Source organism: Aphidius gifuensis, linkage group LG1 (assembly GCF_014905175.1).
Source record: "Aphidius gifuensis isolate YNYX2018 linkage group LG1, ASM1490517v1, whole genome shotgun sequence".
Classification (NCBI taxonomy): domain Eukaryota; kingdom Metazoa; phylum Arthropoda; class Insecta; order Hymenoptera; family Braconidae; genus Aphidius; species Aphidius gifuensis.
In genome coordinates, this window is record NC_057788.1 from 27,918,463 (window position 1) to 27,982,961 (window position 64,499).

A 64,499-nucleotide genomic window follows, 5' to 3' on the forward strand; every position below is an offset into this window, starting at 1 on the left:
AAATTTTTTTTTTGAAGGGATTCATTAATTTACCGATCCAATAAAACTGTAAATTTTTGGAAACTTATCTCGCTTAAATATAATAATAATCATAATAATTTTCTCGTACATTTATAAATGAAAGGATATTTCGTATTCATCCGGTGTATTGTTAAAATTTGTAATATACCTGCGAATAAATATTGAAACTGATGAACATGAAAAGAAGTTACTGACGGATGCTCTGCCACATTCATTGTTCATCTGAGGTTGCCCAAACAATAAACAGTATCTTGAATATATTTTTTATTTTACAATACAAATTTGGTTCAACACTGAATTGAGTGTCGACTTTTGCGATCTTGTTGAAATCAAAAGGCGTTTGTGGTGTCTTTCACCCCGTTGATTCGCCATCTAGTGGATGACTTTTATCGTCATGTATATATCAATGTAAAAAATTAATAATAAAATTCAAATTATTTTCAAAAATTGTTGCTTACAATTTATAACAATTTCTATTCCTTTAACATTAAATTGATTTTCTCACAATCAATATTTCAGTTGGTGTGTTTTTTTTTTCTCATACTGTAGGACAATTTGAAAAAGCAAGTAAATTTATATCTTTCAAACTAGATATAACACAAAGATTTTTGTAGGGTATAAACTGTGTGAGCCTATATTTTTTCACATATTTTTTTTTCTTTTTAAACATTGACATATTATAAAACTGCAGTTTGAATAATAATAACAATAAATAAAAAAAAACATTTATCCCCAGTCATTCTTTCCCTTTTGAAATGAAACACAAAATGCAGGGGATTGTTCAGATCCATACAATTTAATATATATAGCTCAGCCAAGTACTCTAAAATTCTGCGAATAGAGAACGAAAAACTTTTAGGACAAATTTTAGAGGGGAAGAAATTATACTCTTAGGACGAATCTTTGTACAGGATAATAAATATAATATATGCTCCTTTGAATCATATATATTTGCCTATTAACAGACTTATTATTATAATAAATATACACACTGTGTTTCATGCATTTAAATTCAAAATTATATATTAAATGCCTGTATTTTTATAATTGAGTCATGAAAATTCATAACATTATAATTAATACTCAGCATTTATTATTGTTTTCAAAAATAATTTCCATGGATTTTCCAAGAATCACAGGAATCTTGGAATTGATATATTTAACTAGAATTTAGCTGTATTATTCCAACAATTTCATTGTAATTAATAATTATATTCCTGATTTTTATCGTAAAAAAATCCTACGAGTTTTTCCAGGTAATTATGCTTTTTTTTCTGACAAAAATTTAGAGTATTCTAGAAATATAAAACTATTCCAGAAGAAGAAATTATCTCAACAATTTATACATCATTTAAAAGTGAGCTTTTTTATCATGAAAAAAAAAAAGTATTATACTTTTTTTATTCATTAAAATTTTTATGTTTAATTCTTAGTGTAACGAAAATTTTCGAATAATTATTTGTTCATAAAGGTTTTTAAATATACGCATTTACTAAAATTATAAAAATACACAGATCAAAAATTTCTGCACCCTCTTTCAAAACTAAAAAAAAATAACCCAGACATTATTTTATTTTTTTTCTTTTTTCGTTTATCAAAAGTTTGGAATAATGTGCCTGACTTGTTTTTACCAGTAGTCTGGATATTTTTTTATTCAATTTTTTTTCATCCATACACACTATTAATCCAACATTTATTAAACTTTAAAAGTTGAATTTAATAGATTGATTATGGAAAAAAAAAGAAAAAAAAAACAATCTAGTGATATGCTATTGTTTATAAAAATCAAATCTGGCGTAAGATTTTTTTTTTTTTTCTAGAACAATGATAAAAAAGAAAGAAAAAAAAAAGCACATAATAATAAAAAAGTGGTTGAGTATTGATCGAGTATGCTCCAAGTTATATCTATGCATACACATATATACATTGTTTTGAATTGACTGCTATTAATATTATACCTCAATTTGGAAGTGTGCGTTTACTCACCTCGTTTATATATATACTATGCAGTCAATATATATATGTATATGCTGCACAGAATAATCATGAAAAAAAAAAAAAAAAGTAAATTTCTAATTTTATTTGTACAACGACGGTTGATGAATTAGCATAACAGGGAATCGATCCAAACTGTATATGTATTTTTGGGTGTATATATCTGTATATATTTATGGGATACCAAGTTAAACTGCGTTTCAACCCTCAATTCACATAGACTCAACGACTGTCTCGAGAGCCAGTTTTACTTGGTTTTTAAATTACAAATTTATTTGTATAGAAAAAATATTTTATTTCATTTATTTTATTTATTTTTATTAATATTAAGTAAATAATTATGATTATTGGCTTTTTAATAATTAAATTATATGACAAAATTACTTGTAAATTTGTAAAAAATTTATTTAAAATTTTATTAAAATTTTTTGATTGAATTAATTGAATTAATTTGTATTAAATCTCATATTTTTTTTTATTGGATATTTAATTTTATGAAGAATATATTTGCTAGCAGGTATTTAAACGATAATCAATGTTTTTTTTTTGTTCTCATATATTTATTATAATTTTCCATGAGTATTTTTAATAGACCGATATCCAATATTTCATATAATATGTCTTTAAAATAAATTAATAATTTTTAATGAGGTCAAGTAAATTGTCACGGATTGTAGATTTTATAATAAATATAATAATTATTTATTTTTTTTCTCCGAGGGTTATGTAATGTTGAATACGACTTGAAAATATAAAAATAAAATTTGCTTTATCAAAATGAAAATAAATAATTTTTCTTTCTATAAAATTCAAAAAAATTTAATAAATTAATAATTTTAATAACAGTGTAATTGATAAATTCATTTAAATGTCCTTGAATATTGTATAAAAAAAAAAGTAAAATTTAATTAAAAAAAAATTTTACCATTTAAAAATAAATTTATCAATGTTTTAAATTTTTTTTTACAAATAAATATTATTAAATTTAAAAAAAATAAAATAAACTGATTAAATAGAAATGGGATAAAAATAAAAAAGTACATAGAAAATTCCAGGGATTGAGTAGAAATAAAAAAAAAAAAAAATATAAAAAACCATTGGTAAAGTTAATATGTAAAGCGCAGGCGTGTATTGTGCGCCCGTGACTGCACCGAAGGGTGGTTCAATGTTACCGGAGGACACTGACCCGATATCAAATGAGTAGAGGGATTTTCAACCCCACCAAATGCAACTAGGATATATACATCCCTGGCAAGTGCACCATCCCTTTAACACCCACATCAGCATCCGTCGTCAAGGGAAACTTTGAGGGGTAGGTTTGTACTTGTTTCCTCATGCTTGCCCGTATATCCAGGCTCGTAACCAACCCGTTTTCTTATTTTTTTATTTTTAATATTTAAAAAATGATAATCATTAATCATATTAATATACATATATACTCAATCTCAGTTTCAATTTATCATTTAATAATTTGAGCTTATATTTATGATCATTTAATAACTAGCTGTGTCATTTATTGTCACGTTATTATTTATTTTTTATATCAAATTAAAATTAATACAGTTTATTTTATAATTTTATAATAGCAATAAAATTTTCTCAATTTATTTTTTAATATTTAATTGATAAATACAATTGAAAAAAATTTTTTTAAATGTTAAATTTCTTTTTTTGTTTGATTACAAGTAATTTGTAAAAATGCATTGAGATTTTTAATTAGTTTTAATTAATGTAATGATTTTATATTTATGAATAATTGATAATAATATTTTTAAAATTATTAATGTCATGCTGATTGTAGAATTTTCTGGAAACACAAGCCACCATCTACTGACTTTGTGGGGCAATGTCCTCATTTAAAGTTCTTACGTTGACATCAATGCAGCAGCCATTGAAATTTTTTTTTTATTTTTTATTATTTATTTTATTTTTATTATTTTTTTTTTTACTCTGCGTCGTTATACTATGCGCAGATATCAATAATTTTTTAACTTGTGCGTTAATGTTGATAGGGCATATTTTGAAAAAAAGAAAAATAAATATTACTCATGGCTATTGGATAATATTTGTAATTCTGATGATGACTGTGGTGTTGTTATAGCACCCCTTAGGTCACTTGATAAATGACCAAAATACAAAAATGTTATTATTATTTCTATAATGATTTATTTTGTGAAATAGAAATTAATTGAATTTTATATAAATATAGATAAAAAAATTTAAAGATTCTTGTTGAAATACTTGATATAAAGTTGAATTATTTTGAAGAAATATTGATGGATTTATTTGAATAATAAAAAAAAAAATCCGTATAAATTTACGAAGAATAAAATGAAGAAAGAAAATATACATATAATTTGTTCTATTTCCATATTATTTTTGAATTGTTGATGAGATAATGGAGCATGTTAAATTTGGAAAAAGAATAGATATAAAATCAAAATGAAAAAAAATATGAAAAAATTAAAAATTGTCCAACAAATGGAGATCGATGTCTGGGTCAGACGAGGGCGTTAACCCTCGTTGCAGCCCGGGAAATACACGGGTACACCAGGGTTGTAGCTTGAGGGGTAAATTCGGGGGGTGAGAGAATTTTGGGATGCGAATCATCCCTAGGGACACTCCCTTATGATGTGTACTATGTACACGCGATCAACAATTTTCAAAATAACAAACTTTCTTAAACATAAATTCATGACAATATTTTTGTATTAACTAAAAACATCTTGATAAGCAAATTTAAATACTCTATTTTCATTAAAATGATTCTCCCACATGTGAAGGATATAAAAAACACGTAAATAAATAATATTTTGTATATAAATATTATTGCGATTTAAAAATTTTAAATTAAAAATGATTCTATCATTTTTTTTTTCTAAATTTAAAACAAAAATTCACAACGAAAATTGGCTATTGTTTAGATGACAATTTAAATTAATAAATAATTGGTTTTTTTTTAAATGATACGAGATATTTATATTTTTATAAATATTTGAAAAAAAAAGTTAAATAAAATAATAAGATGAATAGAAATAAAGTTGGTGAATTGTCTGCTTTAACCCGGCCGGTTTTCCAAACGTGAGGTGAACGATCGACAGGGCGGGACATGACCTTTTGCGCAAAGGATAATGCCAGGAGCTGCGGATAGAATATAGAGAGGGTTGCTTGCTACGAACGTACATTCAACCCTCATTTGACATCCACCAACAACATTTATCAATCAAATATATTTCATTTGATTTATCAAAATATTGTACTGCACTTTTTTTTTTTTTTTCTATTCAAACAGGATATACATAACGTATAATTTTTATTTTTATATATTTCGTTTTTCTAACATGATAAAAAACCATTAGAAATATTAAACAACATATTTTTTATATATCAAAAAAATATAATTGTCACTATATGTGTTATAATGACTTTGTGATTTTATAAAGCAGATAAAACATGAGTGATATTAAATTTATGCTTGGTGCTTTTTTATAAAAAATAATCAGTTACTTTTTTTCCATGTTGATATACATAATTTTACATACTGACATACGAAAAAAATATTAAATAGAACAATGACTTTATTGGGGTGAACAAAATTTTTTATGAAGTTAGTAATAATTTAAAAATCAATGATAATAATTGAGGAGTGAGGGTATAAATTTATATTTGAATTTTCTCAAAATATTGCTTATCAATTTTATAAGCAATTGCTGTATTTTTAAATTTTTTCAATAATAAATAGTTTTGATTTATAAATTTAATATACTTTATTGGGTGGATGTTAAAATGATGATTTGAGAAAATCAAATTGACGACGATTTCAACTAGTTTTAGAGCTTTGGCCAACAGCTGAGCAAAGTGAAGTAAAGCTCGTTGTCAACTGATAAAAATGATAACGTTTTTACCGGTTATAACTTTGTGCTTTATGGAGCAATGATATCAAGTGATATCAAGTACAGAAATCATGAAGGTCTACAGTAGCCCTTCATGATAAGAATATATTTTCTTACCTTAAAAATTTTTGTAGAGCGTAGAAAATTCCACAGATAGCAGCTCTATTTCTTTGCAAGCTCTGGAAAGCTCCTCTTCATTATTCTCATATTATTTCAAATTCAAATTTCTCAATCGCCTCTTTTGCATAATTCCAAAATTTTTAAAAAATTAAATACACAAACGTCCATATCAATCGAAAAACTTTATCCAATTTCTGTAAATAAAATCGAAAAACAATTAATAAAATTCTTTATACAACTGGTATTAGTCAACTTTTTTTTTTTTTTTTTATTCGAGATTTTGTACAGTCAATTAATTAGAGAAACAAAAGAATAAATTATCATTGAACACAGTATTTAAAATATTAATATTGATCACCATTTTTTTTTTTTACATTATAAAACCCAATTTTTTCTTTTTTTTTTTTTTAAATAACATTGTGCAAGTTTTATAATACTTTTATATATAAACGCCAATATTTTGACGGGTTTTGTCAAATTATTACAAGTAAACCCACATGACAATAGAATATTAAATAATAATAATAATAATTAATAATAATAATTGTATTTTCATTAAAAATAAAATAATTTGTTTTTTTACTTTAACAAGATAAATAATTTTAAATGTTTACAATTGGGTATTTTATTCGTTTTTTTTCTTATTTAAATTGTTTATAATTTGTTTTTTACTGTAAAAGAATATTAATTTGTACAGTTGTTTTTTTTTTTTTTTTTTATAGCTGATAATAATGACAATAAACTATTGAGTGTTGTTGTTGAGGTATTGTTGTTTCTATTGGTCTATTAATAACTGAAAAATGTGGTCATTTAAAATGCTGATTTGCCTACTCGTAAATTAATTTTATTATGGCATTTATTTTTATTAATTAATAAGAGTTTGCAATTTAAATCACAGCATTATTGTTAATCAAGTATTGGGTTGTATTCATCCTGTAACAAAATATAAATTTTATTTTTTATTTACTGTATGTTTTTTTGATGTATCACGTCAGACTTGGCATCGTCAGAAAATATTATTTCTTAGTAATTTCTAATGAAATTTCGATTATTCATCAATGATACTTTTTGACGCATTATTAATTAAAATTTTATCGACAAAGAAACAATCAAGTTGCATTGATAAATCGCCCTTACTTTGCACATTTTTTTTTTTTAATATGAATTACTACTACTACAACTATATCATTCTTTTAATATTTTTTTTCCCATTTCTTTCATACGGTGAATCTTAAAAATACAGTGACAGTCATAAAAATATTTTCAAGTTTATTTTTTTTTTATATATCCGTTATATTTTATCAACTAAATTTTGAATAATTCAAATTCTTATCAGTTTTCTTGACCTGCGTCACTGTTATTATATTTAAATAATAATTTTCTTATAAATTATAATTTTTTACTTGAATTTTATATTACTAGTCCATTGTTTATCTAGCTCAATAAGTTTTTTTTTTTTTTTATTTAAAAAAGAAGAAAAAATAAAGAGTAACATATATCGCGATATATATTAAATTATTTATTACATTATATTTAATAATCTCTTGTTTTTATTATCGTAAAAATGTTTTAAATTTTATATCAATTAATATGTTCATTATAATTCTTTTATCTCTTCGATTTTAATAATACAATATTACTGGTTATTAATTTATAATAGCAGTTCAAAAGAATATCATTTTTTTTTTTTCTTATTTATTCTTGTATTTTAATCTACACTTGTATATTTTTTTTTTTTTATACTAGCTAATAGTTTATAAAAAAGAAAAAGATAATAAAATAATAAACAAAACAAAAATATAATTAATATAAAGAAATAAATCATTTATCATTAATATTATACATAATTTAATTATTGTTTAACTATAATTTATCTTCAGTATTTAGGCTGTTTTATTTTCACATTTTTTTTAAATATTTAAAATTTTAATTCTAATTTATTCGATAGTTTACTGAAAACTCTATACAGATCTTAAATTATTATATTTATATAATGCAATAAAACATTTTCAGTTCTCAGCAATCTCACATTTATATTTTACTACTTTTATTATGTTTTTTTTCAGTTAAATTATTGTAATCATTGCCTATGATTTACAATGAATTATTATTTGAAAAACAATAAAAAAAAAAAAAGAAAAAAAACAGAGTATAATAATTAGAGAAAGCGATAGATAATAGTTATAAAAAAATAAACAGAACAAATTATATTTGAATAGGTGTTGATGCTACAAAAGATCTCACTGTTTAGTCTGTAATTTTTTTTTTTTCTTTTTCTTATCTTGTTACACAACACATCATTACTAATATTCATTCAATTCCTTTCGAATATATATATATATATTTATAATATATAAATTAATTTCATAAATATCTTAACATGACTTCAAGTATGTTCAATAATATTAACAAATAATTTGAGGTGTAATTAATATATCACTTCATAAACGGTTGCTTTTTTATCTCCAGATCCAGTTACAATGTATTTATCATCTGTTGAAATATCGCAGCTAAGTACCGATGATGACTCTTTTGACTGTGAACATTAAAACAATTAATTTTAATTAGTATTATAAATGTCATGTTAATATTAATTTTAGGTCAAATACATAAATTGGTAGTATTTAATTATAAAAAAAATATACCTGGAATATTGAAGCTCCATAAGGCGTCCGCCAGGCATTAAGAAGATTGTCTTTTCCAGTTGATACGAACCATTTACCACATGATGCAAATCGTAAAGACAATACACAAGATTCGTGCAAATGAAGTTGATATTTGTCAGGTTTCGTTGCATGTAATACCTACAAATTAAATTAAATATTAAAATCTTGTTTGTAAAATGTTATTCAATAAAATAAATAGATTTAGGAATTTATAAATTTACCTCAACATTACTATTTTCCATACCAACAGCAAGCCATTCACCAGTTGGACAATAACCAAGTGAAAATATTTGTGATGTAAAATCATGTTGTTGTAATTGTCTACCTTCTCTTAAATCCCATGATCTAACTGTATTATCAAGACCACCAGTCCAAAGTTTTGAACCATCAGCAGATATATCAATACAAGATGCACCATCAGTATGTCCTTGAAATTGTCTAACAAGTGTTTGATTATGTAAATCCCAAACTGCAATATTACCATCACTACAACAACTGAAGCATACTTTTGAATCTGGTGATATTGCCAATGCATAACATGCTGGTGCTGCTGATGTTAGCTCAGCTTTAATTCTTGGTGTTGGACTTGCTAAATCCCAAATACTTAAATTACTAGCTTCACCACCGACAATTAAAGTTCTACCATCTGGTAATAATTTAACTGATCTAATATAATTATCACGTTGTAAACAATCTAATTGTGATACTGGTTTTGCACTTGCTGTATTACCCTGACTTATATCCCAAACTTTAACACAACCTTTACCACCAGTATAAACATATTTTGTTGGATTTGATATTGTTACAGCACAAACAACTTCACCATGTGTCAATGTATTTATTTGTCTAGCATGACGTGGTATTCCTGGTCCAATAAGTGCATCTGGAGGAAATGGTACTGGTTGCATTTGTCCATCACTTGTTACATGAAAGCTATAAGCTCTATATTAAAAATAAAATAAATATAAATATAAAATATATTTAGATATAAATAATAATAATAATGATGATAAAACAACTTACGGTTTTCCTCCTGGTACACCAAGTGGTCCAAGTGGTGCTCGCATTGCACTGTGTGGATCATATAGTGGCTGAAGTGGTGGTCTTGTTGGATAACCATTGAGTGCACCCGGTGGATATCCTAACATATCAACATGAGGTCCAGCAGGGGGATGATGAGGTGGTGGATAATGAGGTGGATAAGGACCAACTGCTGATCCTGATACAAGTGGTTTACTTGAATTACCTTGTTTAATACCACCACTACCAGAACTACTACCACCAGCTGATGTTGGTGTTACTGGTTTTGATATTGGTGTTGTTGGTTTTTCACGATCTTCCATTTTTTTAGCTGATGGTGTACTTGCATTACTACTTGTACCACTACGTGGTGATGGTGGTGGTACTTCTTTTTTCATTTGTCCACTCATTTGTCCAACTGATGATGGTCCCATTTTATCCATACCATTTTCACGTGGTGATGATGTACCATTTGCTGGTGGACTTGCTGGTCCTTCACTTGCATCATCAACAACTAAATCTTGATCACTCTTTTCACCATCACTTTGCTATAAAAAATTTATTAACAATTGAAATTTAATATTTTTCAATAAAAATTTAAATTGTATATTATATTTTTTTTTTGTTAATTTAATATACTTACATGGCCCATGTCTTTGTCTTGTTCTTTTTTCAATTTTTTTAAATGCAAATGATCGTGATGCTGTGGGTCTGGAGTGCTTCTGGGTCTACTGTATTTTTCTCTTTCAGCTGGTGATATTGAATTTCTCTGTAACATAAAATAATATTCATATTTAAATATGATAATATAATATTTCATGATTTAACGGATCATATTTTGTTCCCTTTTTTAACAAGTCAAGATAAAAAAAAAAAAGCCTACAAAAAGGAACAAAAAAAAAGCAAGCATATCAGCTTGAAGGTAGTTTTTTTTTATTTCATTCTTTTATTTCTCTTCCGAGATTCAAAAAGTGTTACATGGGATATCAAACTTGTGAAACCAATCTTAATCCTGTTCCCTTTTATCGACCCTACTTTTTTTTTTTTATATATCTTTCTCCCTTTTTGACTTGAAAAACAGAATGACTTTCCAGACGGTTTTGCCTCAAGGGATTTCAAATTACTTATGCTTTTATTTTGTAGTATATAGCAGTTGGTTGGGATGTAACAGACCAATACGAGAATGAAAGTTACTGGTTACATTAGAATTCCTATCACCCTTGTTTCTATTTCAAGAGGGATCCTTTCAGGACCCATGACACTCGTTGAAATAGCCACTTCAGTGATAACATGTGCGTATAACACACTTATCCTCTTCATCTATATATACATATACACAACTAAATTTACATAAATTTATGCATGAAAAGGTTTTATTGAATTCTACTCAACTTTATGCAAAAAAAATAAAATATAAATATAATACAACAAGTAGATTACGTGTCAGCAATAGCCAATGACAAGCTATAAAAGGATTACCATCTCTTATTTGAAATATAAAATTTAAAAACAAAGTTAATAATAAAATTATAAATACTAATTTATTTAGTTTATTTATGAATAAAAAAAATTTTATAAAAAGATCAAAGCTTTAGTTGAAATTTTTATTAATATCCAATTTAATATGACAATGGTCGTTGTTAAAATTCCCCTCAGGACAATCATGTTAGCCTAGAAATAAATCGTTCATCCCCTAAAAAAAAAAAAAAAAAATATCCCCTCAAATAAATTTGTGTGAATTCTACTACAATTTTCACGATCAATCCCATCACTTTTTTTTTTTCTTTTTATTTATTTTGTTGAGTTTATTTATTTATTTATTTTGAACTTTATTTTTAGCTTGTCTTTTTCTTGTGTATATGTACTTTTTTTTTCAACATTTTTTCCATCTTTTCACCCTCTTCTTGTTCATGAAATAATTTCATTGGTCTGTCGTTCTTGGCTCCCATTTTCTTTTTATACCCCAAGGGAACAAATTTATATACGTTGAATTCAACGAGATATTTTTTTCTTGCTCCTAATCGTTTCGTTCGCGCTCACCTAAAGCATTTCAACTCTACCCAACCCTCGCATCAACCTCGAAAGTAAATCTCCTCTTCTCAATTACCAGATCTTCTTCCCTATATATCTAACCCCTCAATATAACCAACCCCTCTCATCTTTCTCATTCCCGTTAACCATTCTCACTCGCTCCATTACCTCTGATGCTATCTCCAGCAACTCCCTCGCGATTTTATCAAACACACATACACCCACTGGCAAATACACATACATGTATTTATATATAGAAGGTGGTATCGTCGTTGATTCGAATCGTTAAATATATATATAAAAAAAAAAAAATAATAAAAGAAATGAGTGGAATAAAAATAATAGAAAAAAAAAAAAAAAGTAGTAAAGTCAGTGGTATAGTCAGACAATTTATTTATTCATAAAAAGTAAAATCAAAAACTACTCAACAATCAAAAATAAAAAAGTAAATATATTATCATTTAAATATATAAATGTAAAATAAATTTTCATTTAAAAAAATATGAAAAAATAACTTGTAAAATATTTTTTCAAGTATACAAAATAATATTTAAATTAAATTTTTTTTAAAGTAAAAATGTATTATAAATATAATTGTATTATTGAAATATTTTAAGTAATAACTAAATTGAAATTTAAAAAGAATATGATTTTATAAATAAATTTAATATATAGTTGATAAATAAAATAGAAAATAAATTTATATTAAGTGGTGTTGAAAGTAGAAGAGAGAGAGAGAAAGGAAGAGAAAGATAAAATTGTAGTCAATATAAAGTCAGACGTTTGTCTGGTATGGATCAATAATGAGAAGGGCGTTATGTATATATACAAACTAGAGAGTAATATGATGAAAGACGAAAGAACGATGGTAATATATATATCCACCACATGTGGAGATGTATGAGGGTGTGAGGGTTGATATATACATATAAATAAACATAATGGTAGTTTTCTGAAAATTGTCAAATGCATAGTTATATAGTTATAAACAGTTGTAGAGTTGTATAGTTAAAATATAGTTGAATTTATATATGTATATAAATTTTGTGAAGGGTATGATAGTATAGAAAACGATGCTCGGTTATATAGTACAATATAACTTGAAAATGCATGTGATAGCAACGAATGAAATTGAGAAAGACGAGTAAAATAGAATGAGGTAAAACATGACAGTGATAAAGGGAATATGGAATGGGTGGTAAAGGAGATTGGTAGGGTTGGTGGTCGACGGATGTGCCACGAAGCCACGAGAGTGGTAAGTGAGTGAAGCAACTACCTTCATCTCGACATTGCTGCCTTTTATACAAACCAAAACTCTCCATATCCATATTTTACTCAACTTTCACAAAACTCTTTACCACTATATACTATCCAAGCTTTTTGCCCCTTTTTTTTTCATTTTTTTTAACAAAAAATTTCAACCCCAACTATACTGTCTCAGCCAGCATGCCATTTTCAGCTCTTCTTATTTATTTATTTTATTTTTTTTTTTTACTTTTCCCTTTTCTCATCTAAGTTGGTGTAGAAAAAAAAAAATGTTGTAAACTGTGGTCGTATCTTTCAAGACAGCACATCATATTCTCCCCTTATCTAACCAATCTCTTCAACAAAATCCTTCTTATACTTTTTTTTTATTTTTTTATTTTTCAGCTAACACTAAATCTAGCTAGTACAACTTTTCACCCACAAATCTCTAGGGAGATTATTATTTATTATTTTTTCTTTAATTTGAAAATTTTATATTTTTTATTTTTATAAATTTCAAAATAATTCTGTAAATTTTTTAAATTTTTTATAAATCATATTATTTGTTTATATTTATACAATAGTAAATATATTTTTTTAATTTAAAAAAAAAAAAAAAGTTAATTCTATTTTTTTATATATTTTAATACTCTTTCAGTTGGAAACTGTGCGACTCACCCTTCATCTCCTTTGCATCAGCGAGTATATTGGGCGTAGCGTACGGTAGAATTTACATTTTTAAATTAACTCACCTCTGTTTGCAGCTATCTCGGCTGACAGAGTTCACGAATGGCAATGGCGCCCAGAATATTGAAGAGAAAGAGAATCACAGAGTTTGTTTCACCGAGGGTTTTACAATTTTATGCAATCGCACCCTACTGTCTGCTGTTACGTTAAAATTCCACTACCCACAACATCGACCAGGTTATTGACATTATTATTATTATTTCTTTTTTTTTTTTACTTTTTGTTTTGTTGATATTATTATTATTGTATCATTATTGTATTTTATACCGCAACACGAATATCAAGACAGCAAAAAATACAACAAAATAAAACTTTTATATCTCAATGCTTGCCAATTTTTTATCAGCCAATATTGCTTATACTGAATTTTTTTTTATTTTTTTTTCATTATATATGTTTATTTTATTCTTTTATCTGTATGAAAATTTAAAATAGTTTTAATATATATTCTTGTATTTTTTTTTTGCAAATTTATTATTCCGGAAAAGAAAGTTTGGCGAAAGATTTACTACTGTTGAAAGATTATACATGTTATAATACTTATGAATAAATAAAATATAAAATTTAATTTATACCTATATTTAAGGTAATAAAAAAAAAAAATAATGTAAAAATAATAATTAATTATTTTTTAGTTTTTAAATACTTTTAGTTAAATAATTAGAATTTTAGTTTTTAATTTTTATACAAGAAAAGAAAGTACACAATTAAGATTAATAATAAAAAGGAAAAAAATATATTAATAAATGACAAAAATGTTTAAGAATATAAAAAAAAAAATTTATGAAATACTTGTATAGTTAATTATATATTTTTTTTTTCATTTTTTAATTCACACTAATTATACTGGAGACAATGAAATATTTAAAAAATTTATTCAAGCATAATATGCAATATAAAAGTTATCATTCTGTGATGAAAATTAAAATATATATATATTTAAAAATTAAAATGAGATGTTAGCTATGTATATACTTATACGCTCATCTATACGCACGAGAAATCCCAGCAATTAGTGTGAAAACTTTGTCACAAATGAGTCTAGAATTTGCTCGTGGTTTAAGCTCGTTAACATTTTTTTTTGTTTTTTAATTCCTTTTTCTCCTCTCGTTTCACATTCTAAAGTTTTTTAATTTTTTTTTTACTCTGCAAGCTACTCTTTGTTTTGCCGCATGAAAAGTTCATATATATACACGCCAAGAATAATAATAATAATAATTACCGCATAATATTTTAATAAACTGATTTAATATAAAATAATTAATTTTATTAAACAATAATTTGTATCAATGAAAGCTTAATTAGTTGAAAGAAAAATGAATAATATATAAATTAAATTTAGATAAATGTATATCTTGTAAATTAATTAATCGTTCCCTAGATGAGATCATAGGTGTCGGTAATGCAGCTTTACAAGCTCTACAAACTCTACAAACTCTACAAGCTTCACAAGCTCTACAAGTTTTAAATATCACCCACAGTGCCAAGGCAAAAGCAGGCAAAAGTGGCCTTTCATATCCAACAGTCTGTGTTGGTAAAGTGGCGTGTCAAGTGAAAAGTGAGAGGGTTGACGGGTGAATTAGTTGGTTCGAAAACCACCAGAGCAATGAGAATAAAGAGCAAGAAAACGTATATAACAGAGAAGAAAATATTCAAGAAGAAGAAATATACATATATACATGCTTTTTTTTTTTTTTAAATAACGATAAAGAAAAGTGAATGGATTGTCCTCGGGTATAAGGGGTAAGAGCTTGAATGGGGTGCTTTTGAAGCAGTGTCGTGTTAGGTACCACGATCTCTGGCCTTTCAACCCTTTCATTGGCGCGTCACCCTGGTGAATCCTGGCTATTCCGCTTACATAATACAAAACCCACTCTAATTAAAATAAATTACGCTTCCGCGTTGACGGCAATTTTTTTTTTTTCTTCTATTTTTAATTTTTTTTTTATTTTTACTGTCTCTCTCATTTCTGTTACGCTATGTTTTTTATTCCATCCCATTTTTTTTTTTTTTTATTATTAACCAACCCTTCGAAAGGGGACTTTAAATTTTTTTTTATTTTTTTACCCTCGTTTATTTGCACTTTATTCGAGATTTAATTCACAGACCGACGGCGCCGAGTTTCAACCCCCATTTCTACTATATTCCAAGCATATTTTTTTTTTTTTTCTACTCGTTGATGGGATTGAAAGAGATAATGAAAAGGGAGAAAGAGAAAGAGTAAAGATAGCTAGATGCAATGAGAAAGAAGGTGAATAAAAAAATTTTAAAAAAAGATGGGTTGACTGTATAGTAGATTCAACGATGTGAAGTAGGCAGATGAAAAAAATATCAGAGAGAAATATGAAAAAGTGGTTTTTCAGTAATTTGTTTTTTTATTATTTTTTATATTCAATATAGGTTTAAAAAAATATATTTAAATATAAAATGAGATAATTGATTCATTAATTATCCTTGTGGCTGGTGTATAATTATAGCATATTAAGTGGCTCATCAATTAATCATCATTATTGGCAACACGCGTGATAAATAAATTATAATTTAACACTGAGATATATTGGATTTTATATATAATACTTTTAACTTTTCTAAAATATTTATTTATTATTAATTCAATGGATATATCTCATTTTAAAATTATAATAAATTTGTCGATAAAATAAATAACGATAAAAACAAATAAAAACATGAACAGCATTTTGATGGAATTTATGAATTTTTGTCAAGTGGAACGTGGTAAACGCGTTGACGTTTTAGAAAGAGCTTTTCGATAAACGGACATCGAACCTGCTCGGTCTCGATTGCCAACCCTCTTTCTACCCCCTTTTTGTATGTTTTTTTTTTTTTTTCTTTTCCATCCGCTTTATATCAGCCTGGCTCTCAGTGCTTTTTTTTTCTCACCCCACTTTCAGCCATCATCGGCTTTTATATTTGATCTCTATACATTTTTTTTTTTTTATCCCTCACAGTATACTAACAGCGTACAACGTAACGAAATCTTTGATCTTTTTTATTTGTGATTTTTAAAATGTAAAAAATTTTCATGGTTGTCGATCGAAACTCGCTATTCAATAGCATAATATAAATATTCATAAATTTTTATCTTTCAATGTATTTTCAGTTGTTATCATTTCAAATTTTTTTACGATAATAGTTTTATAACAAAAAAAAAAAAAAATGCAATCCAAAAAAATTATTTATGTTTAACATTTAAATTATATGAAATTAATTTGATTTATAAAATTAAAGCTCTATTGGTTTGTATAACTAGTATGAGTCAACTAATTTATTTAACAATGTTTAACTGTTAGTTTCTTTGTGGTTAAATTGTAACTCTATGGGGATAAGGATGTTGAGTCAATTGTGACTCTCAAGAGACAATATATATATATATATTTTGCAAAGTTCGACCCTTGGAGTTTATCACCCCTTGTACCTTTTTCCCCTCTACATACACAACACTGTCTAGTGATGCGAATTAATGATAATCTCACTAATTGAGATTTAAACTTATCTCTCAAGATAATTATTTATGACCTTAAATATAAATTTTTATTATATATTATTAGTTTATTTATTTAACTTACATGTCTTTCTTCTGCTGAATTTAAACCTAAAAAAAAAATAAAATAAAAATAAACAAATTATTACAAATATTAATAATAATTATTGATTAATTTGTTTTTTATTTATAAACATACCACCATTGGGTTTTAAATCTTCTGATTGACCTCTATGATGTTCAGGTTTAGCAAGCATTGAAAGTGGATGTGATCCAGCACTGCCTTGATTTGAACCAGCACCAGGTGGTAATCCAAGTCCCAATAGTGCTGCTGATGCTGATGTTGGTACTGGAAGACCACCACCTGGACCAAGACCAGGTAGTCCAGGCATACCAGGATGTGGTGCCATACCAGCACCCGGTGGTAATTGTTGTGCATGCATTTGTTGTAATAGCCTTGGTAAATCCGGCCTTTGTTGCTGAAAAATTATTAAATTTTTTATTTTATTAAATTAAATTAAATACACATGAATATTTTTATATGAAAAAATAACAAAAGAAATGAATAAATAAAGTAGAAAAATTAAATAGTATAATATTGAATTTGTATGGTTATTGGATTGAATGTTCAATTTAATTCAATGCTTTGTCGTTATTCTCGAGTATTTGTTGAACGTGCCCTTCATTGTCATCAATAAATACACACGAACACATAGACAAATTTCATGGTTCGTGAACAAACAGATGAAAATATACATTGGGCTTAACTTGGTCAATTTGAGTATACAGTGATAAGTTGAATATAAAAAAAATATATTTATCATTTCAATAAATAAAAAAAAAAAAATAATTAAAATGTAAGTATAATTTATTTAATATGTTGTTTGAGAAGAATAAAGATAGAAGAAGATTTTCCAACATGCCAAGTAAATTGTAAACGATTTTAACTCTGTTTAGGCGTGCACACTGAAGAGTAACTTGGGTTGGGTTTTTAGCTGGCAACAGAAGTTAATCGGGTCTAGAGAGAGGGATGGTTGGATGGATGGATGGTTAGATAGATGAGCTAAAGTGTATGTCGAAAAAGGGGTTGATGGTAGTTGTGATAAAGATAGAGAATCAAGTATAAGAGAGAGAGATAAAGATAGGAAGAATTGAGAAAGCAGAAAAGTAGGGATGAGTTTCGTTTACACTCGTTAGAGCGGATTGAGGCTGCTACAACCGGATGGCAAAAGCTGTGAGAGGAAAGGGGTAAAATAGTAGTAGTATGAGGTGAATATTACGGCTAGTAGTTTGCTGAGATAATTAAATGGCTTAACGATATAATAACATTGGCTTCACTGAACGAACCAGTGAGGGTTGTGATGCATACATTTAAAACCACTTCTTTATATAAATATATACAGCTAATATTTGTTGTAATGTGTTTTAGTTTTTAATATTTTTAATAAATATTAAACACAAGTAGCTTACTACTTGTTTTTTCATTTTTTAAATTGTAATATTATTAGCTTTCAGGTATTAAAACAAAAAAAAAAAAAATATAATTGCTTGTAATAATTTATTTTACGATCAATGTTTTAAAAAGAAAAAAAAAAGGTGTTGATGTTTATTACAAAAGTTTGTAAAAGAAGGTATTCATTTGATGTTAAGTGATGCATATAAAAAAAAGCTATTAAAAATGAAAAATTATAAATTGGTTAATCTTGTGAAAGATCATGTTATCAAAATAATCTATTTGAAGAAAAGCTATGTATATAAATTTGATTAAATATATAAAAGTTTGTAGTTTAAACTATGTACAAACGATGTAATATAGATATGAGGTGGTTTAATATATACATAGTTATTATAGTGTATAATAGTGTAGAGATAAAATATACTTTTATTCAACGAAAGATAAATTGTAGAGTAAAGAGGGTAAACTAAAGAACCAGGTTAAGACGAGAGGCCAAGATCCCTGTATCCTGCTAAGGATTTGTGGCACGTAGCGACAACACCACACCATCTAAGGATAACAAGTTTCTCCCTTATACTCTTCTTCTATGTATACTATATACTATAACCATCACCATCACTATCACCACACTACCAGCACTTCTTCTTCTACTACTACTACTATCATTACAATTACCAACACAACCACTGTTGCTGCTCTTGTTCGTTAAACCACTTGGACTTTGTATATATATAGAAATGGTGGATGAATCGAGCAAGGAATGCTGATTAGTCGTTGCTCAAGCGATGTAACACTATAACCCATCTAGACAGTTGAACCCTATACAGGAAGACACCGTCAGATAAGATTCAGAAAGTCTTGGTTAGGGTTTTGTTAGGGTCTGTGGAAATGGTCGACTTGGAGCTTCAATGAAGACCAAGACTAAATACAAAGGATAGCATGAGATTTAACAGTATATATATTCATAAAGTATGATGGTTGTTGTATATATAAAGACGAAAGATGAAAGAGGATAAAAAAAAAAAATTATGTGGTTTAATACGAAGGAAATTGAGTACTCGGATGAGAATATTTAAGAGGGTTCAAAATTGGCTATGGTAATAGACGGTAAAAAGAACGGAAATTATTATATAAGTTTTTGTTTTTATCTTGAAAGATTTTTTTAAATATTTATTTTAAAATAATTATTATTAATTTATCTGTTAATGAAAATTATAAAGATTTTGATCTTTTTGATTTATTAGTTTTAATTTTTCTTTGATAAAGTGATCATTAGTATATAGTTGATTAATTTTAATACGTTAAATATATTATTTTTTTGAAAGTGTTTATTGTATGATTAATTAATTTAAAATTAAACTTACCCCTATTATTGTATTAAGTTCAGTCATTGTGACTTGTTTTGCTCTGTCAACTGCTGTTGCAACTTGTTGATGATGTTCTTGTGATAAAAATGGTAGTATTTGTCCTATAATTGCATTAAGTCGCTTTGCAATTTCAGTCTGTAAAATTATAAATAAATAATATCATTAGTATATTTATTATTATTATTATAAATTTAATTTAAAATTGATTTATAAAGTACAATGGAAATGAGATTGACACGAGGCAAATTAAATCTTGAAGATAGTGAATTAAAAAAATAATGTCTACTTGACATTTCAATCTTTTTTAGAAATGTAAAAAAAAATAAAATAACTTCAACTGGTAAAACATAAATTTTTATTTTATTTTTACTTTTATTTCTCCTCGATGTTTAAAAATTAAAATGCCAAGAAAAGCCTATTACAATCTATTAAAAAAGTCAATGATGAAATTTAAAAATAAAATAAAAAAAAAGGATCTTGTTTTAACATCTGCATCATTTCATTATCAAGAACCTCATTAAATTCATTTTTAGTAAAAAGAAAACTTTTTAAACTCAGCAAACGATCGACCACTTTCAGCTTTTTTTTTAAAATATTATATAATTTCTTTTTAAATTTTTTTTTTTCTTTTTCATTGATATAATTACCTTGCCCACTTATTCCGCATTTTGTAATTTTCTATAGACGAGAAAAGAAAAGTAAATAAATAGAAAAGAAAAGAAAAAAAAAAATAAAATAGCTGAGACTGAATCTTTAGAATAGAAGAAGGATACAGATCAGCAAGTATACTTGAAAATAAAAAGATAAAGAAATGAAAAAAAATAAAAAGAAAAAAAAAAATGAAAACTTGAAGAGTTGAATATTATAAAAGGACGAGAGAGGTTCAGCATTCCTAGCACATTGTGTATATATGCAAAATCGTATTTGTTGAATAAAAGAGAGGAAGATATATATCTATAGACATACAGACAGAAGTGGTGGATTAGTATATATAGAGACAGCTTGAAAAATATGCAAAGAAATATATAAAAAATTAAAAAAGAAGAAAGAAAAGATAATAAGTTTAAGAGGCTCGAAAGCAGCTGCAGATATAATTGCGTTGGTGAAAAGTTTTGCGTGGGCAAGAGAGGTAACTGAGATAATAATGAATGAGAAACTGGAAACAAAGACATTTTACAATTGCAAGATGAATAAAGAGAAGTGAAAATACTTGTGAACAGTTGAGTGTAATCTTTGTTCAAAAGTGTTGAGCTATTTTTACTGTACATGAATGTTTTTCAAATTAAAAAATAAAAAAAAATAAATAAATTTAAAAAAAGCTATTCAAGATTTACTTATTAATTATGTCAAGTTTAATTTTTCCCAAGTATCATTCAAACATTTTCTCAATTACAAACTCGTCTATTTTTAAAATTTTAGACATTAATCAAATATGCATTTTTTTTTTTTTTTTTGCTGTTTAAAATTTTAGTAATTTATAATAATTAACACTTTTTAATTGAATAAGAAAATAATTAGCAAGATTAAAATATTGTAAATAAAAAAAAAAAAAATTATTTAAGTATAAAAAAAATTAACCAAGTATGATTGACTGCATAATTATGTTTTCTTATTTTTTCTGATTATTTAATATTTATAAATTGAAAGACGATATAAAATGAGTAAAAATTAAACTAAAGAAATCACGGACTTTACATGTTTTAAGTTAATGAGGCTGTACATCAACTGGTTTATTTTCCATCAAAGTAAACAAGCTAATATAAACAGCATGAGCTTGATATAAATTTATATCAATCAACTAAATTGCTGATACAAATTATAAACACCATATCAAAATACATTCTAAAATTTCTATCCATAATTAAATCCATTCTTAATTAATACTGAGCTTTTATAATTTCGTTGTTTCTCTAATAAATATTTAAAAAAAAAAAATTTTAATAATTATTAGACAAAATAATATATACTTGTTGAATATTATAATTTTTCTTTCCACCTAATTATAGACTGAATTAGACAAAACAAATAATGTATTTGTAAATGTTTGCGGATATGTTGTATAATAAGATTGAAAAGTGTTGGTGTAGCATAAAACGAAAATATGTGTATATAAACTGTATAGAGACAATCGACATTTTGTGGTCATTCTGGAGTTACGAGTTTGCTAAAGCTAACTTTGTTGTACATTTGAAATGTTTCACCAAAATCTATACATAGTACATAGTGGTTACATATATACTTTAGAATGTATATATATATATATAAGAACAAAAGGATGAGAGAGGGCACAAGGGAGTATATGCGGTTTAGTTTTCGAGCCAGTGGCCACTCTCTGGTCGAGGCGATGCTAGGCCACTAGTAACCACTAAGTCCACCTGATATATCCAAGCTTTTCTCTGTCACCTTTCTCTCTTTCTATTTATACTCTCAACTACAAAGTTATATAGGTCTATATGTACATGAAAATGAAGGTAAATGAAGGAAACAACCAGTCAGCCAACCAACCAACCATCCAACCAACCGAACAACCAACCAACCAACCAACCAACCAACCTACAATTCCACCCACCATGCAACTATCATTTGTGCATTCTCTTAACCCTCCTGGTCATTCGTTCCTCTTTACATTGGTGTGCAAACCAAAAAAGCACACACCGCCACATTGACTTATTTGTGCCATCATAACATAATAGGTATACATGATGATGATAGTATAGTTAATGTGCAAACCATCTATGTGTGTATTATAATCTCATGTACATAATAATGCATTAGTGTTCATTCACTATCTATCTACATTATATATATATTTATCTGTCTATTCATCTATAATATTCTCGCACGCGCGAATAATCTTCTTTACACTGCGGACACAATTATTAACTGTTAAAAGTGGGGGAAAAAGCTTTCAACTTTTATATATGCGAACAGTGTGATCTAATATATTTTTAGTGGTTTTTTTTTATTTGAAAAAAAAATCAACGCAAGTGGAAATTAATATTGTAAATGAAGAATTGTATTTTCTTTTTGTTTTTATGTATTGAGGTTTTTTTTCAAATTGATTTGTAGGTTGAAGGATAGATAAAATTGTGTAAAAGAAAATATTTAATGTTGGTATTTATAGAATATACCATTATGTTTTATTATTTGTATTTTTTTTTTGTAATATATTTTAATGTTTTATTTTATTTTTACGATCAGTGTCTATAACAGTGAGTTAAACTATAAAAAAATATATTAAATTTATAGCTTCAGTTGAGTATCAACTAGCTATGATCATAACCGTGATAAATTTATGATGAAATATATAAAATGTTAATAAAAATATAAAATAAAAAAATTAACAAGTTTTACAATTATCACTTTCTTAGAATTTTTAAACAAACCGTTAAATTTGCTTCCATTTATTTTCAAGGTTATAATAGGCATGCTACCTATTCTACAATTCTCAGCCATATGTCTGATTTTATATAGCCTTCACGCACGTTTATTTATAATTTTTTTTTTTTTGCCATTTCATCTTCTCACTCACGCAACGACTAACAATATGAAAAAAAAAATATATGTATAAATATAAAGCCTAACCATTTATTATTTCTCATCCATAAAAAATTTTTTCTCTTTTTTTTTTTTTTATACATAAAAGAATTTAAAAATCAAATTTCACGATTGTAAAATTTTTTTTTCTTTCGAAATAGTAATTCTTTAGAGAATAATTTTAAACGTTAAAAAATTTTTTTACCTGTTTGTGCATTTCCACATTGAGTCCATATGACATTTCGTAGTACTGTAAAAAAAATTTTTTAAATATTAATAAATTATATATTTCTTAATAATTTTTTATACATTGAGTGATTTTTTTTTTTTTGAATTTGTGTATATGATTTGTGTGTAAAATGCAAATGACATGATATATGATTTATGAATTATGCAAAGCAACAATTAATTAAAAACGTGCAAAGAAAAAAAAAATATTTATTTCTTATTTTCATGCAAAAAACAAAATGATAAATAAATTATTCTACTGGAAATAATCTTAGCCATATAGCATATATATAAAATTAAATTAAAAAAAAATACACTTATTAGATTTAACAAGTAAATAAATAATTAAAATAACAATTAATTGTTTAATTAAGTAAAAAAAAAAATTGAATAATAAACATGTATTATTATTAAAATAAAAACTGTTTAAATTTTAAGATAAAATTTAACAATATATTTTAATTTGAAAAAAGTATATAAAAAAAATAATAATACATAATGAGCTTTTAAAAATAAATATGGCTTTTATAATAAAGGTTAAATCGATATCGATTGTTAAATATCTTTTATGACTAACATAAAAGATACTGATCCACACGTGTCTATATATAACATGTCTACAAGACAGTTGGTGTATAGATATAAACCACTATTTATATTATATTGACTACATTGAAAGAGGGCGTTTTAATGTCTGTCTTGTGTTGATTACATGTGTATTAGTACACAGACAATAAGCACCTTGAAATCTGAGATATATTATCTCAAATAAAACGAAAATCATTGTCACAAAATGACAATATATATATGTACAAACTTAACAATACTCTTGTCATTTACAATTATAATAAAAAGCTTTCATTCATCGAATTTAAATGAATGAAAAATAAAATTTATTTATCATTTTTATATAATATTTTATTGTTATAATATTTTTCACTTGTTTTATTCTAAACAATACAATAAAAATAAATTTTAATTATTATTATTTTTCATTGTCTTTCAATAGACAATAATTATATTATTTTCATATAAATTTGTATATAAGCTTTGAGTTGTTGAAAATTTTGTTTAACAACAAAAGAAATTATATTGCTTTCAAATAATTTTGAATGATTTGGCTTTTTTTTTTTTTGTAGAATAAACAATAAAATTTATGAAATTATAATTAAAACAATGTTAATGGTGTATATTGTTTATGCAGATGATGAAAATTAAATACACAAAGGTCTTTAGTAAGTGACCTGAAAGCATAAAATGAGCAAAGACAAATACTTAATCATCATTGCAGAGAATATCAAATAAAAACTTTAATAAAGAAATATACCGAGAAAGTGCAATAAAATTAAAAAAAAGAACAATTGTTTAATGTTGTAAAATTTTCTCTCTGTCATTTTAGTATAAATTTAATTAGTATTTAATTAAGATACTTTGAAAGAAACATGTTTTTCATAATAATCATATTTTATAATATTTAATTTATTTTTTTTTTGCTTCAAGTAATTATTTTCTACTGAACAAGTAGAATAATTTTAAACTTAAATAAGTTTATGCAATTAGTTAATAATTTAGTGTTTAAAAAGAAAAAAAATATAAATTGTTTTTTTTTTGTTTTGAAATAAATATATTTTTAAATAAACATAAAAATACACAAGGTATTAAATAAAAGCCATAAATAAAATAACTTAAAAATAATATAAAAAAAAAAAATTATAATTAAAAATAAATAAAGCGTGTTTTACAAGTAAATTACGTAATAGCAAAAATAAAAAAAATTGCTTTCCCCTTTGAAAAATAATTACTCACCATGACGTAGTGGCGTTGCATCTCAGTTTTCTCCTGGGCAAGTTTCTCCAGCTCCAATTTAATACTGGACAAAAACAAGCAGGAAATTGCACGTGTAAGCTAGACATTGGTAATAGTGCATGCAAACTATCAAAAGCTCTTTATCCTTAATTTTAATTTTCATATTTTTCACAGAGAAAAATTATAAAATAATATTATTCTTATTATCCTTCCTAATTTTTTTTTCTAATAATTTCTATTTCAAATTATAAATGAATTTTCATTTTATTTAATATCTTTTTTTTTTTATTTTTTAACTACCTAATTGGTTTATTAAATTTTACGTTTATTATATTATTTATCATCCGTAATAAATAGCTGACATTTTAGTTTGATTAAGTTGACAATGATTGTTGAAAAAAAAAATTCTATATTTAAACACGAGATAAATATCGATTGTTTAATAAAATTTTTATTGAAATTTCTGATTGATTTGCGATCAATTTGAGTGGACTAACAATATTTTATTAAATTTTTTTTTTGAAAATAATTATTCATAATTAATCCTATAAAATACTTGACCCATTTAAATACTTTTTAAATTGTTCTATTATTTACTATTTTTTTTTTTAAATTTAAGAAATCATAACAAAAATTATCCAAGAAAATAAATTGTCTTTTTAATTGTAATATCAATTTCAAATTGATTTGATAAATTTAATTTACGTACAAACATATAAGTCATCAATTATTTGAAATCAGATATTGAGAGTTGATATGTAATTTAGCAAATCCATTATCATAATGCAGTATGCACTCATCAATTATACATTACAGAATATTGAGACGTGTGAAAGTATATATACGCAAATGGAAATTTTGTAAATGTATGTACATTAAATAAACTGGCAGTTGAGATTGTAATGATGCAAAAAGCTCCGAGTTAATTTACAATCAAGTGAATACGTATATTAAATTACAGACTGTTGTAAATTAAATCAAAATTTCTATTTCAATTATAATTGAGCTTCAATGACATAAATAAAATTTAAAAAAAAATACTCTACTCTATTTTAATAAATAATTCCATCATTTACATTTTTTTTTTATTTTAATTAAAAATAAACATGAAATATCATAAAATAAATGAATTGAAATTTTTAAGTTCACGTTTTTTCATTAAATTGATTGGTTTATAAATTGAAATAAAAAAAATAAATAAATAAAACGATATTTTAAATTTTCAAGTATGATTAAATCCATTTACAATCTAAACATATTTTATTATCAATTGATAACTTAAAAAATTTGCATGATTAAAAGTAATAATAATAAATTAATTAATTATTTTTCATGTTAATATAATTCCATTCCACACATTGTTAATAAAACGATGAATAAATAAATAATAAAAATATTAGTCACTGGGTCATTGGGACATTAGTAATAAATAATTCAATATGATAAATTGAGTCGTGCAGTATTAACCTTGTACCAGGCATGAATTTCCCGTTAAATGTTATTAAATTTTAAAATAAAAAATATACAATTTTTTATATTTAAATATGTTATACCAAATAAATATTAAATATATCGTGTGGCAGGCCCGTGAAACTTGCATTTTTTTATCATCAAACAAACACTGAATTGCGTGCTATTTTTATTTTTTTATTGTAATGAGATGATTGGGTATGATATCGAATGACATTGTAAAAAAAAAAAAAACAAATTATAATAAAAAATGACTTTTTTGTTGATTCATACAACAATGAAAAAATTGAATAGAAAAAAAAAAAAAAATACATAATTAACTATTATTTAAAATGAATATTTGTTTATTCAAATAAAAAATTTTATCATCTTTCTAAAAGCTCTAAAGTCATTTTTATAATTTTTTTTTTTTTTCAAATATATTTGTTGATTTGTGTAGATATTTTTGTTCATGATTGTATGTTTGATTTATTTTTTTTCATTGTATCATTCACGGGCAGCTTACCATCACGTAATGTCTCTGTATCTCAATTTTTTCACCTGCCAGTTTCTCGCACTCCAATTTTAAGCTAAATACAAAAAAATAAATATAAATAAAAAATAAATATTTATCCGTAAATGAATGCTTGTAATAATTTTTTTTTGATAAAGTCAATTGATGTGTATAAGATTGATAAATATTCGTTTAAATTGATATAATATGTTTGGCTGATATGAGCTGCTGCATTCTCGTTTATATGTACCCCAACATGAAAAAAAATATATATATTTAATATTTATATGTTTCGGGACACTGTGAACTTTATATGCATGGTTTCCTGTTGGCTAAACAATTATTTGAACTCGTCCCAACAGACGGCTTGAATGTTTTTCCTACCAGCGAGACTCTATTGCGTGAATATATCATGTTCAAACTTTGATATCATTTATTAAAAAAAACTATTTTCGTATTCATGTTATCCATGTTATACAAAATTTATCTTTATTGTTTTTGTATTTTAATATTTTTCCTTTTTTTTTTGTTTTCTGTGTGTGAAAAATAATAAAACTTTTATGTTATTTTGTAAATTATCTTTTTTTTTTTTTTGTTAAATAAAATTTGCTTTTATGTTTCAATATAAAATTGCAGAAATTTAAGTTGTATTTTTTTTATATACATTCGAGAAATGGAATGTCAATTATTTTTCATGTTCACAGATAATAATTAAATTTATATATAAAAAATAATTAAATCATTTAATTACTAATTATTTTATTTATTTATTATCAATTTCTTTTTTTTTTTTGTCTTTTTTAATGTTTCATTAAATTTAAATACTTTGATAAAATAATTTGTATTATTTGTATAAAAATAAATTGATAAAATTGAATGAAATTTGTTTTTATTTTTTTCTTTCAACAATTGTATTTTTTTTTTGGGTAAAAAAAAAGAATTTTAATGTTTTATTTCTTTATTGCAAGTTTGACTTTTATCGTTGTTTTATATTTTTTTAAATGACCAAATAGTTATTTTCCTATAATACCTATATATACTTTGATATTAAATTTAAGTTGAATTTTACTCGACCCGTTTGTAATATACTATATACATAAAAAATGGTAAAAAAAATAAAATTTGTATAAAAGTTTTTAAGATTAATAAAATGGAATAAAAAATGAAAAAAAAAAAATATTCTCTTTTATTATAATATAAAATAAAGTTATTAAAACTCACTTGTGATATTGTGCTTGTAGAAAATTAAATTCCTCTTTGATGCGATCACATGATTCACTAACTGTAAATTTAAATGGTTGTCCTGGTTGTGGTGGTCCCTGAAACAAAGAAATGAATATTTATAAAAATTAAAATAAAAAATTATAAAAACTATTTTAAATATATGTAAAAGACAAAAATTTGATAATAATAAATTAAATGTTTAATAAAATGTCATGATGATAAAATAAAAAAAAAATTTTAATTTATGAATAGCATATAAATAAATTATTCAAATGATCTAATAATAATCCACAGATAATATGATTATCGGTGCAACGAACAGCCGTGACAATATCAGAAGTCACAGCACCAAACTAGGTATGAACAAGTACATTTGCATAAGCAATTCATTTCAACTCATGACTCTGCATTATACACTCAATAAAATCTATAAATATACATATATTTTGTAGCCTCATTATTCATTCAATACATATGCAAAAAAAAAAAAATTACAATCAATACTTTAAAAGCCAAAAAAAAAAAAAAAATAAATATAAAAATATATTTATTTAAATGAACTTAATCAATTTAATAAAATAATATTATTAAATTAAAAGAAAAATATTTATTTTCATTAAATACTAAATAAAAAAAAAATGATATAAAATTTAATACATTGCATGATTATCATTTAAACTCACTTGAGTCCATTTAAATCTAGTAATATAATTTTTTATAACCCAATAAAAACCTGAAGATAATAAAAATAAAAGAATATTTTTTTTTCATTATATATATTTTATAAATGGATCAAGATAAATATGTTTAAAAAAAAGTATTTTCAAACAAACAATTTATGCGCTTTTGTCACCTTGTCGTGTTGATTTGCGCTCTAAAGCATGGAACAAGTACAACATAGTATATGTGCACCTGCAGTATGTATTGCTCACATTGCTTGCATGTAAATCACCTTTTTCATCATACATAACTTTGTGGAAAAGATCCCCTCTATCTGATAATAATGCTTAGGGCAGTTTAATCCACACCAGGCAATTAAGACGATAAGATCATCAGTTTTGTGTATATACATATATATACAAGTAACTTTGTGTATTTTATATATATACATATTTAATATATACATGCCACAAAATTAAGCTAGATGCATTAGAGTTAATATATATATACCCATATTACTAAAACACATTGTATAAACACACACAGACATTTTCAAGCATATTCAGTTTCCATGTTTTACCTTGTTGCGTGATATTACAAAAAGGGGGAAAAGCTGTAGAGAGAGAGCAGAAAAGCTCAGTGATGAGGACTTGCAAGGGCCACTTTATCATACATGTACATGATGAAAGTACATATTGTATATTCACATATACATTTATCCAAGTAAACACATGTACAACTAGACGATATGAGGCTTGCTATATATATGCACGCCTAACTTGAAAATGTTTGTCAAAAATATTTCTATATAAGCTTTTTTTACTTCCAACTTTTTAATTAAAATTATTTACAAAAAAATATTTTAAATTTTTTATTTAAAATGATTTTTAAAATATTATTTTAAGTGCATTGTAATGCATTTTGTAAATATTTTAAATTTTTTTAAATTTGAATATGTAATCACTTGATTACTTGTGTTATTTGATATAGATATAAATACCATTGAAAAAAGATACTCGTTAAAAATAAATGAACATATATATGATATTTTAAATATATTTATTTTTTTTATATGTATGTATAAAAGACGATTGAATTTATAAATACAATTATTACAATGAAATTTTAAGAGAGCTTTTTTTTTTGATGGATTTTTTTTTTTTATATTAAGGTTTCAATTGATTGTTAAGTGTTGTGAAGAAGCCGAGTGCGGACTATAATACATTATAGTATGTATAATAATATAATATAGAGTTGATTGAAATTGGGGAGTTTGAATTTTCAAGTAGGGACTGAGAAACGGTCTATGGTGAGTGAGGGTAGATTTACCAAATACTAAAATCAACCACTGTTCAGTGATGACGGGGGTGTTCACTTCCCGTCGTTCTTGTGTGTTGAAAAAAAAAAAAAAAAGTATGTATATAAATACAAAAGAGGGTAAATGGACCTTGATAATTTAAAAAATAAAATTTATATATTTGTGTCTCACTTGTTTTTCAATATATACATTTGAATGACGATTTGTAGAAATTTTTTAGGGTCATGTACAAAAGCCAAGGGCCAATTTTAAATTATTATTGTACTTTGTATTATATTTGCGACAATTTAAGGATTATATTTCATCCATTTTGACTATACACCTATACAAATCCCACTGTATGTTTTTTGTCTGACTATATATTTATTCTACTACTACTTCTATTTCTACTGATGTGCAAATCATTGGGGTCACTAGAGTGAGTCTTAAAAAAATAAATACTTTGTTACGCATTGTTTCATTTTACTTCCGTTAATATGCTTGGTTGAATGTAAATTTTTATTTAAACTTTAAATAATATAATCAACTGAAATAATATATTAACGTCAAATAAAAAAAAAAACTTTATAATAAACCACAAAAATTAATTGACTAAACAATTAAATTAATTTCTCTAACCCCCTTTTTCTTTTCTTTATTAAATTTAGATTAAAAAATATATATATATAAAAAAAATTAGACTGTTGGTATAAAGACGGAAGTAGAAAATAAAAAAATATAAAATAATCTTGATATTTATACCACAAACATAACTATAATATTTATTATATTTCAGCTGTTTATATATATTTAATCTCAACATAAAAAAAAAAAAAATACTTTGTATATGTCAGACATATCAAACCGAAGCGATTAAAAATATCAATATTTACATTTTATTTGGTTCAGGGTGTGTTGGAGATTACTTTTAGTCGTAAGGTAGTATGTTAGCGATGAGAAGGGAGATGAACAGATGAATAATACAATATTAGGGTGAAAAATATATAGGGCGATATTAATAAAAGAGAGTGAGAGAAGGGACAAGGGGGCTAGAGTGAAATATACAATGAGGGTAATGTTGACCCGTGCGAGCAAAGGCCCTCGTTTGGTAATGGCCACCTAATACCCGTACACCTACTTAACTGCTGTAGACGCAAAAGAGAAACTTGCTCCCTCAAAAAAAAAAAATAGAAAAAATAAATAAAATGAGAAATGAAAGGAAAAAAAAATAGAATTGAGGGGATAGCAGAAGCACATTTTACGAGGGTGAATTGACGCTCTTTTTTCATCCACTTTATTTCAGTCTTCATGTGACACGTACACACATTGTCAGCGATCCTCTATCGTATATTTCCTGAGGCTCATATTTTCATGCTTCCTTTAACTTTTTTATTTATTTATTTTTATTTTTTTTTTTTCACTCTGTACGTTGGCTTTATTCTCTGACACTTGACTTCGCCCTATCACTGCGTCATATCCGGTTAAGTGAATCTTTGAATCAAGAGTCAAATGACATGATAGCACTGATGAATCAACACGATATTACATGGAAATTTAATTCTTATCTATTTTATTTATTTAATATAAATATAAACATACTTGGAAAATAAATATTTACATTATAAAAAACTTTAAAAAAAATTTTTTTTTTTGTTATTATAATAATAATAAATTTGCAATGTATATTTTAGAATATAATTCCAAGAAAACTACTGAAAGAATAAAATTAAATTGGATAATAATAATAAAAAAAAAAAAAAATGTTTCACAATAGAGAAGTTGAGCTAATGTAAGGGACAAATTTTCCTCGTCGTTGGTCGACAGTTGGCTTTTTTTTTATTTATTTTTTTATTGTAAAAAAAAAGAAACCCCACATACAGATACACAATTTTGTTCTGTGGGAGACAGGAACATAAAGGAACTAGAGAATAAAAAAAAAAAAGAAAAATGTAATAGGGCGGAGACAAATTTCAAGTTGGAGTTGGCGCGATACACTCGTTTTCGCTCGATTAGCGTTGGACAAGTCAGACTACGTTTTGCTTGGTCGTTTGTGTGTGCTTGGAGTATTAGTCACCCGAGAAGTTTTACGTGGTACGGGTTGAAAAAAAATAAAATAAAGAAAAAAAAAAAAAGAACAAAACCAAGAAACAAAAAAAATGAACGAACGAACGAAAAAAAATAATCATAAAAATAAAGAGAAGCTATTAAAGCCCGAGCCAGCAGCAAAACTTTTTGACTTTTCGATTACCTTCTTTTCCACTCGTACAAGTCAAGTTTTATTACTCACGAAAACCAGCCAACAACAAAATAAAAAAAAATCCAAGTAAAGAAAGCAAAAAAAAACCAAGTAAAATAACAATAAAAAACATACAAAACAAAAAAAAAAGAGGTGTAAGTAAAGCTATAAAAACCACAGTTTGTGTGTTTATATATTTGTCCCTAAATTTTCAAAAAAAAAAAAAGATAAATAAAACAAAACAAAAGGGGATGATTGTTAAATGAAATGACATATATACGATACTAATTGAAGGATTTTGTGTGAAACGATGCACACGTTGTGAAATTTCAAATCAATGTGGTCCTAAACTCTCCCCCAATTTGATATCACGCAAAAGCTTTCAACAAAAACGAGCGGGGGGGATTTGGTGTACATATATAAAGGGGCAAATATATATATTGTATATAGAAGGGGCAAATAAAGTGGCAATGTGAAAAGGGGGTAGTTTGATAAGGGTGGGTGTACATTGGATGACAACGGAATGAACATACAAATATATATGAGAGAGTGAGAGATAAAGTGAGACAGTTGTATATTTATACATAGACACGTGTCCCACGTGGCTTGTCGGCGTATAGGCACTCAATTGATGATGAGTGCTTGCAACTAATACTACTACTACTATTATTCGTACCCTTAGTTTGTCTATTTATATGTGAATATATATACAAACGCATTTAAAGACCCAATGATTTCACATTAAAATTAGCACGAGGTACATATATTTCCTGTCTATCTATTATGCTTTATATATACTCCTCCTCTTCAACAATCACACCACATACGCATTTCATGTTCTGATCGAGAACTTCGTAGCATTGGACAATTGTAAGTGGAAATAGATTGAGAGAGTAAATACACATTAAGTAGCTTCACTATACATATGTACTCTATCTGCGATGTACACACGTGGCAGGCTTTTATATACATTTATATTTTAAATATGTATATTGACTTTGTATACTAAATTCAAGTGAGAAAGCTTCGTCACCGCTGAGATGTTTACTCGGCTTCTTGACGAAGATTTCTTTGACATGAGAATACAAAAAAAATTAAAAAAAAAAAAAAATAGCTAATAAAATTTTTTATACTCATGCTGCTGTTGCTTCTTTTTTTTTTTTATTTCATCAAGTTATTATTCTTACATGTATGCAAATATATATATGAAAAAAAAATAGTAATAATAATAATTTATTTGTGAAGAACTTACAGGATGTCTGGCGGCCGCCGCAGCTGCAACAGCAGCGGCATTGATTCCAGCACTTGGATACATTTTTAGGCTTTTGTTGTACCCTTAAATTTTTTACGGTATAAGGCTTTTTACACCTTATATAATCGTATTATATACCAAGCTATATATGGATTTGTTTTTGTTATTTTTATTATTTTTTTTTTACTTGAATAGTAATAAAATCCTCAGCATGTCGATGTGTAATTTTTTTTTTTTTAAGAACCAGTTGAATTTCGTTGGTTGTACTTTATGCACGAGTATTTGTTTAATAATATAAAAATTTAAATATCAAATAATTGTACATAAATTGAATGTATTTGATCGTTGTCAAAAAGAGAAAAAAAAATTTGTATTCACTGATAATGTGGGTAGGTGTTTTTTTGTGTTACAAAAAAAAAAAAAACAGAAAAAAAAAATAAGTGTGAATTACTTTCAAACACACTGTTTATAATATTCACATATACACACAAATATATATACGTAGCACGTTTAAATATGTTTAAATAGAAGGCTATGAAGCATAACTACACTAAAGCGTTAATTTTGAGTTACGCGCCACTGACTTTCTCGCCATTAAGTTGCGCGCCATTCGTCGTTTATCACCGCATGATATGTTTCATATCGTTAATCTGACAAGTCAAACGAGTGATAATGATTATTCAACCGCGTGACTGACACCCCAATGTTTCAGTATTATTTTAAATATTTATTATATTTACTTTTTTTTTTCAAATAATTAAGTGTACACTTAAAATGTACAAGTTAATTGTAAATAAAAAAATTATCAAGAAATATGTTTGCTTTTAAAAAATATATATAAGAAAAATTTCTTTTTTTTTTTCTTTTCAAAATAAAAAAGTCCTCTGCCGGTAACACAGATGACGCTAGTACATCAAACAGCGAAACGAAAGATAAAATTCAATTTAAAATGTGTGCGAGGAGGATACAAATAGACGCTCTTCTTTCACTTGGTTTTACTGCGGTACACTGTGTTTGAGGTATTCTCCAATTACAAGCCAACAAGTACACTCAACACGTCTTTCTTTAATTCACAAAGAAATTATAATTTAAAAAACAACAAATAAATTATTTAAAAAAAAAAAATAATAATAATTTAATTTCAAAATAATAATTTAAAAAAAAATAAATAAATAAACACACACAAAATTAAATTTCACTTTAAAACTGTATATCCCATAAATTTTAACAAATCATCACGAGTTGTAGAGTAGTCCTTTCATCCGGTCTGACTAAATATTTATATTTTCTACTTGAAATATTTTATGTCACTTTTGATGATAAAATTAATATATATTTTTAATTAAAAAATAATGAAAATAATAATAATTAAGACACTAATTTGTATGTAAAAAAATTAATATTGTAAAATATTATGATTTTTTGTTAAGTGACAGTTACAAAAAAATATAAACACTCCTTCTCCTCCAAGAGCTACGAAGCGACTGATCAAAGTAACAGTGGTGGGGACTAAATTCCCCCCTTTAGCGCCTATTTTACAGCGCAAGTATTTGGCGGTATTTGTAGTGGGAGAAGTATAATCTCCCCACTATTTTAACATTCAATACTGAAGCATTTTAACAACAGTGTGTTTATGTGGTATTCGATTCTGCTGCTGATGCTGTCTACTACTACAAACACTATGCTACTACTACTACAACTACTACACTAATACTTTTACTCTTACTACTACCAACAAATAACTATAAAGTATACATACATATGCCACACTTCAACGACAGTTTGCCCGGCGCATTAACCGGTGCGATAGCTCCTTTACAATTATTGCGATTAGTTACGTCAATGACCCCGAATGACGGTGAGGAGGTGAAAAAGGGGAATAGAATTGTTGGCGGTGTATATATACGGGAAATCACGAGACACGTTGGTCTAATTGGGGCCAGATAAGGACTTGGCCATATGTTGAACGTTGACGACTATTCGTTTACGTGATTAAAGATTTTTTTTTTATTATTATTTTCTTTCTTGAAAATAAAATTTAATTTTCTCGCCAATTTATTATATATAATATTTACATTGATTGTATCAATTTTCATTGAAACAATAAATTAATAACTCAATTATTAATAAAGTTGACATAAAAAATTGATAGATTAAATATTTTTTATGGAAAATATAATTGAAAAAAATATATATATGTATAATTTTGGGTAGAGAAAAAAAATAATAATCATTATACTGATTGCAAAGCGTGATGTTTAATCCAATCGAATGGAAACTAGCGAATTTTATAATCTTCCCCTCAATATAAACCCATATACATGTATACAAAATTCACAACAACCCCTGCGTATATTCGTCAATAATTGTATATATGCTGAGGGAACGTGGTTATCGTTTCGACAAATCTGTTCGTAACGGTTCACGCAGCGTTGACCGGATAACTTGATAATGTTCCAATCGTAAATTACATGTTATTCGATTCGCTTGCCCACAATACTCGACTATTTATTCGTCAAATCAATTCATGTGCTCCTGGGAATTTGTGGAATATTAGTTTGTAATAAAAATATTTAAATAAATACAAATAATTAAAATTAAATAAATAAAAAAATTAAATTTTATATAATAAAACATGTGTATTAAAAAAGTGTTTATATAAAAATACATAAATACATGAACGCGGCAATGTTGTCTATACAGACTGTTATTTCCATAAAACAAGATCAATATATACACATTTGGTTCTTGTACAAACAAACTTTTATTTACGATGGTATACGCGGGATATAGACACCATGGGGTTTTTATCGATGTATAGCATGAAAATGTTTCAAATAAAATAAAAAATAAAATATATAAATTCGTGACCAACGAACGGTGTGCATGCGGTTGTGCGAAACGAGAGAATAGTAGTGAAGCAAATCGGTCGTAGCGGGTGGTGCGGAAAAAAAAAAAAAAAAAGAGTAAAAGGAGTGTTGGGGAGATGGAGGGTGGTTGAGTGGGTTATACTGTACAGTAGGTAGCAGCGAGCATGAGGCGTGAGGAAAGAGAACAAGAGGGCCAGAGTCTATATATATATATTGTACACACAAACAAGTGAGAGATTATGCTAGTGAAAAAGGACGATGAATGGGCAGACGGTAGCAAAGAACATCAGCGTGCGACGAGAACGAAACATACGCAGGTATTAATCGGACGACTGGGCAGCAGGCAAACAAATCGAAAATTTTTTCGCAAAATGGCCGTCACCATCAGGGCTGACATGAATGTCCGCGCACTACTATACATTTTTTTTTTTTTATTTTTTCATTTTATCCTCTTTTATTACATTTACCCTTCTCACAGTTATCTTTGTCTCTATTTTTTTTTTATTTTTTTTTTGAGCTTGCTCGTTTTACTTTGTCTCCCTTGATACTCGTGATTTCTCTCACTTTCTACACCACCACAAATATGGCGCCTCGTTTTTCCAACCCCTGACGATGCTTCAAAAAAAATTTTCCCTGCTGTTTCCTACCATCACAACTACTATCCTTCTTTTAACTCATACCATGTTTCTTATATTTTTCAACCATTCCACGTTCTTCTTACTTACTCAGAAAGATGGCTAAAACTATTTTTTTTTTTTTTTTTCTGATACTAAACGTAAAGTATGCACAAGAGAGAAAAAAAAGAAAATGTATTTGTGTATGTGTAGTGTATATGTGAAAGAGAAAAGTTTGATGATGCTAAAATGTATACAAGCAAGAAAGAGATGATAGCAAATGAAAGTGCTGCATAGGATAGAATTCTTGTTCTCACTTATATAAATTTGTGATTGTGAATGTATATATGCAAGTAGATGACAGTGTGTATATATACATACGTGATATAGACACAACATACTCACTCAATATTCACATGTATGAGTGTTTTCCTTCTTTACTCAAAAATTCCCCTCACGTTTTCTTGTTTCCTCCTTTTTTTTTATCTTTTTTTGTAAAAAGCTCTCTATGTGAATATCACGCTACACACAGTTCCAAGCAGTTTCCTACTTGATTGCCGCTATCGTCTGCTTGACTATAAAGATACTACACGCGGACTCTGTTATACCTCAACCAATCATCAAGAATACTTGAGACTCTTGGCCAATGAAAATACCAAGTTACCATCCATACAATATCGTTGGCACTTTTACGTCATGAGAAGAGCTTGAATAAGCTTCAACAATCTACCAATCGTATTACAGTATTTTATGTTTATACTAAATATGACATTTGTATGTTAAGTCCGTGCGGACTTTTTTGTAAGAGTGAGAAGGTATCTCTACAGCGCAAAATCCCACGGAATGAAGGTGCTACACGAAGCCGCAGCGAAACATGAAAAATAGTAGTAGTGGGGTTCTTAGGGTGAAAAAGGGACTGACAAAGAAAAAAAATAATGAGTGAGTGAGTGAATGAAAACGAGTTGGTGGATTTTAAGGGTAGGGCAAAGAAAGAGAGAGAGGGAATAAGGGTGACTCGAGGAGGTAAAAGAGAAAGAAAAATATTGGGAGGGAGAGGGGGAGCAAAAAAACACCGACCTACTATGCTGCAAACTCAGAAAGCTTGGAGGGGAAACACACACTGATAGAAACTACTATGCAGAGAGGGATGAAGGGCAAAAAAAAAAAAAAGAGAATAAAGCATAGTAGTATACCGGATCCTGCGAACCGAGACAAGCTATATACAAGAGGGAATGAGAATGGAAAAGTAACATAACGAAATGTCGATCCTATTACCTGGAGACTCCCTATATTTTTTTATATTTGTTATTATTATTTATTTATTTTTTTATACTTTATTTTTTTTATTCTCTTTTCTGTAGCCACATTATTGTATATATATATGTGTATGTATTGCATGTATATGTATATATATTTATATACAGAGACAGACAGACTCCATTCAATTCCTAATCCATGGAGGATTAGAGGAAACCCATTGTCATCTTTTGCAGAAACGGATTGTCTGTATTCACATTGCATTGCTCTATTATATATAAATTTATATATGTATATATATGTGCATAAAGTGTGTAGAGTTGATTTTATAGTGTAGATGAGATACGAAAGATTGTGCAAAATGTTGAAATATATATATGGGATATTGTATTGAGGGGTTGAAGTGAAGACTCGTATATTCAACTGCGATTATCAATTGAAAGAGACTGAACATCGGTGTATTCTACACGTCGTCATGAACGTTCAATATGCAGATATCCATATATATTTGCGGAAAGAAAAAAAAAAAAAAAACGATTGAAAGCAAGTCTTTGAATATAGCTCGAATTTTCCATATATTATATTGATCGTTTTTTTTTCTTTCCCTACATTTATTTTTTATTTTGCAGTAGATATTTCACATCAATGTATTTTTTATTTTTAGAAATGTTAGATAGCAAATTACATGTTAAAAAGAAATAATAATAATAGTATATGAAAATTGTAATAATAAAAATGAAAAATTGAAATATCTATTTTTGAATTTAAAAAAAATGAAAAATATTGATTCATAGTTATTTTCGTTTTACTTATTTGTGTTTATAAAGAAATGATTTTATTATGCATTGAGATCATGACGAGATTTAAAGTGAATAAAAAAAGCACAAAAATAAATGTAATAAATGAAAAAAATAAATTTCAGCTACATTGAATATATTGAGTTGAATTATTCGACCATCAACTGCCCACATTGTATTAATATTGTGTGAAATATCTTGTGTATACATAATTTTCAAGGCAACTATATATACATCTTATTTTTTTTTATTATTATTAAAATGACGAGAGACAAATTTGCGCAAAGAAAAATAAAAAAAAAAAAAACCATCAAAATGGTTTTATTTATTTTTTCTTATTTAACATGTTTTCTTGGTTTTATTTTTCTTCTCATCTTGTACATTAAAATTTTTATTTTGTGGTTAAAAAAAAAAAAAAATATGCAAAATAGGTGTTAGTACTGAAACACTAAATGTCGGTATATCTATATATAAATAAACGCAGATGAAAAAGAGAGACAGTGAGTGAGTTAAGTATAATAAATGTGAGAGTGTTGGTAAAAGTGTCGGTTTTGCTTGGTTGACTGGTGTGGTTATGTGGATAGCTTCTACCACAGCTAGTTTGAATGTTCGTTCATGTTCGTTGGGTAGATCAAACTTATACTACAACAACTTATATATATCTAGCATCTTTTTTTTCTCACCATTATTTTATCTCATCCTCTTTTCCTTGTTCTCCTTAATATTTTATGCGAATCATGTCCGGTTGAGAGAGAAATAAGCGCACGCGCTTCAAAATACATCTATCCATCTATCCATCTGTATCTTTATCTGCATATATACACAACCATTCAATGTGTATAATATATAAATACATTTGTAAAACAAAGACAGAATATAAATGTGAATAGTAAATGAGGGCAAACATTGTGTGAGAAAGAGCTTTTAGAGCAAGAAACTATACTAGAAGTGGTATGGTAGTAGTAGTAGAGGCATTAGCCAAGTAAAGCTCTGGGGAATGAGACAACCTGGATGAAATAACATGAAGTAGTTAGTTGGAGAAATCGTGGTGAGTGCGAGTAAGAAAGATTTATATATATAACCAGTCGGTGTGGTTGATGCGGTCAACCGCTTCGATGCTCTCAACCAGCGGCTACTTCACTAACTTTTGAGAGTCTCTCACATTATCCTCAACACTTTTATTATAACTATTATTTATTTATTTATCATTATTATTTAGTTTTACAATTACATATGAAGAATATATTTATAATCATTGACTCCTCAATTATAATTTTAATATTATTTTTAGACATAAAAGAGAATGACTTTACTATAATAATAATACAAGTGTGAGTTATAAATAAAATTCAAAAAAAAATATCAACATGTATTATTTATTACCACAAGGTAATTTAAAAGAAAAAAAAATATATTAACAATAGAAAATTTATTACTTTGTGTTCTAATGAAGCATCACAATCAACATTGTCAATTATAATATTTATTGTTTTGTTATTTTGTATAGATATATATGCAAATGAGTTAATTTTATTATTCGTAAATTGGCTCTATCGTATGGAATCACAAATACGTAAATAAAATTATTTTAAATATAAATTGTAAAAAAAAAAAAAATAACAGTGATATTGATTTACAAATGTATTTGATAAATGATTTGTGCATTTGAGATAATTATGAATTAAGTTATGGAATGATGTCAAGGTTTTTGTTAATAGATAGATAGATTGACACATTATAAATAAAGCATAAATGTATATTATATAAAAGCTCTGTGCAATTTATATATACATACACAGAGTATGTATTTATTGTAAAATAGTCTGGTTAACTCTGCTATAAACTTGGTGTAGTCATGGTCGAGATTTAAGCGAATCGATCTCTCGTCTCATTCAAACGACACCCGAGAGCAACCTTTTGTCCCGTTGTCGAGATCAAATTTCCGAACAAACTGAAAGTGGATATAGGGGAACATATATTATATATATTGAATCACCCTTCTAGCGGTTTCACGATACAACCCTGCTGTTAGTAATACACACACACACATACAACTATTTTATATAGACTATTTACACATGTGTTTACTTGTGCATATGTGTGTATGGCTTTTGAAGGAATTGGTGTTTTAATGCCCTTGTTGACACTAATGTTTTTCGAAAGCAAATGAAAATAAAAAAATAAAATATATATATAAAAAATAAATAGCAGTCAAGCATTTTATTTAAACATAGAAAAGCAATAAGAATATGAGGAAATTAAATGTACATATATACACATGTACACTAAACACATGTTAAACTAAAAAAAAAAAAATATCAAAAGAACATGTAATAAAAAACGAGGAAAAAAAAAATAAATAAAATTTATAAAAATTAAATTGAAAAATTTAATTTGAAATGAAAGTAGATATGGGTTTTTTTTTTTTTTCTATTTTTTTTCTCTGGTAATTTTATTTTATTTTTTTTTTTCGCATGAAATATAATCAATCAATAAATTGATTCTATATAGTGTTGTATAAAGCCGAAGACTATTATATAGAGAAAATCACACAATGATTTTTCTATATATCAAAACCCGTTTTTATTTATTATTTTTTTTTTTTCTTTATTTTTTTTTCCCCTCGAAATCTATAACACAAGAGAGGCTAGACAAATTGAGATAATCAGAATTCACCATAGCTTTTTCTGCTTGAATGTTATCGATGAGTTAGCCTGAAGAAAAGAACTCCCCTATGAAAATTCATCATTTGATTTTTGTTTCATCAAGCATTTACCCGCTGCAGAGAGAGAGAGAGAGAGAGAGATGAAGAGAAAGAGCAACAGTGACATCAGAAAATATACGAGCTATATAGATAAATAGGGTTTGAAAATTGAGTATGCGGCGACACGCTGCTACACTGAGAAACAGACTTCTATTGAGGACCTACCGTGGAGAGCGCTAATGGAATTACTCGCCCCTAGATATTTTTTTTAACGGTCGATTTAGCTGTGCTATATAATATTACACCATGCAAGAGTAAAAGAGACAAAACAACATAAAAATGAAATAGCCATATCAAAATTTAGCTAGTACCAGCATTTTACTTAGTTATCCCCTAGAAAATCCCTCACCCTTGAGTATACACAATATTTTCTGTCTTTTACTATTCTAAATGTGTTTCTTCTACGTATTTTGTCACACCAGGGGGTCAAAACTGCCCACAGATGTCAGCCATAAACCCAGTTGACGACTGTCTCATTTTATTATCATTATTTTCTTTATTTATTTTTTTTATTATTATTTTTTCACATCTATCAATTCTCGTGCTACTGCACAAAACTACTACAACTACAAGTTATAATTTTTCATTTTCACCCTTGGTTCATTTTACTGTTTTGAGCCCCCTTTTGCCTTTTTTTATACCCTCTCTCGGTTTATTGTATCTTCTTTTGAATACACGCCCTTAAATAAATCCATCCAGTGTCTAGGTATACAACACAACACACACAATTCACATATACAAAATTCGGACGAGTGAATCGACCCTGCCAGTAAACCAGATTAGCCATATATGCAACTTATATATATATTTGATTATTTTATTTTTGCTCTTCCAGTCCAGTTGTTATTCCAGTTTCATCCCTAATATTATCTTTATATTTTATTCTTTCTCTATCTATCTCTCTCGAGTGTATTTGGTTGATTTATCCTCTGATGGTTCTCTAATCTATGCATCAGCCATCATGACCATATATAAATGCCTATGTGAACACGTGTCTCTACTTCAAGCACGTGTGACAACAACAAACTTTCGTCTTTTTTTATTTTTTATTTTTATACTCTGCAGGCTTTATTTACTTGCTTAAAATTTTTTCATTTTTTTTTTTTTTTTTGTGGGTAAACTCGTTCTTTAATCTTGACTAAACACCCAGGTACTTATTAAACAGGAAAAAAAAAAAGGTATATCTAGTAACGTTAATGATCTAAAAATGTATAAAATTATATATGTTTTTTTTTTTGTAGATTTTATGTTGAAGTAGATTGTTATGTATCCTTTTTCCTCATTTTGTTGGAAAGATAAATTGGATGAGGGAACGTACATCTCATTTATTTCACATGAAAACTTGTCGAGATTGTGAAAATGTGAGAAAATTAGGGGCAAACGTGTCTGTATAAATTCAACGTATAAGTTTGTGTGATGTTGAATGGATAATAAAAATGAAGGGTGGGTCACGTGCTCACTTGAAATAGATGGTACAAAATGAGGGTTATATATACTACATTGTATATATGTATTCAACACTATATATATATAAAATTTTGTATATGGACATACCAAAGTACTTTCAATTGTATTCAAGTATAATCGTCTTGTTTTCAACACATTTCAACAAAAACCAACATCATTCATATTTGATATTTTAAAAATAAAATCATTTTTATTTAACGAGATTTTCATACATCAAAAAAAAATATGTTTTATATATATAAAAAATTGAGCGAATAAAAAAAGAATAAGAAAGTTTTTTTTTTTATATTATTACAAGTAAGTTTATGTTACAGACGACGAGGGTCTCTCGATGGATTAGAGGCAAATCAATATTGGGCACCGATGTGAAAGCTTTTATCGACAAAAAAATTTCTACCCTGTATCCTCAATATATAAAATATATTGGTATATACGGTTTTTTTTTTTATTCTTTATTGCAAAACATAGATATATATAAACCGTTTCACTTTGTGAACCGTTGAACTGATTTAAGAAAAAAGAGAAAAATCGAAGACAAGAATTGCCAAAGACGTCCAAACGGTGGTAGATATTCAGTGAAAAGACGAGACTTGAGTAATTTTGCTTTAATCTTTAAAGCAGTGAAGAACATGAGAATAAAGAAGAAAGATAAAGAAATAAGAGCACAGGCGAAAAAAAAAAAAAAAGAAATAAAAAAAACCCAAGAAGAAGAAGATAATAAATACTATGGCTGACTTGGTCTTTGAAAAAAGGGCGAACTAGTTCTGGTAGAAGTAAGATAGAAATAATGCCAAGACATGTGCGACTTGAGAGTTAAGGAAACAAAAATATAAATGGAAAAAAAAAAAAAGGATACAAGAAAAAGACAAGGTAATACAAACACTATGAAATAAAATAGTAAAAAAGATGATAAATAAATAAGTGAATGAGTGAGTGAGAAAGTAAAAGGGGATCTATTCGAACAACTTACCACCGGACTTCTACGTTCTTCACGGTTCAGGATTTACAGATTACGTGAAATGGGACTGAGATCCAAGTCACCGATGCATAACGGGGTGAGTCGGAGTAGTAAAGTCTTGGTGGTAGTGAAATCAGGTGGTGGTACAAAATACAAGAGAATATAAGGACGACAAGGGGGATAAAGGATAAAAGGGGAATGATGAAAAAAGAAAATAAATGAAAAAAAAAAAAAGGAAATAGGGATGAGCAAAATGAGAGTAAGATGGCGTCTGTTGTAGATGAGGTGAAGAAGAGACTATAGAAAGTCCGTGCGGACTAAAGTTTGTATCAACTTTCAACATTAAAATATCAACCAATCAGATGAAAAGTTTGTTGTTAAACAACCAATAATATTTAATCTTACTTACCATAACACATTTATTATCACCACGCTACAGAAATGACTGTTTATAAATAATTAGAGAGGTTTTAATTAACCCTCGAGACGTTGTGGCTCGTAGGCTTACGTATGTTGGATCTGTTTTAATTACTTCGTCGACTACACTTTTTTTTTTTCTCCTTCTCTTTTGACTACTTGGAACCTGGAAATAATAAAAAAAAATACTAAATTATTATAATAGTTTAAATAAAAAACCTATAGTTAATATGTTTTTTTTTTTTTTTAACATTTTTTAAAGTCCCACAAAATTGTATTATATTACAAGTAAGTGCAGCATGAGTAGTTTTTTTTTCTAATTATTATTTTTACCTTCAAGGATATTTATACGATATTTTTTTACGTAATAATTTATCATTTTATCTTACAACACTATTAATGCATGATGAGAATCGAGTAGTCAATAGTATGTTTCAACTTTTTTTTTTTTTTTTTCAAGCATACATTATTATGATAGCTAATTTACAAAATTGCGCGAGTACAAGATAATCGAAAAGAAATTTAACTCAAGTTTATTTTCTCTTTATTTATTTATATATATATATATTTTTTTTTTTCACTGCACAAACATAATTGTATTTTGATAATGGAATGTTGTGATTGAAACGCATTAAAGCACAATCTGATGAGCTACAAAGCAGTAAAAATTTTTTCTCTTCATTTTAATAGTAAAAAAAGAAGATAAAAAAAAAAAAAAAACTCTACACCATCTATTATAAATGTATATAAGAAAATTTCAATAAGCTGATGATGAGAATATTGGATATAACTCAAGGATAACAGTCATGCCATCACGTTTGTTCTCTTCTCATTTTTATGATTACAGTGTAGATCAAAGAAGCAACAAAAATTAATAAATAAAAAAAAAACTAAATATACATATATGTGTTGTATATGTATATAAATGAAATATGGTATTTGATATTGTGTGGTATATAAATTTATATATAAAACCACACTTTTGATTGTATTGTATAGCACCAGTTATTCGAGGATTAAGCAACCCACCATCAGAAACATACACCACAGCTTAATACAACTATATTCATACATTAATTGCCAGAATGGACTATATCAGTAACTACACACATACCCTCGTCAAATCTACACTAAATTATCATCATTATTATTATTAACATAATAATTACCAATATAAATTTACACACATATTTATATTAATTAATACATTAATAAATAATACAATCATACAAAATTAAATTTATATATCAAATCAAAATACATTCAAGCATTTAATTTTTTCAACAATGAAATTTATATTATATTAATATTATTATCATCATCAGTCAAATAACAATAGGTATAATATTGACTATCAAATTTTTAACGTTCAATGACACTCAAAAATATTCAGCATATATTATTGAATAGTCATTGATCACGTGTGTATACCACACCCACACAAATATTGTGCAGTTTTGATTACAAATATATATTTAATATAATATATACATGGTAGTCATTTCCGATTGACTCAACTTGGCGTAACAATTTATTATGACTGACCAAGCGTTGAGCTAAAGAAGCGTGACCCAAAGAAATTCGCACAAATTGTCACTTCCTTTTTTTTTTTTCGAGACGCGTATATATTTTTATGAACAAAAGAAATAAAAATTAATAAATAAATTTCAAATGTTTATATAAAAAATATGATATAAAGTTAAATATATATATGGACTAAGCTGATTCGTATTATTTTATATTATCGTTTCAAGTGAAATGGAACAAAGAGGGTGAAAGAAAAAAAAAAAAAAACATAAATATATAATAATAAATAAATATAAGAAGCTTAGATAAAAAAAAAAAAACTTCTTAAATCATATAGATATTACTGATAATACAATGAAATATATTTTATATATAATATAAATAATAAATCGATAAGCGTATAGAGCAGTTGTGTGTGATGAATCGTAACAGCGAGTCATTCAAGTCTATATACATAAAGAGAGAGAAAGAGGGAGAGAGAAAGAGAGGAGGATTTTGAATTGATGAAGCGTGGAAAGAGAGTATAGTAGGATGAGGTGGTGATGGCAATAGTGATGAGGATGGTGAGGGTGGAATATAATCGTGGGCGCGGCCTTGCAATCACCGTCATAATCTCGTGGCTCACCGACTCGCGAGGGTACTCTTCAGTGCAATAATAATGCAATAACAGAGTAGTGGTTATATATCGATGCCAACCATATACACATCATGCGTGTGAGAAATGAACGTATATTATATTGGCAGTGTAATGGAGGAAAATCATACCTTTACTTGCATCATATTCCCCTCTTGCTCGCAATACATCCTCATCATCATCATCTACTTTATACATATATATATTTTTCAATTTTATTTTTCTCTTTTTTGCGCTGCTCATTTACTCTGCAGCACTGTTTTATGTGTCTGAAAATTTTGTCATGGATCATTTCATCCGCACACGAATATTATCCAACAACAAATGCACGCATGTATATATAATTTTTGTTTTTTTAATTTTTTTAAACATTTATCAGTGTATATTGAATGTGCACTGTGTATATACCAATCTACATATTATCGGATGGAATAAAACGTTCACATGAGCATAACATGAAAACATTGGGTGTAATGATTTACCCGGAGGATATGTTTTTCACGCAGTGTATCATGAAAATTATCACCATGTGTATGTATGTATTAATCCAGAAGAATAATAAATAAAAAAAAACCAATAAATAATTTGATTTAAAAATAATATATATTTATGTAAGCTGTATATTTTATTATTGTAAAAATTTTCTTTTTAAATCTTTTGATAATTTTATTATCGATATGTATATATTAAAGTATAATAAAGTATATAATTTAATATAAACAAGCATTTACAATTGAACGTTGTGCATAATTTTACAAAGTTTAGTTATAAAGTGGAAAATAACAGGAGTTTTACAAGCAACTACTGATCGTTAAGGTATTCAAGTTTTAAAACGATATCATGTGTTTAACAGACTGGCAAAAAAACTTTATATTAAAACAAAAAAAAAAATTTGTATAATATAATTTATGTTATTTTCTTAATTTTTTCCTTTCTTCAATGTATATAAATTAGTGTCTTTATTTAATATATATATTTGAGTAGAAAAAAAATTAAAATGAACATAGTAAATTATCTTTGATAATTTGATTCTCTATCGATTTCACAAAACGTCAATGTGATTACGGTTTGGGTTAATTTATCTAAAGTGCTACTGGGGAAAGTGCTAATGGCAATGCCAACAAAATACTTGGATCTCTTTGAAAACTGTATATCAGTCACACACACACACACATACACATAAAATATATATATAAATAATATATAAGCATTATTTTATATATTATATTTTCATAAACTCAACAAAATATCCAGCAGCAAGAATAAAAACGTGTGTGTCATATATAACTATATTAAAGTTAAAATAAATATACATGTCTAACCATATATTTATCCAGACTACTGAATTTGCACTTATGTATATATAACAACAGCTAGTACATAGTAGAATGAGTCCATACTGTAATGACTATACTTGTATATATAGATATAGATATGAACCACGTGCTTACGATTTTCGATTCACGATTGGAGAAGTTTCATGTCGCATAGTCAAAGTGAGAATAAGAGTACTTTCCACTTGAACGTGCGCGCCAAGAATCCTCTTCAACACCTTTCCTTGTTCTAACAAATACACACACACATACATGTACAATTTTATATATCTGTAGATATATAATATGGCGCAATGTTGAGATGTGAATTACGTGGCTAGAGTTCACGAGTGGCTTTGTGTATATATGTGTTAAAAAAGTGGTAAAACAAGAAGAATAATGACTCAAGTATAAAGTGTGCGAGTAGATAGGTAAAACAAGAAAAGTAAAAGACCAAAATTATATATGTATGTATGCTATGTGATGGTTAGGTAAAAGGTAGAATATTTTAAGTCGGTTAGAGAATCGAAATATCCTACAGCATCAAATTAATGTATATAACATGATGAGAAAAAAAGAGAGAGACAGAAAGAGAAGAGTTGACGACAAAATGTGTACGATGATGCTTATGGTGTTAAAGTCGGCGTGCACACTAGCAACTTTCTTAATTGAACTAATTACAGTAATTACTAAAAGTTTCAGGAGAAGCCCATGAAAACGAAGTGAACACAACGCGACGATACCTACCATGTTTATATGTACACATCATGAAGAAGAAGCAGAAGAACAACAACAACAATAACAATATACAGCATTGAGAAAAAAAATAAAAAATATTATATTCGACTATATAAATGTTACCACGAGCTACCAGGGTGAACACAACCAACCGTTATACAAACTAACGCTGTGAAAAGGGAGTACTTGCGGTTTAATATATATATATTATTTTTTTTTTTCGCATATCTAGGGTCTATATCTCTCCCTCTTTTCATTTGGATATTGTTCCCATTTGGCATTGTAAAAGAAAAATAATAAAACTTGCTGTGTGTTAAAGTGAAGCAGCGAGAAAATAATGAGTTAGGGGAATACTGATGGGGATGAATTTACACATAGCTTTTGGCACTTTCTTTCATTTACAGTCTATCCTTTGTATATATCATCTCTTTTATATTACTCCATGTGCGGTTGACAGCATTTTTTTTTTATTCATTTTTATTATCTGACTTATTATGATTTTTTTTTTTTTTTATTTCTTTTTATACCAAACACCTCGACAAAGTATTATTTGTATATAAGAGAAAACTAAAAAGGCAAAAAATAAAAAATGACTGATCATTTACAAGCATATCATTTTTGTCTTTTTTTTTTTTTTAATTTTATAATTTTTATATTTTTCTCTTTATTTTTATTACAAAATTATTTTTTTATTTTATTTTTGGCTTTTTAATGCCGCATATAAAAAAGCATGATAATTTTATCAAGTTTTCTTTTATCTTATGAAGAACATTTCAAGAGTATTGGAAAATGATGGTGGCTCAAGGCATTTCTATATATACTAAAAGAAGTTGAGAATATTCGAGTGAAAAGTTTTATATATTTTTTGCAATCTCATAATATCCCTTGAGAAAAAAATAAAAGTGAGTATCAAAGTATACCTAATATAAAGAATCTCGTTGGCACGGAAACCCCAAAGATTTTAAGAAAATGAAAATTGTCCTTATATTTTGTAAAAGCACAAGAGTGCGAATATTTGTATATGCCAAGGAAATAAAAAAATATATATATAAATAAAAGAATATATAAATAAAGAAGATTTTTCCTATAAATACACTCAAGAAAAGTAAACAGACAAAAAAATAAAAAAAATACACACGTACGTCAAACACACATACATAGATTATATTTAAAAAATTGCAAGCGTAAAGTAGAATATAGATGAAGTGTTTGAAAAGGGTGTGTAAGGATAAAAAGACGGTATAAGGTTGAATAAAAAAAAAAAATAAAAAAGATGGTGGTTGTGCAGAGGATGGTAGTTTAACTGTGATGCAAAAAGTAAATGAGGAACAAAGGTGCCATGTAGTGGTGACGGTCGATAAAATGAATAAAACGAAGAGAAAAAATTTTCGACAATGACGAGATGATAAAAATTTTGTTAAAAGAACAAGGAGAGATTGAAGATTGGAAAATGTATATATAAAAAAAGAGGGTGATAAAATAAGTTGATGGTGTGAGACGTGCTGCGAATAATGCTTCTGAAATTACGTTTAAAATAAAATAGCACAGTGTTTTGTATACCTATACAAACTCAAAAGAATAATAATAATAAATTTTAAAATATATTGAACAAATGGAACAACCATAATATCGTGAAAAATTAATTAATACAGCTTACACAGCTTATTGAGTTTTCAAGACGTTCACAATTTACTACGTTTTTTTTAAAAAAATCTGCAGATTTTCTTTCGAATGAAATTTCTTTTATATATATAAAACTCTATTGACTAAAATATATATTTTTTTTTTTCATATATATTTTCCTTCATTTTCAACTCGCATAAATATATAGTCATGTTTTTTTTCTTCAACAAAATTTTATTCTTTTGATTATTATTAAAATTTATTTCTTTGCATTTTCAAGTAATCTCCGATGTACTATAAAAATACTCAGTTAAGTAAGGAAAATAAAAAATATAAATAAGTGAATATAAATAAAAAAAATATATAGAAAAAAAAATATACAGCTGTGGTAGAAGCACTTTTAGCAGACACAAGAAGAGGCCATATAAGGTTTACAGAAGTTGGACGTAAAGTAAATAATGTCTTGTACTGAAACACTATAGTCATTTACATATACAATATACAAATACACATGTACATAAAAAAAAAAAAAAAAAATACATACACTTGTGGGGCTAATACTAAAATCTGCACACAGTTCTAATCTCTTGGACACTTGACATGTCTACACTTTTAACTTGAAGAAACTTGAATACATTGATCCAACAGTACAAACATCATATACATACATTTAAAAAGTACACAATGATGATGATAATGAACAAAAAAAAAAATAAAAAATACAAGAGTTTATATGATGAGAAAGATGAACAAGCCAATGTACAAGTTTATTTAAATTTAAAACGAAAATTTTACGTGTAAAACACAGTACATTATAATACGAAAAATAACAAAAAAAAAATAAAATAAAATACATAGACAAAGGGAATATGATAAAAGACAAAAATAAAATTCATGATGGATATGTATTTAAGTGTGATGTCATATATATATATTTGAGTTACTCAACAAACACGTTGATGTAAACGCATCGTTTGCAGTTGTCGTTTACTTTTGCCTATTCTCAAAGTTGTCTCATTGGTTTATAGGAAACACTGTACATATACACAAAGAGGAATGATAGTTATATACTATATCCAATTTATGAACGATATATGTATATGATGGTCGAATAGACGGACTAGAAATATTTGATATGAGGTTGGCTTGTTTAAAGGGGTCTTGATAAGCGATGGTGAACCCTAGAGAGAACATAGTGATATGAAGGAAAGAGCCAAGTCAAGTAAACTAACCATCAGGTAAATATTTACAGAACAGGATATTGCTGCCAATGCTTGTTTGTTTATTTCAATGGTCTTGCTTACTCATTGGACCTTGTCTGCTTTATATATATATAACATGTCTCTATGTGTATTTGTATATACTTTAAGTAAGTATACATCGCTCATCATCATGGTCTCTTCCACTACGAGCTTTGTACAAAAGTACTCTTTTTTTCTCTCTCTTTCTTTCTTGATATACCTTTCTTTATATATATTTTAACATCAGACAAGGGTGTCAATAATAACTTTTTTTTTTTCTCTCTTTTTTCAAATTAATTTTTTAATCTTATAAAAAATTTATATACTCCAAATATTTATATAAAAGCTTTCAAGTTAATTCTTTACTAAATGTAAATATTAATTTTATTATTATTATTATAAATAAAATGGTATATTCTTTTTTTTTTTTTTTAACTGTTCTTCTAATTGGATCACAAATTTTCATACATTGTAATTTAATATTAACGAAGAAAAAAAAATTATTCTAAAAAAAAACAGGGTGATTATATATATGGGAACGAGGTGTATGTATATATGTATAATACTTTGACACCCTTTCTATGAAACGTTGTTGAAAATTGGATACCCCTATGTGTTTACAAACACAAAAATCATCAGTTGGATGGTCAAACAAGTGGCAAACATTGACGAACTCTGACCATCCAATTAAGAACTTTCAATTTTGTTTTATTTAACTCCGTTTTTTTTTTTTTCACGAGGGTTAGTAAATTCATATATGTATATATATAAAAAAAGCTTTCCAAAGTATACATTAGAAATATTTTTTCATATTAAAAAAAAGGGTGTGTGTGTTTTATGTATTATAAATTACGTTCATGAAAATAAAACGTGTGCATGAATGTTTACCAATTAGTAGATAGACTAACTGGGAATCCGACAACATTGATTAATATATTTATTGTCTGTTTGGTGTGCAGCAACTATCGTACTCTTGTATTATATTACTGATACTGCTGTATACAGGACGAGTGTGTGAATACAGAAACTATATGAAGAGAATTGTTGATGCCACGTGTACAAGTATATATAGATATAAATAAATACGTTGTACATTGTTGGTGAAATGACAAGAACCGCCCTATACACCTTGTAAACTCGCTTAATGTTCTCCCCAACAGAAACAATTAAGCTTAATTAATAACCACTAATCTATACACGTAATGGATCGTGAGCACAGGTGAGATTGCAGTCCAAGTATATACATGCCAATCTACTGGTTAACTCCCTTGTGTCATCATTAATTACTTATGTCATGCATCTACATGTATTTTTTTATTTATCAATATATATTTATAAAAATATACATCAATTTATTATCATGCTAATAATAATCATTGTAATTTTAAATTCATTTTGAAATTTTAATTTTTTTTTTTATTTTTCGTTTAATTTAATCCTTAATATTCGTTTCACTGATTTTAAATATGGTATTTAATTTAATAATCTTCTTATTATGAAATATAATCTACAAAGTTTATATACATTGTTATAAATTTAATAGAAATTTTAAATTTTCATTTTTGGTTATTATTAAATGTCTGAGTATTTTATATAAAAAACCTGACAAACCATTCGGTGAATTTTTTATTTTTTTTTTTAGTATCAAATTTCGATATCATTAAAATAATCAACGATGATTAACCTCACATTTACTGGAATTATTTTTAGTGCTTACAAATATGAAACTGTCTGAAATTAATCTATCAGTTTTTTAAAAATTTTTTTTTTATATAAATTTTATATTTATACCTCGGGGTAAATGGCCACGATAATTATTTTCTAAAATTTTTAAAAATAAATACAATGATTAATGAAAGCTTGAAAAAATATAAAAAAAATAATCTTTTATATGGTGGTAAAAACATCCCCCTTATTTTTATAATAACGTGTTTGTATATAAAAAAAAAAAACTTTTTACAGTGAATAAAAAGTGAAAAATTCAAGTCTTTCATTAACGCCTATATTACTTGTTTTATATGCTTGTCAAGCCTGAGGCTATAAAAAAAATTATTATTATTTTCAGTATAAAAAAAAAGCAAACAAAATATTATTTAAAAGTTGGAAAAGTATACTGAAGAGAGATCAGGCAAATATATATATACAAAAAGAATAAATAAAAAGGTATAAAAAGAATTGTTATTTTTTTTCTTCTTTAAAACACCCATAAGGCAAATATACAGTACTTAAAATAAAAAAAAAAATATATATATGCATTTCTTGGAATAAAATTATTGCATGAGTGAACAATGTATGCTTTATGATTTATTTTCAGTATGTTGAATGAGGGAGTAAGGTTGTCTATTGAATTTTCCCGACATGTTTTTTTTTTCCTCATATTTCACAAGGTTTCAACATCTTCATTTTCCATTTTATATATCCATATATTTTTTTTTCATTATACAAGTTTTAAAACTTGCCTCAACACTGTATATAAAGTTGTGTGTGATGATGATGATGATGATGATGATAGACAAAGAGGTGAATATATACATAGTATATGCCATCATCATATAGACCAACTCCATTTTGGCTATATGAAACAAAGAAGTCTTTGTGCAAGTGCCTCTGGCGTTAATATTTAAAACACACTTTTTCACCCTCATAGTGTCATTGACTCACAAATACAAAACCTTTTTCCCCAGTTGAGATCTATATATATATATACTTAAACTTTTCCCCTTTTTACATTTTAACCAGAGTTTGCCATCAACTCATTATGAAAATTTTTTTATTTTATTATATTGCAGTATCAAGTTTCAATGTTAAATATATATATAATTTTTAAATTATCAAGTATATAATAATATATTCTCAATGAGATAAGCTATTTTCAAATAAGTAAATTTAGTATATGGTTTATCATATATATACTTGAAATTTCAATTGAAAATTTTCAAGGAGAATTCCAGGAACACACCAAAATGACTGATCGTTTAAGTTAAATTCTCTTATTGTATAAGAGAATTATTGTAATTTCCTCGTACAGTCATTTTCATTGTTGGATCTATTACAATTCAAGTAGTATCTTCTCGCACAAAGAGCTCAAAAGCTTCTTGGATTTGTGCTTTCACAGGGATTATAAAGATTATATAGATTTTCTCTTATACTTTCTCTCTCTCTTGCCAGACAACAAGCTTTATAACTGTAATATGTAATTCTGTTGTGCAATTTGATTATAAATACAATCAAGTATGCAGTTGATCTTAACTTTGATACACAGTTCAATTTATCAAGGGATTATTTAAATAAAAAAAATATATATATCTACATCTATTGACAATAAAAAAGCTCAAAAAAAAAAGCTAATCAATACTATTTTTTTTTTTAATGTACAGTTATTTCATCAGCAAGTACTGACCATGCTCAATGTCTAGCTTAAGTGCAGTAACCAGACGATAACTAGTGTACGTGTTTAACATGATAATGCAGTTGTTGATGATAGTCAATTTTTTTTGACACCTTGGTTATTATCAAGTACACTAAAAACTATTAAAGCTTTTAATAACAAAATATTTTACGAGTCGTTTTTTTAATATGATCAGTATGTACTTAAAAGCTCTATTTATTTTTTTGTTTTTCATGAAATACATAAAAATTTATTTTAAGATAAAAAAAGAAGAAATAAAATTATTTAAAAAAAAAAATACGTCAATGAACCATCAACGCTTAATCGTTAGTGATAAAGTTTAACGTTTTTGTCCATATATTTTTGCAGCGTAAATATATTTTCATTTAACGTTAACGCTGTATATAGGTATAAAGTCGTAAATGGTAAAGTCATAAAACCATGGTGAAGTTTATATTATACGACTTGCACAGTATATATATAAATATAGTTTTGAGAGATGAATCGAAGTTGGTATATATGGCAATAGAAACTCAGTTTTATCATAAATAAACCTTGTCCATAATATTTCCGACAATCTGAGTGTATAGAATTTACGTTTAGCTCAAGACTCTCTTTGTAAAAGTGATTACAAGTGATGCTGTAGTGGTATTTTGCTATTGGCTATGTGAATTTAATAGCTCAACTGTATACAAAGCTACCATAAAGAGAAATAACTGGAAATTGTTGATGAGAAACTTGAGCATCATTTCATAAAGTGATATATAATAGAATTTATATATATTCGAATCACCTTATTCAAATGATTAGCCTCAATTATTTCATCCTGTCAACTGTATATTTATATACAAATATTATTTTTACATAATTATTTCAACCCCCCAAGTCAATTTTATGATGATAAATCAGCTTTTACATCCAGAAGCCCAATCAAAAGATAATAAAAATAAAAGGAGAGTATATAAATTCCATCAATTTATTACGTGAATGTAATGACAATGATGATATACATGTGATATTGGTGAAACCACTGATAATAATAGCTTCAATATTATACATAATATATTACTTTGAGCTGCAATCGAAAAGGCTTATATTGCCTGATACCCCATGAGTTTAGACCTAACTAATTGAGTTTAACAAGTAAGATTTTCAAAACCATTTATTATTTAAATAGGGATACTATACACAATTTAAAGGTAAATGTCGGTTAACTAACTTCAACATACTCTATGCACATATTAGTAAATTTATAATTATAAAAAAAAATTTAATAACAACTTTGTATATTTAGTTAAAAATTAAAATAAAAAAAAAAATTATTAAATTATATATATCACAAAGTTTTATTGCACAATTATATTTGATAAATATCATTGTTCATTTGTATGATAAATTAATTACTCATAATTATAATAAAAAAAAATAAAATAAAAAATAATTATAAATTTATGAAATAAATAAAATAAAATTAAAAAAAAGTTCTCACGATTTAATGCAGTAATTTTATCATAATACAAAAATGTATTTTTAATTAAACAATGACTCTAAAAGAAAATAAATATATTTCTATATATAAATTTTGGAATATTTAAACTGTTAATAAATATAAAATTAAATATAATAAACCACAATGTAATTGTGTTATTATAATTAAATAGAAAATTGATCTTGCTTGTCTATTAATATACAATATATTAGTGTGAATTTATCAAGTGCAGGTGTATATATATATATCTAATGATTGAAATTGAACAAGAGGGTGAGATTTGCAGGAAATAGTTGAGTAGCTATAGTTTGAAGTACCCTTGTACGATATGGCCAGCCAATACTACTTGATTACGTCAGTTAGTCGGTAGGTGCTCAATTCCGGCTATATGAGGTCCCACCAATTTCACAATCACCACCATCATCATCATCATCATCATCGACGTAGTGCTACATTGGTTGTTCAATGTATAGTTTCTCTTGCAGAATATATATATAACTTTGCAATATACTAGTAGCCTGAAATTTCTCATTCCCCATTCTCTCTAAAGTCTAAACTCAAATGTATATATATATATATTTAACACTAGTCTCTGCCATAAACCTGAAAGCCACACTACACCAGATTCCCCTTTTACTCTTCATCATTATATTGCTATGCCACAACTGATAGTATATATATAACAACATATACACAAGTTGGCCCGAAGCCGTCAACTCATGCTGTCTGGTAGTCAGCCAAACGTAATTAAACGGATAATTTCCGCATTAGCCACGATTGGATAATCATTAATCGATTATCTTGGTCCCTGACAGTGGTGACAATGTGGCCTTTATACTAACATGTATATATTGCATCGCACTTGAACTATTCTTTTGACATCAATATACATACAAGCTCATCAATTTATAAATACTTCATCTAACTGTACATCTCATCAACATACTTGAAATTATTTCTAATTTGATTTGATATTTTTTGTCTTTTAAATTGCAATCTTTGTTATTTTAATTTACAAATATTATTTAAATTTTTGATTTTATTAAGCTATGTATAATTTTGATGAAAATAAGATTTAAAATTTTTTAATTAATCTATCAAATTCTTTAAATTGAAAAGAACCAAGTGTATATAAGTAAAAAAAAAGGTGTAGATGTGTATACATCAAGTTTAACCAAAGCCTGAAGCCAAGTTTTAAAACTTTCATAGAATACTAGTGAAAAGTTTTCAACGTTTTCAATTAGATATTCTGTTGATGACTTTGATGATGTACTCGTCTTGATATATATAGAGTTACAATTTCTTGTTAAACTCTTAATGTTTATGTGAAAACATTATTCATAGTATTATCGACCGAGTCGAATCAACAGGAAGTGTCAGCTCTTGCCGCATCAATCTAGGCGTGGCAACATTTTATACTCTATATATATCTTTTGTTTAAAACTCTCATGACAAAGATTGACTTTTCAAACTTTGTATCATATTATTTATACTTGAAAAAACTTTATTCAAACATGTACATATTTTACCACAAAACATGTACTTATTATTACATCTATATTCGACTCTAATAATTTTTAGAAAAAATAATATAAAGACTGTTAACAAATTTAAATACACAAGTGTTAAAATAAATATAATAAAATTTAAAAATTATTAATCATAATTGTTTATGTTATCAAGGAAAAAAAAAAAGGTAATAATAATACAAGTCGTAATATACACCAGAAACAAAATACATTTTGCAATATCTGAGTGAAATAAATTTTTTAAAAGTTACCCGACCGTACCAGCACATGCCCATTGAACTAGTAATGTTTATGATGTATATTTATTTTTATGTGTGTTTTTCAGACAAAGACTTTTTCGTCTACAACCATTCTGCTGCGACACAATATACTTTGAATATTTGTATTGTATTGAAAGGATATATATAGCTAACCGAAAAACATGAGATCTTCGTGACCTCACTCCAACCAAGGTTCACAATATTGGATCAAGAGTAAATCTTCAACGGCTGCTATCGATTGCAAGTCAGTAAAATACTTGGAAAATTTTGAATAGTAGTTTTGCAATATCAGCTTGTATATATAAATTATTATCAATATATATAAGAGAAATGAAAATAAATAAATAAAATCATCAATACCAAGTATTTCATGCACTCTTGACTCTTGGAATTAAAAATAATATTGTAAATAAATTTATAAATGATATATTTATATTTTAACATTTATCAATTTATGATTAAATAAATTAAACTTGAATTATATTATTATTATTATATAATTATTTTATTTTTAATGATTAAAATTTTGCAAATGATAAAAAACATCCTGTTCTTATATTTACCGATAATTTTTAATGTTTATTTTTAAATTATATTTCAAGAATATCGTTTGATAAAAATTCAATGAATATTTAATTTATTTTAAATATATCAGTTTGACTTTTTTATAAAATTATATTTTATTATAATAATAAAACTAATTTTGTAATGAAAAAAAATGATCTTGAATTGTCATTTGAAAAAAAAAAAAAAAAAGCATAATAATACAAACATAAAAAAAAAAATAACAAAGTAAATGTATGTAATTTTATTTTTGAATTAAATCCCCCATAGTTTTATTTGAATAAAATATTTTAAAAAGATTTGGTCGTCTCTGTTGACCGTAATGCCATTTGGCATACATTTAACATCCCCCCAATTGTATATATATGCTAAACATTAAATGTACACACATGTCGTAAAGGGTTTGCATGCATAATAAACGTGACGAAATGTCTCACCACAAGCAAGTAGATATACAGAATACATAAATAATTATATATTCAACTGGGGAATCAAATGAATTGAAAGATGAAACTTCCAATCATTTATACACCATCAGTTTCGAAAGAATAAAAAAATAAAAATAAAAATAAATGTACAATAAAAGAGTTGGTTTACAATGAACGTCATTTATTTTTGCAAGTATTGCTTATATACTTTGACTTTGCCGATAGATGTTACAATAGAAAGGATGAAGAAAAAAAATATATATCGCAGTACAGTGAAGTGGAAAGATAAAAAAAAAATGTTAAAATGAAAAAGAAATAAAATGAAAAAGATTAAGTAAAAGAAAAAGCTTGATAAGATAGAAAAAGAGACATATACAGTTACATTAAAGGGGTTGTGATGGAAAATGAGGAGAATACTGGAAAAAAAAAAAAAAAAGGAGAGAATGAGTAGGTAGAGAGGGTTTTAGAGAGTATGCAGAGGCAAACGTTGGGGCTGTTTTATTATGCAAAAGCTCTCTCGCGGCAGGTGGATCTTTCCGTGGGGTTGAACTGGTAGTACCATCACCACGTTCACCACTACTACCAGTACTATATATACCACTACTATACCACCGACGACTGCCTTCCATTTCTACCACTGGGGGATGATGGAAAAAGCCTCCGCCCCCGAATCGCGTAAATACGGCAGCCATTTTGTGATAAACTTTTTTTTGGCGCGATGAGGTAGGAAATAATAAAAAAAAAAAAAAAACAAATTTAGGGAAAGAGAAGATGAGATTCAAAGAGGAAAAGAAGAGAGTGCAGTAAAACGAGGACATACTAGAGACGAGGTTATACAAAAAAAAATTGCAAAACAAAAAATAAAAAAAACGAGGAGTAAAAATATATATAGAGAGATGAAAAAGAGGGAGGAAAAAATTAAAAAAAAAAAAAAAAAGTTTTGTTGAGTTTTGTAGAGGCGGCACTGCAGTCATGCACTATGATCTGGTATAGAATTTTCGTTTGGGTTGCTTTTATACATATACTGAGTGGTGGAAGAGGAGAAAAAAAAAAAACGTAATGGCCAGGGTAGTGGAGAAAACTAAGGGGCAAAGAAAGAGGATGGAGAAAAAAAAATTATACAAAAAAAAAAAAGCTCGAGACACAGACACAATCGTAAAGCTTTGCCTCGTTGAAAATGTACATATATATGCATTGCAAATATATATACATGCATACACATCAAACGATCCTCAAAAAATTTTCTCTACTTTTTGTCATTTTTTTTTTTTTATCCTCCCCTTTTTACGGTCGCATATACTCACTTTTCCTCACTTCGTTTTTTTTTTATTTTCGTGCTGAACAGGGAAATTGCTTTTTTCCTCTGCGTTCTTTTATCCCTTGTGATTCGCTCCCTTTTTTTTTTTTTTTGTACTCATCTAAAATATGTGTGTGCCTGTGTATTGGACCCTCTCAAACACACACATATATATTCATTTTTTTTTGTCTCTTTTGGCTCGTTATCCTCTCTACCGTATTTCTCGATCGATTTCAATTTAATAAGGCTAAATCTCAGTCTTATTTTTTTTATTATTCACTCACTTTATATATCCACTCGTTGATTGTATTAAAAATGAAAATTATGCAAAAAATATTATTATATTAATGAAGAAGTCTTATGTACAATATCACCTCTCGTCATCACTTTGTATTTTTTTAAATATATATTTATATACCAGTGTTTGATGAAAATATTAATTAATATAAATAATTAACAAAATTAATAATGAACAAATTTTGTTAATTAAATTATTAAATTTATATATAGAAAAATATATAATACAAAGTACAAATATTTATTTTGTTAATAAATATAAACCCTCGGTTATTATTTTATTATTATACGTCTATTATGTATTTTTTTTTTTTATTAAATCAGTGAATATATATATATTGTGAAAAAGTTATTTCGATAAAATCGGATAGCTATATTGGTAAATACAAAAATACCGACTATCGAAAAATACAATTGTAATCCTCCCAAAACTTTCAACGAATTGGAAAAAAAAAAATAAAAAAACTTTTTCAACAATAGAATGACAGAATACTGTAAAAATATCGTTACTTCTCTTTGCCCCTCCTAGTGGATACATTATGTATACATACATATTCAATACATAACTGAAATCAATATCGAAATCGCGAGATACAGGAATACCAAAAATACATATAATGCACATATTCAAAAAGGGTAAAAACTATTATGTAAAAATACAGAAAAATATGATATTTTTTCGATTTATATTTTTTTAAATCAATATATAATAGAAGGGGTTGAATAGACAGTCCAGAAAAAATTGACAAAAATAGATGAATAAGAAATACTGGATAATAAATAATAGATAATAAAATTGCTACTCACTTTTACTGCAATTGATGATGGAAATTTTGAATTGAAATTCATCTGCAACAAAAATAAAAAATTTAGATAAGTAAAATGAAAAAAAAAACTTGTAAATATTTTTCCAAACAGTTATATCTTTTTTTTTAATTAAAAAATAGTTATTGCTTGTCTGACTCAAAAAAAAAAGAAATTAATTTTTCATAAGTTTCTATTGATCACTATATAATTTTCTAGTTTTTTTTTTTTTTTTATAGAAAAATTAATTTTTTATTGAGGTGTCAATTTTACCCTACACGCCTGTCTATATATATAATTTAGAAAAAAAAATATATATATACAAAAGCGGAAACGACCAAGATATAAAAAAAGAAAAAAAAAAAAAAATAACAAGTAAATTGGTCTAAAAAGGAAACGCATTAAATGTGTAAAAGAAATAAAATAATAAAAATTCCGGAAGTGATGAGTGACGTATACTTTAAGTAACACCATAAACTCTATATAGATGTATATATCAAGATATACATTTAACAGAAGGGTAAAATGAGTGAACAAGACAGTGTGGGTAGAAGGTCAGCAGCCCCTAATTTTCACATTGCACGGCTCCGATTCATTACCAGAAGGAGTTCGCATTATTACGAGCCCGAATTACCTAATTTCGCTCGTCGTTACGTTGTTTCAGAGCCAAAATAGAGAAAATGAAAGAGAGCACAAGAAGTTTGAGTCAGTCAGTGAGTGAATGAATACATATATACAAGAGCATGGTTTAGTTGCTGCAAGTGAGACAAATAGTTTTTTAGCTCTCTCTGTCTTTTCATCTCTTGGCATTGAGATGGCTTGGAAACGTTTTCAAAATGGCAAGTAACTGAGAAGAGTTTATCGGTTGGCATAGAAAGAAAGGGTATAGTGACAAAAGAGGGATGAAAAGTGATGAGGGAGGTAAGTAGTAAAGTAAGAGGGGAATAAAAGAAGACAAGTACATATACGAAGTTTGTGTGAGTCCTTCTAGTATTGGGGCTCGCGTTAAACCACCCCATTTGAGCGTTTTCTACCCTGACGACGACCTTACCCTAGGGTAAATATAGGGTGGCAGTGTGGCTTGTGTGATGTGCTCTATAATACATACAAAAACTCAATGTATATATGATCAAATAAATATGTTAATGTATTTGTGTATGTTTGTTAGTGTAAGTTTGAAAATATCCGCGCGGACTTTTTGAACCAATGATATTTATTTAAAAGTAACATTGACGAATGATATTCAAGTATTTTCATATAGTAACGCCTACAATTCTCATACAATGAATAAATGCTTTCAAAAACAACCAATCACTTGTTAACAAGCACCAATAGTAACAAGAAAATATGAAAATTTAACCAATAATATTGTAGGTTTATGAACAAACTCCACGCGGACAACTTGTGATATTAAAGCAGTGAATATTCTCTTGCATTGCAACGCAACACAAGAGAAAAACTATTGGCCACCCACATATATACCCTCATTCTCTTTTAGTTCCCCCCCTTTTTTTTCAATCCCTTGCCAACATCTACTTTTTACCCTCCATAACCACCCTTCTACCGTTCGTCAACCATCGTGATATAGTCTCTCTGTTCCTCACACTTATTCACTCACTCTACTATTTTTTTTTTTTTTATTATTATTTTTCTCATACTATCACTCTTTTCGTCTCTTTTACTTCGTCAACCGAAAAGAAAAAACCAAGCTTAAGAGCTTCACCAGGGTCCTAGGCACTCATCCGCTCTTGCTTTTTTCTTTCAAGCTCTTTTTTTGCGCTCACAAAGCTCGTGTGCTATTACGGTATAAAAAAGTTTGGTGTTTCGTGTATGTTGGATCAGACGTCAATATACTGCGGCGACGACGGAGACTCGAAAACTGCCATCTCCAATTTTTTTATTTATTTTTTCTCGTTTAGTTATGTTTTTTTTTTTTTATATCATTTTTACCAATTTT

General features: G+C 26.7%; 1 protein-coding gene across 4 annotated transcripts; it reads right to left on the reverse strand.

Annotated features, from left to right (window-relative positions):
- Nucleotides 1–8,158: 8,158 nt before the first annotated feature.
- On the reverse strand, nt 8,159–45,528 carry LOC122859636 (protein groucho-like). Of its 4 annotated transcripts, none has more exons than XM_044163336.1 (12): nt 45,403–45,528; nt 28,819–28,916; nt 25,635–25,698; nt 23,806–23,850; nt 20,061–20,198; nt 17,440–17,719; nt 17,326–17,351; nt 10,359–10,484; nt 9,719–10,263; nt 8,917–9,637; nt 8,675–8,833; nt 8,159–8,565 (listed from the first exon to the last, which is right to left on the reverse strand). In XM_044163336.1, the coding sequence occupies exons 1-12, from the start codon at nt 45,403–45,405 to the stop codon at nt 8,458–8,460; spliced, it is 2,313 nt and encodes a 770-aa protein (XP_044019271.1). In that variant the 5' UTR covers nt 45,406–45,528; the 3' UTR covers nt 8,159–8,457. The 4 variants fall into 4 exon arrangements, with proteins under 4 accessions (XP_044019271.1, XP_044019262.1, XP_044019256.1 ...); XM_044163327.1 differs by lacking the exons at nt 25,635–25,698; nt 45,403–45,528 and adding exons at nt 27,610–27,673; nt 34,267–35,752; XM_044163321.1 differs by lacking the exon at nt 45,403–45,528 and adding an exon at nt 34,267–35,634.
- Nucleotides 45,529–64,499: the final 18,971 nt, after the last annotated feature.

Coding starts and splice junctions, on each gene's coding strand:
- LOC122859636 (XM_044163327.1), bottom strand. CDS start 34,329: ATGTATCCAAGTGCTGGAATCAATGCCGCTGCTGTTGCAGCTGCGGCG. Junction 20,199..23,805: donor ATGTGGAAATGCACAAACAG/GTAAAAAAATTT, acceptor ATAATTTTACAG/ACTGAAATTGCAAAGCGACT. Junction 17,352..17,439: donor AGATTTAAAACCCAATGGTG/GTATGTTTATAA, acceptor TTTTTTTTTTAG/GTTTAAATTCAGCAGAAGAA.